Source organism: Aythya marila (assembly GCF_965140915.1).
Source record: "Aythya marila genome assembly, chromosome: 3".
Taxonomy (NCBI): Eukaryota; Metazoa; Chordata; class Aves; order Anseriformes; family Anatidae; genus Aythya; species Aythya marila.
The window spans coordinates 118,874,882-118,945,988 of NC_139044.1; the positions used below are offsets into that span (position 1 = coordinate 118,874,882).

General features: G+C 51.4%; 2 protein-coding genes across 2 annotated transcripts; both read left to right on the forward strand.

Moving 5' to 3' along the window:
• Nucleotides 1-17,031: 17,031 nt before the first annotated feature.
• On the forward strand, nt 17,032-38,020 carry LOC309876913 (interferon-induced very large GTPase 1-like). Its single transcript, XM_082757786.1, has 2 exons — nt 17,032-17,116; nt 30,389-38,020. The coding sequence occupies exon 2, from the start codon at nt 30,391-30,393 to the stop codon at nt 37,702-37,704; it is 7,314 nt and encodes a 2,437-aa protein (XP_082613912.1). The 5' UTR covers nt 17,032-17,116; nt 30,389-30,390; the 3' UTR covers nt 37,705-38,020.
• An 18,299-nt stretch (nt 38,021-56,319) lies between these two features.
• Nucleotides 56,320-70,886, forward strand: LOC309875805 (interferon-induced very large GTPase 1-like). Its single transcript, XM_082755504.1, has 2 exons — nt 56,320-56,404; nt 63,255-70,886. The coding sequence occupies exon 2, from the start codon at nt 63,257-63,259 to the stop codon at nt 70,568-70,570; it is 7,314 nt and encodes a 2,437-aa protein (XP_082611630.1). The 5' UTR covers nt 56,320-56,404; nt 63,255-63,256; the 3' UTR covers nt 70,571-70,886.
• The last annotated feature ends 221 nt before the right edge of the window (nt 70,887-71,107 follow it).

The following is a 71,107-nucleotide window of genomic DNA, read 5'->3' on the forward strand; positions in this document are numbered from 1 at the left end:
ATCCCATCTGGCCCCATGGACTTGTGACAGTCCAGGTGGAGCAGCAGGTCCCTTAGTGTTTCCACCTGAACTGTGGAGGGGTTATTCTGCTCTCTGTCCCAGACTTCCAGGTCAGGAGCCTGAGCCCCTGAGGATAACTGGTCTGACTGCTGAAGACAGATGTAAAGAAGGCCTCCAGGGATGGTGACTTAACCACTTCCCTGGGCAGCCCGTTTCAATGCCTAACAACCCTTTCGGTAAAGAAGTTTTCCCTAATATCCAACCTAAACGTCCCCTACCCCAACTTCAGCCCATTGCCTCTCGTCCTATCATTGGTGTGTGTATATTTGCTGCCATACTTCTGATGCAGCAACTGTTGATAAAATCACAGAATCCCGGAGTGGTTTGGGCTGGCAGGGCCCTCAGAGCCCCCCCAGTGCCACCCCCTGCAAGGTCTTAACACCCTTTGGTACATGTGTGTGATGTCGGTCTCTGACAGAAGATCTGCATCTGGTAAGGGGCCTCTCAGCCTCCAGCAGTGTCTTGGGGAGCTGTCCCTGATCGTGGGGTGGCCGCCACCATGCAGCCCGCTGCTGTGCAGGGAAAGCCCCCAAAAGCTCGTTCAGCCATATTTATGGAATAAAGCGGTTGGCTTGTAGTCAGACTACAAAAAAATGGGAAAGGCAAGCACAACACTCCTTGCACCCACGACTTCTTTTACTCCCTGATAAATTAGTCTTGGAAGAACCTCCTGCTATTCGCTTGTTAATCACATGATGATGAAATGGCCTCAAGTTGCACCAGGGGACGTTTAGGTTGGATATTAGGGAAAATTTGTTCACTAAAAGGTTGCGAGGCATTGGAAGAGGATGCCCAGGGAAGTGGTTGGGCCACCATCCCTGGAGGTGTTCAAAAGGCGTGTAGAGGTGGCGCTTAGGGACATGGTGTAGTGGTAGACTGCTCAGTGCTAGGTTAACAGATGGACGTGGTGGTCTTGGAGGTCTGTGCCAACCTAAGAGATTCCGTGGTCCTGTGAAATGGTTTCCAGGCTGACGAACATCAAAGCACACCACACAACCTGATTCAGGGGAGTTCAAAAGAACTGGCAGGAATCAAGGAAGTTCGTGGCCTGGTCAGGGCCTAGGCCTTTCTTTCTTGGGAGCCCAAGCCAAGCTGCTGTGGGCTTGGTCAAGGAGTTGAGTGCATCCATCGCAGTTAACCGTAGGTATTCTTGTTAGTGGTGGTTGGCAGTAATCTGTAATCAGGTAGAGAAGCTTAAGGAATAAAGCCTCGGTGTCCTCGTGTATCATGGACTCCTGTGAACCCCCAGCTGCAATTTCCATGCACCCAAGGGTGACACAGAAAAGGTGTTGGGTAGCAGTGCCTGCAGGTTGGTAGGGGACATCCCTTGGCACAGATGTCCCTCCAGACATCTTCCAGTGCTTGTTTTACCACCTCTACCAGGGTGCACTTCCCCAGTTTGGTGCCGCTCAGCCCCAGTTTGGACCTGTTTGCCCTTTGGAGGATGCAGGCCTGAGCAGCTCCAGGAGAAGGACCTCAGCTCTGTGCTGATGTCCCAGGATCCCGGGACAGGAACAGCCGGACAGATTGCCACAATGCCCAGGACATCCCAAATCAACAGCCCCAGGAGGTCATACAGCAGCCAAGAAGAGGAAGCATTGAGTGAGCATCCTCTTGTGCATCCCTCTGGAGCCCATGGTGCTGCAGGAGGTTACCAGCGTGAAGGCAGGGGAGGCAAAGGAAGGGATGGGCAGCAGCTGGGGCACACCAGGAGATGTGCTGAAGAAATCCAGATTCTGAAGGAGCAGGGGCAACAGGACAGGGGACACACAGAGAGTGTCATCTGCCTGGATGTCCAGAACAGCACCAACAGGATCCCTCACCACAATGGCTTAGAAAGGTAAGGCTGGGATAAGAGAGAGGGTCCTAACATGGAAAAGCAGTTACTGAAAAGGGAGAAAGAACAAATGGTGAATTGTCACTGTGGAGGGAAGCCTCCGGGGAACACCCCCTGAACGCTCAAGAGAAGATGGGAGCTGTGGTGGTGGCACTGACTGGTAGTAAGGGGCTGCAAACACCGCGCACGGCTGTCACAGGATGGAAGGAGACCGGCTGCTGAAAGGGCAGACTGCTCTGCAAAGTGATGCACACCCAAAAAGCAGGCTCAGCCTCATGCCTCCAGGGATGAATATGACACCAGCTACTGCTCCCCAGGCAAGACCTTGTGGTTGTAAGAAGCAGGTCCACAATGGCAAAGATGTTCGAGCCAGGGAGCTGGGAAGAAACATGTCTGTGGGGCAGGGGAAAATGTGCACGTGGCAAGGGTTTGCTGGGCCAGGAGCACGCTTGCTGGAAGCATCCTTCTTTGTGAAGCCTGGAGCAGACGGAGCTTTCTCCCACCTGAGTGTGGGAGCAGAAAGGAGCCACCAGCACAAGGAGCTCCTGCCCCTGCAGCACCCCCACCACCAGCAGGAGCACTGATTCCCACGCTGGGCATTCACATCTTCAACACGTGCTGCTATATTGGCTGTGTCCTCTGCTGGGGTCTGCTGCCCTCAGACTTTGTTTATGCAACTTCTATTATGTTATTTCTATGCCAAAACCCGCTGGGCCCCAGCACGATTGCTTACTCCTTGGGATCAGACATGTGGGTTTCATCCGGACTGCAGCCCACGGCTCCTTCAGAACAGCAAGCAATAAAACACACACCACACTTTGCTCCATTGCTGAGGGCATCCAGATGCTTTTTAAAGCCATAATTTCACCTGTCTTGTCTGTCTTTCTTTCTTTCTTTCTTTCTTTCTTTCTTTCTTTCTTTCTTTCTTTCTTTCTTTCTTTCTTTCTTTCTTTCTTTCTTTTTCCCCCTTTTTTTTTAAGTGTATTAAAAGAGCCTCAATTAGATGACAAAACTGCAGGATATGCCAGTGGGCAGGGTTCGGTCTTGATGCTCCCCAAGCTCTCTCCTGTGGCTTTGCAGCCCCATACCCAAAATCTGGCCCTGGTGCTGCAGAGGTCACCTAGCACTGCAGGAAACAAACATGCACACATCGCTGTGAGTTTTGTCTTAAAAAGACATCATCCTTCCAGCTCCCAAGGAAAACAGGAATAGAAAAAAGAAAGAGATGAACAGAAGGGGAGGGAAAGGAAAACCACTACAAGCTGCAGCTCAGCTGGCTCAAATTGAAACTGGGGCCCTTAATCCACAAAGAAACATCTATAAGCAAATCCCCCTGCTGCTATTTTTGCCTTCCTAAAACTAGTGTTAGCCCTAGAGTTGGCAGAGCCATTAGTCATTAAATAAGCAACCGGCTGCTGTGGCCACAGGGGTGTTTCAAGCAGCCTTCTGGCAGGGTGCTGCAGACCAGCAGGGACACGGTGGGGTGGCAGTGAATGGGGACAGGGATTGGGACACCCTTGGGCACCCATGCTCCAGCACAGCCTCCGTTACCATTGCCAGGCTGCTGCTCACAAGTCAAAGTGGTGAGCAGGTGAATTTGTTCCCCAGTAGTATTTCTGGAGCAGAAGAGAAAAATATCAGTCTTATAAATAAACCCAATAAATGCTCCGAGTTGTGCAAAGACATCAAAGGTGCTCCCAACAAGAAACTCACAGTGAGAGCCCCCAGCTCCCGAGTGCCCTGAAGCTCCTGGAGTTTCCAGGGCTCAGGCAGCCCCATGGATGCTCAGAAAAATCCAGGGGTGCTTGAGCAGCCCCAGGGATGCGTGGGCAGTCCTGGTGAAGCTCAGGCAGTCGTAGGGATGCTCCAGAATGCTCCAGCAGCCCCCAGACGATGCTTGGACACAGGCTGCTTGGTGATGCTCAGGCAAATCCAGTGATGCTCAGGCAGCCTCTGGGATGCTCAGGAGCTCTGAGTGTTTGGGCAGCCGGAGAGAAGTGGGCACAGGCACGAGGGGAGCGCCCTGCTGCGGTACCATGCATGCAGACAGCACAGCTGGTGTTGCCTCTGCACGTCCTCCCAGGCTGTGCTCTCCAGCAGTTTCTGCGTTCTCCACCCTTCCACGGTGACAAAATCCACATTGCAGGGCAGCAGGGCTGTCCCCAGGCCAGGCAGACCCTCAGGGACATGCGGCCACCCTGCAGCTGCAGCACTGCCCTGCAGCACTGCCCTGGTCGCTCCCATTGCTGCGAAAAGGAGCTGCCAGAGCCCCAAAACTGCAACTGCTGAGTTTGGGGCTTCTCCTGGGGGGGAGACAGCCCCTAAGGGAGCCTGGTGCTGCCCCCTGGTGAGATTTGGGATTAGGGGAGGTGAGGTTTGGGATTAGGGGAGGTGAGGTTTGGGATTAGGGAGGTGAGATTTGGGATTTGGGGAGCCATGCCAGCAGGGACTACAGGAATAAAAGTACAAACGGGTGCAAAACCAGATGGCACAGCATGAAACAAGCTGTGGTCCACACAGGGGAGCAGCAGGACCTGGCCCCAGCCAGTGCTCCACTGCCCTATAAACTCGGGGTCCCCAGCCCCCTGCAAGCCCCAGCCCCCTGCAAGCCCCGGCCCCCTACAAGCCCCAGACCCTGCTCCTTGCAGAACAGAATGGGCAAATTGGGAGCAAGCCCCCATCACCCAGTAACTCCCCTGTCACCCACCACGCTGGCACCCTCAGGCTGCCCTGGCTGTGCCCCAGACCCTCAGGGGATCCGAGCACACGAGGGGTGCCAGGACCCCATATGCAGCCGGGCTGCCGTGCGTGGGTACAACAGGCTCCCAGCAAGGAGTGGGGACCCTTCTACCTCGTGCCCACAGCCAAGGCTGCCTCTCCTCGCTGTCTGGGAGGCAGCAGGTCCCTCAAGCACAGCCACTCCGGTGGTTTCACGGCTCCAGCCACGTTTATTGAGGCCCTCAGCCCTGCCCTGCTGCTCTGCACACCCTGCCAGCCCCGGGGTCGGAGGCAGAGGATGCCCCGGCACCTCCTTCGTGGGCTCCCCCATCAATGCGCTGCTCCTGGGCACAGCCAAGGAAGGTGTCGCACCTCCGTGTCCCCTCTCTGTATCCCTCACACCCTGGGCTTGCAGCGGGATCTGGTGGCTGGGTTATTGCCACAGGGGTCCCCACACCCCGCAGGGCGCAGTGGCACCTTGTGGGACCCGGTGTCACCCAGCAGCGGGTGGCTCAGGGGGTGAGGGGCGAGGGCAGGCTCCTTCTCCTCGCACAGCCCTGCCTCTCCAGCCAGGTTTGGGTTTTTCTGGGGGACACGGTGGCCTCGGGACTCCTTCCAGCACCGCTTCCATGTCGTGTGCTTAATTCCAGCCGCCGCTTTGTCATCCCATGGCATCGCCTCCCTGCTCGCAAGCTCCTGTCCGCGTCACTCTGAGGACAGAGGTGACCACAGTCCACCTGGAGGCACCCCCGGCATCCTCACGGCCGGTGCCCCCCGTGGATGCGCTAAGGGGGATGCTCACCCCCGGCGATGCTCAGCAGCTCCTCCAGCTCCTGCTGCAGCCGCAGCCCCAGCAGCTCCCGCAGCAGCTCCCGGCGCCGGCTGCGGGGGGCGACCCCCATGCGCCGCAGGGTCCCCTCGGTCATTCGCAGCAGGGCCCGGCCGCTGACCCCGTGCTCGGCCGCCAGCTGCACCAGGTCCCCGTCCCCGCACCGCGCATCCAGCCAGGCGCACACCTCCGGCACCGACCACTGTGCTGGGGGCCCCTCTGAGACCTGCACCGGGAAGAGAGGAGTGAGCTGGGGTGCCCCCTCGCACCCCCAGCCCGTCCCTCCAGCCCTGTGGGGGATACGGGGTCAGGCTGGCTGCTCCATGCCCAAATTCCACCCCTCCCCGAAATGGGACCCTTCTGCCATCCCTGTGCCCATGCTGGTGCCGGTGCTCACATCCCCTTGGGGTCTCCCGTTCGCCTCCAGGGACACTCCAGCCCCCAGCCCCCAGCCCCCAGCCCCTGCCCTCACTCACCTCGGCCAGCGAACATCCCTCCGACAGAACCTCGGCACCATCCTGCGCCTCGGTGTCCATGTGGGGGTCCGGCAGGGCGTGGGGACAGCTGGGGCTCCCTACAGAGGGGGCTGCAAAAGCTGGGGTGAGCACAGCCCCCTGCACCCCTATTCCACACCATCCCCTGGGGTGTGGTGGCTGCCCTCCCCCAGTGCAGCCCCCTCCTGCCCACCCAATTCCCGTCCCCCCAGTTGGAACTGGGACAAGGCCCCAGCACCCATCCTGCCGCGTGGGCGCACGGAGCCGGGCACACCCGGGAAGCGAGACCAGCCCCAGCTCCCCACCACCTCCGCAAGCCCCGGGGGGCTCCGGCGTGCCCTGGCACCCCCAAGCCAGCCCGGACCCCTTCCCCAGCCCAACGTCCTCCTCCCCACCACCCTGCAGCTCACAGCTCTGCCCTGGGTCGAGCAGGAACCCACCGCACGGGAAGCAGGAGAGCAAAAGGAACCTTTGCCCGGGCGCTCCCTCTGCAGGCACCCCAACAGCACCCAGGGCTGCCAGGGGCGCGGCGGCTGCTCTGCGAGCTCCAATCGTGCTCCCCCTTCCTCTTTGCCCTACCCCAGCCCTGGCCTCACCCTCCCCACACAGCTCAAGGGGTTGGCGAGACCCTGGCCAGAGCCAGACACGAGGTTTTCCAGGGGTTGGAGGAGGGCAGAGCGGGGCAGCATCCTTACCACAACCAGGTGCAGGAGCTCTGCAAAGGCTCCCCCCTCTCCCGTCCCCGTTAGGTGCAGAAGGGGCCCATCGCAGCCCGTCCCACGGGGTAAAAGCCCCCACGCAGATCGACGCGGGGCGCACCGCAGCAGCCTCACCTCCAGCGCGAGCGCCAGAACAGGGCGAGCCCCGAGGATGAGTCACATCCCGAAGGGCTGCAGCCCTGCCCCTACCTGCAACAGCCCCCGCTGCCCGTGCCCCACTTCCACGCAGCCCCGGGGGGGTCCTGGGGCCAGCTCAGTGCCCACGCAGGCAGATCCAGGCTTCGTAGCAAAGCGAGCACCCAGACATCGCTGTCGGGTGGCAAAATATCTTTAAAGGCTGCTGAACCCAACACATCCCGCGAAGTAGGAGTGCGCCAAGCTATTAAGTAACTTCCAGAGGTGGGGAGAAAAAAAAAAAAAAAAAAAAAAAAAAAAAAAAAAAAAAAAGTCTTGTGCATCCAGGTAGACGCAGAGCTGGCAGGATGTTGACGGAGCCCTGGGAACGTGCTCCTACGTGTGTGGGAACGCCGGGGATTTCAGTGGTCCGCTTCACACCGTCCTACCCCAGTGGGCTGGGAGGCACGGAAAGGAGGGTGGGGATCAGTGCCTGGTCTCCATAGCACCTCTCCCCATCCCCAGACCCCAAAGGGACCTCTGCCCCTTGAAGCTCTTGGTGACGTGGACGCCCCCAGCTACCCAAATGTGGGCAGAGGGATGGATTTTCAGCCACTCTGGCTGCCCAGCATGCTCCGACCGCTGGGACACCAGGTCCACGAAGGTGCTTACAGAAAACCAAAGTGCTGCCCCTGCTCCTCAGCTTCCCTCCCACCCACAGGCAGCTCAGCACAGAGCAGCAGCATTGCACAAGATTTCCAGCCAGCACCAAGCAGGCAGCACCCGCCGTCCCACCCAGCTCTTATCTCAGCTTTGCCTCCACAATTGCAGGGCTGCTCAGCAGCAGGTGGCTTGCAGAGGCAAGGTTCCTTCCGTACAAGGGAGCCGAAGATTTTTGCAGGGTGTTTTGGAAGATTTCTGTAGTGCCTGGCATAGCCCAAGCCACCCTCATCGTAATAAAAACATGAAAAGGTAAAGGAGGAAAAAAACTCAGAACTTTAACCAAAAGGGCAGGAACAACAATCTCATGTTCCCAAAATCCTGGGAGAACGAGTCTGCAGAACCGATGTTTGTCACCAGCTTGTTTCTGCCCAAGTGTTTTTAAAATTCAGAAACAGGGACAGGATAACACCAAAAATGTGTAATTAGGGTGCACAGAGAAGCAAGGGAGAGGGAAAAAAAACAAACAAACAAACAAACAAACAAAAAAAAAAACACCAGCCAAACTTTTTTTTTCCTCCTGGTTTATTGTGGCAAACATCAGCGAGACTCAATTCTGAGGCAATTTGCTAGTTCCATGCTACGTTACCCCACATCTCAGCCTGCCGACATTCAGCACTTTGTGCATCTCCTCACCTCTGAGCTTCATTCTTTGTACAGCACTTGGGAATCATTCTTTTTTTCTTTTCCAGGGAAAAAGAAAATAATAAATCTTACTTCCTGAAGAATTACAGTAGAAATCAGACTGGTTACAAGGACCTCGGAGACACTAAGAGCCACATTAACTTTTATTTTCCTCGACCTGGAATACGTCTTAGAGTGCGTTTTTTAGCTGAAAATTACCAGCAGTGTAGCTAAAAGGTATTTACAAAGGCCACCAAAAATCCTTCCCAAGAAGGATTGTTTGTATCTTTTTATTAGTGCATTGAAATGGCATTGCCAGACACAGAATACTCGTTGATGAATACTCGTTCAGCAGTTCGTTGTCCCATTACTGAGGGTAGAGCTCCACTAGCATCGCGTGCCCCTAGAAATGGAGAGAAAAAGAGAACAGGCACAGAAAGGACTGGGTATTACAGGCAGCAGTCAACAGGAGATGCCCACCTCCCGCCCATACTAAAATAAAGGTGAGGTGGGAGCCCAGAGCTGATTCACGATCAGATTTGCTCTGGCAGCTCCGTGCCAGCACAGGGCAGCTCCAGGTGCCGAGGCAGACCAGCACACCACGCTGCTCCCAAGGCAGCCCCTAAAGCACTCAGCGAGGGGCGAGCCAGGGCCAGGCCCTCGGGTTACCCACAGAACTACCCCCAGGCAGCACAACGCTCAACCAGGGCTCCCATCCCCAGCCTGATGGAAATCAGGAACATTCCATCTCCCACCCATTTTTCTTGTAGTGTGGGTAGTTAGGGTCTGGCGGCTGGAAGATGTCGCGCTGTACGGAAAGGTGGAGCCCCTCCCCTGATGGACAGTAGCGCGTGGTCTGTGATGTAAGTAAGCGGAAGTGACGTTGTGGGCCTTGGCTATATAACACCGTGTAACTCGGCAATAAACACCATTTGCCATCCACCACATTGGTGTCTGTGAGCCGAAGGACCGAGCGGCATTGGGTTGGTCGCTGTGCCGTTCCTGAACCAGGTCGCCACTGCCCCTGAAGGCAACAAGTGGTGCTGAAACCCGGGAAAACTCCTGGATTCGGGTGAACGACGGCCAGAGCGGCAGGACCAGCCCAGTGGGGAGGACGCTTCCGGCCCAACAAGGAAGATGGAAACCCTTGTGAAGGTCGTATCAAAATTACACAAGCAATGGGGTGAGTTAGCTGAGGAAGCCAGGGGCGCCACTGGGGATCCAGGGTCTGATGAAATCTGGGCGAGACCACCGCCATATACGCCCCAAGATGGCGCCGAACTAGAAGACGAAGGGTGGGGCGAAGATGCCTCCGGCAGGAGCGGGAAGGAAGTGCTAGATTTAACTAACACGCGCAAATGGTGGAGGAGAACGAGAAAGAGAAGGGTTGTGGGGGCGACCGGGAAGGAGGTAGAAACGCGAGCAAGGGGCAGAGAGCCAATCAGAACGTCCATCTGAAAAAATGCTCTTGTGGGCAAACACCTGACCGAGAAGAAGGCGGGGCGAGCCACGAGGGAGAGAACGGCCTGCCTGCAAGGGTGGTGGGCTCGATGGAAGGGTACTGGAACTCGGAGGTGACTAGTCAGTAGAGTTCCGACTCCGGATCAGATACTGATTCAAATTCGGAGGAGGAGGAGGAAATGGGGACAGATAGAGTCAAAAGCAAAAATATCCCCATCTGAAATAAAGCAGAACCGTGAGGGGGAGAAATTCCTCTCATGGATTGGAGGAAAATTAAGATTGTGTGCGCCGACTGGGCCCCATTGGCCACACTAGCGTTCCCGGTCCAGGTGATGGACGGGGGACAGAGCGTCCACTCGCCAATAAACCCTAAGAATGTACAAGCGATTGTTAAAGCCATTGCGGATAAAGGGATTAATTCTGCAATAGTCTCCACCCTCACAGATGGTGTTTTCGGGGGAGACGATATGCTCCTGTTTGATATAAAACAAACTTGTAGACTGATCTTTGACGGGGCAGGGATGATCGTTTTTAAACAAGAATGGGAGGACAACTGTACGAGACAACTGGCCCAAGTAACTGGGGTGGATCACCCACTATATGGCTCTAGCCTGCAGTGGCTAATGGGTACGGACCCAACAATGATCACCCCCCAGGTGCAAGCCCAGGGCCTGCAGGCCCATGAAGTTATGGCAACTACTCCTGCGGCCAGAGAAGCTATTCGTACAGCCTCTAGAGTTATTGCCAAGCCATTGCCATGGTCAACAATAAAACAAAGTGAAAGCGAGAGCTTTTCGCAATTTGTAGATCGTCTCCAGGCAGCGGTCGACTCTTTGTCACTGCCCGTGGAGGCAAAAGGCCCAGTCGTAGCAGAATGCCTATGCCAGCAGTGTAATTCGGCAACCAAAGAAATCTTGCGATCACTGCCGGCGGGGTCTAGCATCGCGGACATGATTAAACATGTCGCGAAAGAAGAGCACGTAACCCCGAGCCAGGTAGCTGTTCGCACCGCAATAGCTAACGTGATGGCATGTTTTAAATGTGGCCAGGCAGGCCACATCACGGCAAATTGCCCTCAGTTGGGGCGTCCGCCAACAGCGCTCCCCCCATGCCAAAACCGACCCAGAAGACTGTGTTGGGCCTGTGGAAAGAAAGGGCACTTCGCCAAGGAATGCAGATCTAAAACCCAGGGAAATGGGAGGGGGAGAGGGCAATTGGGCCGCGCACAGCCCTCTCCCACTTGGGACACGAGGTGGTCCAACTATGCCAACCCCAGATGGGGTGCGGTGCCCCCGAACCCACTGCCCCCTCAAGAGGCGACCAATTTTATGGCTCAACCGACAGTCCAGCCAAACCTGTCTTTATCTCAGGGACAGCAAGGACCACCCTCTGGGGGCAAGACCCCAGGGTGGCCCTGGCAGTAAAGTGTGATAACCCGCCAGTGGTGTGGGGGATCTGTTCCCTTTATGATACCTTAAATGACACCACCGTTAAGTGTCTCCTTTTTGATTGTCACTGGAGCAGACATTACAGTTATCCCTGAGACGAGCTGGCCTCCGAGTTGGAAATTGGAAGATGTCCCCATGGTGGGTGGAGTTGGGGGATTAACCCAAGCTTGGAAGAGCACTCAATTGGTTGTAATCACGCTCCACACTAAAAAGGGACCGGAGAAAACCATTACTCTCTTCCCATATGTCATGTCAGGAGTCCCTCCCCTGTTGGGAAGGGACGCTTTAGCCCTATTAAAAGCCAGGGTGACAAATTTACCATAAGGGCCACTGCCACATACCCACTTCCACCGATTAGACTGATGTGGAAATCGTCCGACCCAGTGTGGGTCGAGTAATGACCCCTGTCGAGGCCTCGAATGGGTGCTCTTCTTGAGCTAGTCGACCGCGAACTACAACGAGGTCATATAGAGCCTTCTACTAGCCCATGGAACACTCCAGTTTTTGTAATACCCAAGCGAACCAGTGAAGGATTTCGCCTCCTCCATGACCTGCGTGAAGTAAACAAGATAATTCAACCAATGGGTCCTGTCCAAACATTGTTGCCTATGAACTCTATGATACCAGAAGGGCAACCTTGTGCCGTCCTTGATATTAAGGACTGTTTTTTCTCGATACCTCTACATGAAGAAGACAAGGAGTGGTTTGCTTTCTCTGTCGTGTTTCCAAACAGCCAACGCCCCAACTTACACTTCCAGTGGAAAGTGCTGCCTCAAGGAATGATCAACTCGCCTACTATCTGCCAGATCATGGTGGATCGGGCGCTGGTGCCAGTTCGGTGCAGTGACCCAACAGCGACTATCATCCAATACATGGATGATATCCTGATTGCTGCGCCGTCAGGAAGTCAAGTGGACCACCTAGTGTCAACAGTCTCAGAAACTCTAAAAACAAACGGGTTTGAAATCGCGAGCGCGAAAATTAAAAAAGGACCATGTGTAAGTTTTTTGGGAGTGGGGATCACAAGTTCTTACATAATCCCCCCCCCCCAGATAAAAATCCTTCGGGACATCAAAACGCTCCACGATATGCAACAATTAGTGGGATCCTTTCAATGGCTCTGCAATATTGTCCTGATTCCTCCCGAAACCATGGCTCCCCTGTATGATCTTTTAAAAGGAAAAAAAACATGGGAGCAAAAGACTCTGACAACAGAAGCAATGAACTCTCTCGATTTTATCGAGCGAAAAGTATCATCAAGCACGCTTGCCAGATGGAACCCGAATGAACCACTTGATCTGTATGTATACTTCATGGAAAGGGGGGGAGTAGGGGCACTAGCCCAGGGCCCCCCTCAAAAAGTTCAACCAATACAGTGGATAGTCCTAGGAAAACCGTCACGCACATTCTCTCCAGGAGTCGAGTGCCTTGGTAACCTCATCATGAAAGGCCGAAAACTCGCCCTAAGACACCTAGGTATCGAACCCGCCACGATATATCTACCCTTTTGTAAACAGCTGCTACCTCAATCAGTAGTGATGTCAGAATCTCTAGCCATAGCCCTTGCCGGATTTTGCAGAGAAGTTCAATACACTATTAAGCCCCCTTGGGCTCAAATGCTGAAAATTGTCAACATCAACCTCCAACGGAAGATCATGGACAGGCCCCAATGGGGACACAGATGCATCCTCAGCAACCTCAACCGCGGCAGCAGTATGGCAATTAGGAGGAGAATGACACAGCATTAAAATGAACGATTGTGCGCTTTCAGTATAGCAATTAGAAGCGACGGCTGTAGTACCAGCCTGTGGACTGTTCCCAATGGAACACCTCAACATCGTGACTGATTCAATGTTCGTAGCCAAACTTTGCTTGGCCATGTCGGGGCCCGGCGTGTCAACATCCACGGTCGCTCTAATGCTAGAAGAAGCACTTTTCTCCCGAAAAGGCACCATATCGGTCACCCACGTCAACAGCCACAACACAATCAAAGGGTTTTACCAAATCAGTAACGACAAAGCAGATGCCGCTGCAAAAGGATTATGGACACTAAAAGATGCCCGCCAGCTACATGAGTCCCTCCACACTGGAGCTAAAGCGCTAGCTAAGAGATGTGGGATTTCAACCACCGACGCGAAACATATAGTAGCTATGTGTCCCCACTGTCAAAAAGCACCACTATGGTCCAGTGGAGTCAATCCCAGAGGTCTCAAAGCCTCTGAGGTGTGGCAGACAGATTTTACGCTCTGTCAGTCACTGAGACCTTGAGTGTGGCTACCAGTAACCGTAGACACATATAACGGGGTGATCGTAGCCACACAACACCTTAAGGCCGACTCCAAAGCAACCATCCAACATTGGCTGACAGCCATGGCGTGGCTTGGCGTCCCTAATCAGATCAAAATGGACAATGGTTCGAATTTTGTGTCCAAATCAGCCCAGGCATTCGCTCAGAAATGAGGTATTACTCCAATATACGGCATCCCGTATAATAGTACAGGACAAGCCATAGTCGAACGAGTGAATCAAACTCTGAAATCTAAGTTAGAGGTATTAGCAAAAGCAGAAGGTTTTACCACCACCGTTCCCTCAGGAGACCAAGCACACTTGCTAGCGACCACTTTGTTAGCACTAAATCAATTCCCCAGGGGAGAGGAGGTGAATAGCCCCATCCAAAAACATTGGGCCACTCGAGCGCTAGATGAAGGCCCGTCAGTTATAGTTAGAAACGAGCTGGGAGAATGGGAACTAGGGTGGAAATTAGTTCTGACAGGGCGAGGGTATGCTGCAGTCAAAAAAGATGGCAGGGTCAAATGGTGTCCGCTTAAGTCCATCAAACCGGACCTTCAGAATAAAACTAATGAAAACTGTGAGTTTCTGTTCACAGGAATGGATCATTGGATGCCCCTGCAATCTGTATACCCCCGTGACAAGAGAAGCCAATAAGTCGGCAAGCGTCCTGTCTACGCCTGAGAGTTCCACACCGGCAGAATCCAGACAACAGCGAAGTGGCCTCCGTTGGGGGAGGGGGGGGGTGCGATGCCTTTTTGTGATCTTATCTTTGGATCTTGTATACTAAATAAGTTTGTGTCATTTGTTGGAAGCCAGTTAGAGAAAGTTGGCATTGTGTTGGTAGAACACCAACAACTACTTTAAGAGTGTATTTACTCAGGGTTATCCCCAGTTATCCCTAGTTATCCCAAGTTACACCCCATTATTACCGGTTACCTCCTAGTTTTCTCCTGGTTATTGTGCCTTATGTTTTTTGTTAAAGTTATGATGTCTACCTCTTAAGATTGTTATAAAGTATAAAACTGAGACGGGAGCAGAATTGTTTTTTAGATTGTTATATTTTAGCTAATTTGGTTGTGCATAGGGAGGGGGGAAATGTGGGTAGTTAGGCTCTGGCGGCTGGAAGATGTCGCGCTGTACGGAAAGGTGGAGACCCTCCCTTGATGGGCAGTAGCGCGTGGTCTGTGGCATAAGCAAGCGGAAGTGATGTTGTGGGCCTCGGCTATATAACACCGTGTGATTCGACAATAAACGCCATTTGCCATCCACCACATTGGTGTCTGTGAGCAGATGGACCGAGCGGCCTGGGGTTGGTCGCCGTGCCGTTCCTGAACCAGGTCGCCACTGCCCCCTGAAGGCAACACCGGAGGGGGCTGCTCCTCCGTCCCCTATCCCTGAGCAGAGCCCATTTCTCCTGTGCGAAAAGCCCTGCTGCCCTCCTGGCATCTCGCAGCCCAGCAGGAGATGGGTGAAACAGCGAGCAGGAGGCCAAGGGGTCTCCGCATGTGGTCCCTACCCTGCCCAGTGCATGTCAGCTGGGACCCACCTTCCCTCCCTGGTGCTCTGCAGCTCCAGTAGCGTCTCAGCCCAGCTCCCGCACCATCTCAGCGCAGCTCCTGCACAGCCTCAGCCCACCCCTGACCCCACTCTTTATAGAGCCCCAAGCCCCTGCACTGGCCACAGTTTATTGGTTGCACGGCAGGGAGATATTTTTTGCTTTCCTGGAAGTCAGGCTGTTATCTTTCAGGCAGTGCTAGAAAGTGAAACTTAGCAGTTGCTGAATGTGCTGGAGCAGCCACATCCCCAGGCACTCAGAGTCAGAGAATCACAGAATTTCTAGGTTGGAAGAGACCTCAAGATCGAGTCCAACCTCTGACCTAACACTAACCAGTCCTCCACTAAACCATATCCCTAAGCTCTACATCTAAACATCTTTTAAAGACCTCCAGGGATGGTGACTCCACCACTTCCTTGGGCAGCCTGTTCCAATGTCTAACAACCCTTTCGGTAAAGAAGTCCTTCCTAACATCCAACCTAAAACTCCCCTGGTGCAACTTAAGCCCATTCCCCCTTGTCCTGTCACCAGGCACGTGGGAGAACAGGCCAACCCCCACCTCGCTACAGCCTCCTTTAAGGTATCTGTAAAGAGCAATAAGGTCACCCCTGAGCCTCCTCTTCTCCAGGCTGAACAAGCCCAGCTCCCTCAGCCGCTCCTCGTAGGACTTGTTCTCCAGGCCCCTCACCAGCTTCATCGCCCTTCTCTGGACTTGCTCAAGCACCTCGATGTCCTTCTTGTAGCGAGGGGCCCAAAACTGAACACAGTACTCGAGGTGCGGCCTCACCAGAGCCGAGTACAGGGGGACGATCACCTCCCTAGCCCTGCTGGTCACACTGTTTCTTATGCAAGCCAGGATGCACTCATCACAGTCCCTCTTGCGAGTCTCTTAACATAGAGTCACAAACTGACTGAGCATGCATTCTCCAGAATCCCACAAGGCCTAGGAAAGCTTGTGTTTCTCTCTTGTTAGTTGGTGGGGACATAGCTGTTATCTAATTGATCACATCCACCCTGCCATTTTACTCACAAGAACTGGATCTCGTGTGTGAGTCCTTTGACTTTGCTTTGCTTTATAGCAGAACCAGTTTACAGAAGAATTTGGATTATTTTCCTCCCTTTCTCAAACACTTCCTCTGCTGTGTTACCCCACACAGCGGTGGCATTGAGGTATTGCAGGTGCCCCGGAGCTTCCCCCAGTTCCAGTGCAGCCTGGATCAGTCCCAGGCAAACAGTGGGGCTGCGTTTCCACCCCTGGGGCAGTCGATTTGAGGTGGACTGGACGCCCCTGCAAGGGAAAGCAAACTGGGGCCTGCATGCCATTAGTCCACTGTCTTCATAATTCTGGAGTTAGCCGGACACTAAACACTGTTGGTCCCATCCCATCAATCCAGTTCATCACTGCCAGCATGCTGGCACACGACGGTGGTGCTCTGTATAAACTTCCACCATGTGGAACAAATTTCATCTGGATCTTTGGGTACCTGGTCATCGTTCAGATCACCATAAACTGTCTCGAGCACAGCTGATTCCCTCAGGTACTGGAGACCTTTCTCCATGGTGGTCGACTTGCCTGGCTGATGTACAGTACCTTCCTTGAGGGGATGGATACCTTTCCTTCACACCTGACGTGGGACATCTCCAGATGCTGAGGACTTGTGCCCTTTCCCAATCACTTTGCAAGGACCCTTTTCCTACAGAGGGATTGCAGCTGCTTGGCTTCCTTGCCTTCTGATTCCTAGCTACCAGCCCCAGTATCCCAGCATCAGAGCAGCCAGGTGAGAATGTGCTCATGTAGGTGACAGCTGAAATCCTTTTGCTACCTCGCACCTCTTTCAGGGATAGGGTTCAGGTGGATTCTGACTCTGCTACGACTTCTGTCTCTTCTCCCTCCCATTTCTGTGATGGCTCTGCTTTAGAGCTGCCTGCTTCTTCCACTTCCCCTTGCCTTCCTTGGAGGAGTGCCTGGGGATGTGGCTACCCCAGCAGCCTGACTCAGCCCCAGCACAGCCAGCAACGGTCAAGTTTCACTTTCTGGCACTGCCTGAAAGATAACAGCCTGACTTCCAGGAAAGCAAAAAGTATCTCCCTGCCATGCAACCAATAAACTGTGGCCAGTGCAGGGGCTTGGGGCTCTATAAAGAGTGGGGTCAGGGGTGGGCTGAGGCTGTGCAGGAGCTGCGCTGAGATGGTGCGGGAGCTGGGCTGAGACGCTACTGGAGCTGCAGAGCACCAGGGAGGGCAGGTAGGTCCCTGCTGACATGCACTGGGCAGGGAAGGGGCCACATGCGGAGACCCCTTGGCCTCCTGCTTGCTGTTTCACCCATCTCCTACTGGGCTGTGAGATGCCAGGAGGGCAGCAGGGCTTTTCACACAGGGGAAATGGGCTCTGCTCGGGGGTAGGGGACAGAGAAGCAGTACAGCTGACCCCAAGGAACCAAAGGGATGTCCCATCCCAGAGGGCGTCCTGATCAGCAATAAAATCTAGGCGAGTTGGCTGGGGTGGGGTGGGGTGGCCGCTGTAAAGGGAGGGTTAGGCTTCAGTCAGTGGTTGGTGAGCAATTGCACTGTGTATCACTTGCTTTGGATATTTGTTGGTTTATTATTATCACCATCATCATTATCCCTTCCTTTTCTGTCCTATTAAACTGTCTTCTTCTCAACACGCAGGTTTTTAGCACTTCATAGAATCCTAAACTGGTTTGGATTGGAAGGGACTGTGGTGGTACTGTTCTAAGCATTTGAGCTCTACCATAACTGCTCTCTCTCTCCCCGTCCTCATAGGAAAAGTGGGAGAAAATGCAATGAAAAGGGCACATGGATTGAGATAAGGACAGGGAGATCACTCAACAAGTGCGCTTAGATGAGCTTCTAAGAGGATCTGGATATTTTTTTTCCCTTTAACTTTTTTTTTCTTCAGTTCCCTCCCCCATCCTGCTGTGGGGGTGGGGGGAGCCAGTGAACGGCTGTGTGGTGCTTTGCTGCCTGCCTGGTTAAACCACAACATCCTCCAACACCACCCCAGTGGGCTTCATGCTCCTCGGGCAGCTCCCCCAGGGCCCTTCCACCATGGCCCTGGGCAGGCGTTGGCTTCTCCCTGCATCATGCTCTGAAAACAGCCCCAGAGGCATATTCTGTACATTGCCAGGTCGTCTACCCGACCGTGAGAAACCAAGGCTCTAAATCCTAAAGAATCCTAAAATGGTTTGAGATGGAAGGCATATTATAGATCATTGTGGTGGTTTTGCTCGAGTGGGCAGCCAAGCTCCAACACAGCCGCTCTCTCACTCCCCCTCCTCAAAAAGGAATGGGGAGAAAATACGATGAAAAGGGCTCAAAGGTTGAGATAAGGACAAGAAGATCACACAGTAATTATTTGTGAGGGGAAAACAGACTCAGCATAGGGAGACTGTAAGATTTATTGCGTATTACTAACAAGCTAGAGAAGTGAGAAACAAAGGAAAGAAACCAAAAGCACCTTCCCCCCCCATCCACCCTCTTCCACTTCCTCCCCCCAAGCAGTTCAGAGGAACGGGAGGAATGGGGGTTATGGTCAGTCTATAGCGCTTCTCTGCCGCTCCTTCTCGGTCACTCTCGTCCCCTGTGCTGTGGGGTCCCTCCCATGGGATGCAGTCCTTGATGAACTGATCCGGTGTGGGCTGCCCACAGGCAGCAGCTCTTCCAGAACTGCTCCAGATATGGGTCCATACCGTGGGGTCCATCCCTCAGGAGCAAACTGCTCCAACCTGGCTCCCCCACGGGCAGCAGCTCCTGCCAGGTCACCTGCTCCTGTGTGGTCTCCTCTCCACGGGCTACAGGTCCGGCCCGGAATCTGCTGCGGCAGGGGTCTTCCACAGGCGGCAGCCTCCGTTGGTGCAGGGCCACCTGCTCCACTGTGGTCTCCTCCACGGGCTGCAGCGTGGAACCCTGCTCCACCGTGGTACTCCATGGGCTGCAGGGGGACAGCCTGCTTCACCATGGGCCTCACCACAGGCCGCAGGGGACTTCTGCTCCGGCGCCTGGAGCACCTCTCCCCCTCCTTCTTCACTGACCTTGGCACCTGCAAGGCTTTTACAGGTAAATGACTGGCTGTCGGGGTGGTGTCTAGACCAGGGATTTCGGTATTTTGATCTTGGGCCGTCCTTTGAGAGGCTGGGTATGTGGGCTACGGACAGACACCAAGTGGGACGCAAGTGTGTTGGGGAGCAAGCTCTCTGGGCTGATTACCAGGGCTTTAAACTAGGTTTGATGGGGGAAGGGAGGGGAGCTAAATGTAACAGAGAAGGGCTGGGTAAGTCATCACTGCTGTCACTGTTGAAGACAGGGAAAAACTTCTGAGCTCTCCCATAGGATTGTCTGAGGACTCTTCAGAGAAGGTAGCGTTCCCGATCCCCCGTCCAGTATCTTCTTCTTGCATCCCCCCTGGGGTAACTGCACCTGGTGGGACAGCTCGCATGGCTGGAACGCAGTCATGGAGGGCTATGTCCTCTTTGGGAAAGACAGGCTGGGGAAGCGAGGGGGTGGGGTTGCCCTTTATGTGAGGGAGCAATTAGAGCTGGGGGAGAGTGAGGGGCAAGTGGAGAGCTTGTGGGTGAGAATTAAGGGGTGGGCTGGTATGGGAGATACGGTGGTGGGGGTCTACTACAGGTCTCCAGATCAGGAGGAGGAGGTCGATGAGGCCTTCTACGAGCAGCTGCTAGTAGCCTCACGATCACGAGCGCTGGTCCTCATGGGGGACTTCAATTACCCAGACGTCTGCTGGGTAAGCAACTCAGCCAGGCACGAGCAGTCCAAAGGGTTCCTACAATGTGTTGAAGACAATTTTCTGATGCAGGTGGTGGAGGAGCCGACGAGGCAGGGGTTGCTCCTGGACCTCGTTCTTACCAACAGGGATGGCCTTGTTAGGGATGTGAAGGTTGGGGGCAGCTTGGGATGCAGTGACCAGGAGATGGTGGAGAACCAGATGGAACTAGGCAAAGGAAGTAAGGCTAAAAGCAGGATTGCTACCCTGGACTTCCAAAGAGCCAACTTCAACCTCTTCCTTCTTCAACCTGCTTGGGAGTATCTCATGGGATAGGTTGCTAGAAGGCAAGGGTGCTTGTGAGAGCTGGGCTACATTTAAGCAGCACTTCCATGCTCAGGGTCTGTGCATCCCGAAGAATAGGAAATCGGGGAAGGGGAGCAGGAAACCCACGTGGATGAGCAAGGTGCTCATCAATAAGATCAAAAGGAAGAGAATGGTCTATGAAATGTGGAAAAAGGGCCTGTCCTCTTGGGAGGAGTATAGATGTGTTGTCAGGGCCTGCAGGGACACAATGAGGAAGGCTAAAGTCCACCTAGAGATGAGGCTTGCAAAAGAGATAAAGGATAATAAGAAGGGTTTTTTCAAGTATGTAAACAGCAAGAGGAAGACTAGGGATAATGTGGGTCCCTTGCTGAATGAGGGGTGTTATAAATGGCTCAGGATTCAAATTAGGATTAAATAAAAAAATAGGATTTATTGAAAGAATATAAAGGAATAGAGGTAAGCAAACAGCGCTGGGTGCACCGGGAGTCTCCGCTCCACCAGGACGCACACCAGTTACATCAAGCAGCTGATTTTTATGCTCCTAGACTAATACATATTCATTACTACTTCTAAAAAAAATAGATTATTAAAATTAGCTTCCGGGGTGCAGTCCCTCCTACTGGAGCATGCGCGGTCTCCTCTGGGGTCTCTTCTGGGGGTCTCTAGGGGTCTTCCATGCTGAAGGCTCGCAGTCTTCCTCTTCCCCTTTGTACTTACTGGGCACCATCCCAAGTTTACAGAACACCTTCTTCAAAACACCTTCTTCAAATCTTGTCTCCCAGCCGCTTTTCAGCTTCTTTCTCGGCCCCCCCATAACCAGATACCAAAGATCCACATAGTATCCCATAACAGTCAGTAGTTGTTATCAGTTGTTCTGAAACTCCCAGACACATGGGTAATTAAAACATTCTTCCCCAGCCATTCACAGACACATCTATAGCAGTGTTAGAAATAGAAGTCCGGAATAACAAAAGCAAACAGGTTCATAAATTTAAGAAGTGATAAATTGGCTAGAATGAGGAATGAGGGGGAGACTGGGACACACTGCAGCTGTGGTTCAAGCATTGAATTGCCAGTGCAGGGCCCAGAGGCAGACAGGATTCAAACATTTCAAACAGAATTGTTCTTTATGGACACGAATTGTTAAAACATTCCTCACAATCCCTTATCTTCTTTTCAATATCCCCAATTCGTGTCTCTTCTGTTATTAATAATTGGATTTCATCAGTTTGTTCTTGGAGGGTCCAATTCTTAAACATCATAATTGACATATCCCCTTCCCTTTTTAATGAAGTTATTACAAATGTACTATTTATCACCCGGTGTATTAATAATGTAAGACAAGGTATCATACAAGGTATATACAATAACATAATTACACCACATGACAATAAAAATAACACTCTTTTAACCCATGGTCCACCAGGCAGCCATGAAAATAAATCCCATTCCATATCCTTCCAGGTTTGTGTTTGCTCGCTCACCTCCCCCCCTTCCTTCTCTGGGATGGGAGAGAGAAATGGGAAAGTGAAGCCTGTGAGTTGAGATAAAAACAAGAAAATAATAACAATAATAATAATAACAATAATGATGATAATAGTACTACTAGTAATAATGTGTACAAAACAAGTGATGCACAATGCAATTGCTCACCACCTGCTGTCCGATGCCCAACCTAACCCCGAGCAGTCCGGCCCTCCTCCCAGCCTGCCTGCTGACAGGACAGTGAGAAGCTGAATTTGGCTTGGTCCTTGGCTTGGTGTAAGCACTGCTCTGTAACAATTAAAAACAATTAAAACACCAGCATATTATTAACATTCTTCTCATCCTAAACCAGAACATAACATTCTATCAGTTACTAGGAAGAAACACCCTTTTTATCAATCTTTAAACAGCAATTACTAAAGCTAAATTTTCCACAGACTTCTCCTTCTTGTGCTAGTAAATAATCCAAAGCTAGGCAATTTTGATACAAAGCAGTTCTCATCTTTATAACTCATTTAAATCAGTTCTCATCATTTATAACTATTTCTATTACAGCTAATAATTCTATTAAGTATATATACTGGGGTCCTATAGTCCCAGGATCTGTCTTCTGCCCACGTAGCTGGATCATAATAGGCAAACGCCTTCAGTCAAGGAGTTAGGCCCGCTTTCAGGGTCACTTCAGGCTTGTGTTACCGTTCGGCCTGTCAGGGTGATCCAGCTCCTGTAAAATGAATCACAATTTTATATAGGTTTAAAAAAAAGTTTTTTTTTTTTTATGTTATTTTCTCGGGACAACCTGATCTTAGTGTGGGAGAAGTCCGGTCGAGGCCCTCTCACTCGGCAGTCAATACCCATAGGGGTTGCCTCCCTCGGTAGACCATACACACCGCAGTGGAGGGTCCTGCCCCGGTCTTGCCTTCTCCGTTTTCTCCCTTTAGGCTTGTCCCCTTTATTTAGCATCCTTCATTCATGCAGAGCCTCGTTGCCAGAATATTAGTTCTCCCTTAGCTTGAGTTTCAGTTTCCCAGGAGCGGACTCAACCCTCCAAGTTTCAGTAGTTACTGGTCCTTTTATTCTGGATGCGTGGGTCCCTTTCTGCAGTTCTCACAGCTGTTTCAGTAGTCAGTAAAACAAGGTACAGTCCCTCACATCGGGGGTTCAGTGATTCTTCCCTCCCATGGCTGCTTGTTGAAACACTTTCTTTTTTATCTTCTGACAAGTTAAATAACAGTTATCTAATTTGCTTTGCCGTATGGCCCTTTCCAGGTTCCTGTAGCAGGATTCATCTGATAGCCACGGCTACATTCACATTTGTAGCCACATTTCAGGTTGATACAGATTTGACTACAGATACCAGGGTTTTGGCATTCATCAATACCTCCACAGTTTCTCTTGTTTACAAACTCAAACTCAGCTGGACAGTCACATTCATTTATGTTGCATTCCTTCAGGGGCTCATCACCCCAGTCCTTGCAGTCTCTCTGCTGGTTACACACTTTATTGATATCTATGCATTCTCCACTTCTGCACTTGAATTTGCCAGGTCCAGAGCACTGAATAACATTGTTTCATCAGTGCCATCCAGACAGTCTCTCAGACCACTGCACTGCCTACTCCTATGGACACAGTTCCCATCTTCACATCTGAACTGGTCTGGCCTGCAGGTCCAGGAAGGGCAGTTAATTTCATCACTTCCATCCTTACAATAAGGATCTCTGTCACATCGCCACTTCTTGTAGATACATTCTTGTAGATACAAGTCACATTGTCGGGCGAAGGTGAGCAGCAGGCAGAGCGCTCCGCACCGTCACCTGTGTCACTTATACTACTCCTATTACCCATGCTGTTAGTGTCAGTGGCATCCTCCTTTTCTTTTTGCCACTGACCATTCACCACAAATGGATGAGACACATGATTACTAGTTAGGAAAGAGAGTGTAACGTCTGCTATATGGCTGCAGGCAGTGCCAGCTGCAACCTTAGGTTTGTGAAAGAGCCTGCCGGTGGTCATTTGGCAGTGTAATCTGCGTCTCTGCACTCCTGCCCTGCAATAGAGCTAAGTCGTCATTAGTAATGGTTATAACATCAATCTGGGGACTAATAGTCCTTTTTGCATTGCAAGATAAACCTTTTATAAAAAGAATGCTAGAGTGAAGCAGCACAGCCGCTGCTGCCGCTGCCTCCATGGTTACGTCAGACAGGCTGCAGGGTCCTGATGTCCGCCCCTCTGCTCTGCGCCGACTCGCCTCACGGTGAGAGTCGACTGCCGGTGTCCACTGACGCCTCTGATCTCCCGTAGCAACTCGATCTCGGATGTTCCGCAATTACTTCAATTTCCCCGCGTTTTGCAGCTTCTGTCAGGTCTATTCTTTGTCTCTCAGAGCCGTCCGTGGCTCTGCAGCGTCCCAGGGCTCTCTCCGTCCAGCGGTAGTCCCTCCGTAGCCCCTCTGGTCTCCCAGCGCCGCTCCAGTCTCTCGGCGCCGCTCCGGTCTCTCGGCCTGTTCAGGTCTCAGCGAGTCCAGGTCTCGGCCTGTGCGGGCCTCATATGTTGCAGGAAGCACAGCCGAAAGCACCAGTAGAGTCAGATCATGCTCCTGCCTTTTTCTTGTCACAGTCAAAACATTTAAGAGCAAAAATAGGATACACGAGATACACAAGATACACCGGGCCCATATATTAGGCACCACCACTCAAACTTGGATAAAACAGCACTTCTTTTCAGTCTGTCAAGCACTTCGTTCATCTCTGCCCACTCCCCTTGCAGAGAGTACAGAACCACGGATCGGAACTCTGCACTCACTTTGCAGCAACGCTGCGTCTCACTCACACAGCACAATCGCACACGGAGGCCTCCAGCACATCTCATTCATACCACAGGAATATAACTTAGAATGATAACCAACCAAATAAGTATTGTCTCTGACTGTGTTCTTCGTGAAGTGACTTGTAACACTTTGTTTCAAACCCTTACACTTACACAAATACTTTCAACACAAAATACGTACAATATGCAAATATTACAATATACAAAATTTCAACACAAAATACAACACAAAATACATACATAAAAACACATACAATTATTAACACTCCAGTTAGTATCCCTCCAGCAGCCGAAAACATACCGTTTGTCTGCAGTTTCAGGAGATCTTTGCTCCTGCGGTGAGCAGCTGAGAGTGGAGTCCCCTCCGAGCAAAACGCTCAGGGTGCACCTAGGGGTGTCCACGCTGCAGCCGATCCCACAGCCGAGCAGAGTGTCTCCTGCCTGGCTCACCAAAATGACTCACAGAAAGCTGACTCCACAATCCGTAAGATTGTAAAGTAGGTATGTTTACTCAGTTCCATGCAGCACGGGGCGGGTAGTCCCACCAAAGTCGTACACGCCTAACATGGCAAATTGCTTTAGTAAAGAGTTACATATACATAAACATTCCTATACATATACATATTCCTAACCTGTCCCTTTGTGAACAGTCCTCCTTATCTCAGACCCCTTGATTAAAATCTGAACCATGAGGTTTTTTTTGATCTGGTTCTCGGGGTCCGAGAGGCTCCTGTTATCTGGTGGTATAAGTGCAGCACAGGCACAAATGCAGCACATATTCATTCTTAATCAATTGCTCTCTAATTTCTAATTCCATTGTTTCAGCTTGCTCTTTTCTGGATCCACAGCTATTCTACTATTAATGTTTAAAGCCTGACAGACCCCGTCCTCCGTGGATCAAAATACATGGGGTCTTAAGGGTTCTTTTGGTCATTCTATCATATAATACTGGATCATTTTCAATTTACTCTTTAATTTTCTGGGGCCCCTATTGTTCCAATTTCTAATCATTATTCGTAATGGACTTTTTGGTCATATATCTGGTAATTTGCTCCCTTTCTGGTCCTTGGTCTTCGATTTTATCTGACCCATCCGGGAATTTTACTAGTGGCAATTCCCACAGCCCTTGGTTGCCCCCAGTGAGAGTGTCTTGCAGGGGGGGTTTAGGACCTATCACCCACCCACGTATCACTCCATTCACCAGCCCAGCCCCCCCCGACAGGAGATTAGAACTGGTGAGAAAACAAAAAGACCTCCACGCTGACTTTAGAAGTCTGTTACACTCTCACACACAAACACGGGCAACCGTACCTTTACCCAACCGGACGGTATCTTACGAATCAGTCGTCTTCGTCCAGAGTCCAACCGGACGGTATCCACAAGCGTCTTCGTCTGGGATCGAACCAGACGGTATCCAAACGACTGTCGTCTTCATCCGGTTCGATTCCGGACACCGGAATCCAACCGAACGGTATCCAAACGACCCTGTCGTCTTCGTCCGGATCTTCGCGCGCAGAATTACGGGCACAAAAACACAGCCGGCAAGGGAGCTCAAAAAAAATCAAATTCTTTGCTTACCTTTATTCAGGTTCAGGATGGCATTAGTCCCGATCTGACTCAAACAGGAGCCACCAAATGGTGGGGCGCCCCTCCTAGATTAAATCAGAATTCAGGAACTATAGCCATCCCGGACGAGCCCCCAAATTGTTATAAATGGCTCAGGATTCAAATTAGGATTAAATAAAAAAATAGGATTTATTGAAAGAATATAAAGGAATAGAGGTAAGCAAACAGCGCTGGGTGCACCGGGAGTCTCCGCTCCACCAGGACGCACACCAGTTACATCAAGCAGCTGATTTTTATGCTCCTAGACTAATACATATTCATTACTACTTCTAAAAAAAATAGATTATTAAAATTAGCTTCCGGGGTGCAGTCCCTCCTACTGGAGCATGCGCGGTCTCCTCTGGGGTCTCTTCTGGGGGTCTCTAGGGGTCTTCCATGCTGAAGGCTCGCAGTCTTCCTCTTCCCCTTTGTACTTACTGGGCACCATCCCAAGTTTACAGAACACCTTCTTCAAAACACCTTCTTCAAATCTTGTCTCCCAGCCGCTTTTCAGCTTCTTTCTCGGCCCCCCCATAACCAGATACCAAAGATCCACATAGTATCCCATAACAGTCAGTAGTTGTTATCAGTTGTTCTGAAACTCCCAGACACATGGGTAATTAAAACATTCTTCCCCAGCCATTCACAGACACATCTATAGCAGTGTTAGAAATAGAAGTCCGGAATAACAAAAGCAAACAGGTTCATAAATTTAAGAAGTGATAAATTGGCTAGAATGAGGAATGAGGGGGAGACTGGGACACACTGCAGCTGTGGTTCAAGCATTGAATTGCCAGTGCAGGGCCCAGAGGCAGACAGGATTCAAACATTTCAAACAGAATTGTTCTTTATGGACACGAATTGTTAAAACATTCCTCACAGGGGGGTGTCCTGGTCACAGGAGACGCTGAGAAGGCAGAGAGATACTGAATGCTTTCTTTGCTTCAGTCTTTGCTCCAAGGACACTGCCCCGGGACTCCTCGCCCCTGACAATACGACAAAGGGTCTGGGAAATGGAGGGCTCCCCCCTGGAGCAAGACCTGGACTGGCTGGAGAGATGGGCAGGAAGAAGACAAATGAGATTTAATAAGAGCGAGTTTTGGGGCCTCCACCTGGGAAGGAACAACCCGAAGAATCAGTACAGGCTGGGGGACTACCTGATGGAGATGAGCTCTGAAGAGAAGGACCTGGGGGTCCTGGTAGACGACAGGTTGGCCATGAGCCAGCAGTGTGCCCTTGTGACCAAGAGGGCTAATGGGATCCTGGCGTGCATTAAAAGGAGCGTGGCCAGCAGGTCAAGGGAGGTGATCCTCCCCCTCTACTCTGCCCTGGTCAGGCCTCACCTGGAGTACTGTGTCCAGTTCTGGGCTCCCTGGTACAAGAAAGACAGGGATCTCCTGGAAAGAGTCCAGCAGAGGGCCACAAAGATGATACGGAGCATCTTCCCTATGAAGAAAGGCTGAGAGACCTGGCTCTGTTCACCCTGGAGAAGAGAAGACTGAGACGTGATCTCCTCAGTGTATATATCTGAGGGGTGGGGGACAGTAGGATGTAGCCAACCTCTTCTCAGTGGTTTGTGGGGATCGGACAAGGGGCAATGGCTGCAAGTTAGAGCCCAGGCAGTTCTGCACTGACATGCGAAAGAACTTCACGGTGGCGGTGACGGAGCATTGGAACAGGTTGCCTAGGGAGGTTGTGGAGTCTCCTTCTCTGGAGATATTCAAGGCCTGTCTGGACGCCTAACTGGGCAGTCTGCTCTGAGGAACCTGCTTTGGCAGGGGGGTTGGACCCGATGATCTTTCGAGGTCCCTTCCAACCCCTACAGTTCTGGGATTCTGTGATTTTCCTCACGCCTCTCACTCTCCCAGCTGCTTTATGGCGCACTGTTTTTTTCCCTGTCTTAAATATGCTCTCACAGAGGCACAAAACAACATCGCTTATTGGCTCAGCTCTGGTCAGCAGTGGGGCCTTTACAAACTTGGAGCAGCTTCTAGATCCTTCTCACAGAAACCACTGCTATTGCCCCCTGCTACCAAAACCTTGCCACGTAAACCCACTACAATCATCCAATTCCAATTAGCTGCCCTGGGCAGGGACACCTCCCATTACAGAATCACAGAATTTCTAGGTTGGAAGAGACCTCAAGATCATCGAGTCCAACCTCTGACCTAACACTAACAGTCCCCACTAAACCATATCTCTAAGCTCTACATCTAAACGTCTTTTAAAGACTTCCAGGGATGGTGACTCCACCACTTCCCTGGGCAGCCTGTTCCAGTCTCTAACAACCCTTTCAGTAAAGTAGTTTTTCCTAACATCTAACCTAAAACTCCCCTGGCGCAACTTAAGCACATTCCCCCTCGTCCTGTCACCAGGCACGTGGGAGAACAGGCCAACCCCCACCTCACTACAGCCTCCTTTAAGGTACCTGTAGAGAGCAATAAGGTCGCCCCTGAGCCTCCTTTTCTCCAGGCTGAACAAGCCCAGCTCCCTCAGCCGCTCCTCGTAGAACTTGTTCTCCAGGCCCCTCACCAGCTTCGTCGCCCTTCTCTGGACCTGCTCAAGCACCTCGATGTCCTTCTATCCATTAGATACATACAATCATAAAATACGCAAGTTAGAGGGAACCCACAAGGCTCATTGAATCCAACTCCTGTGCCACCAGAGAAACACCCAAAAAAATAAATAAAAATCAGACCATGTGCCTGAGAGCATTGTACAAACACTTCTTGAACTCTGGCAGGTTCGGTGACTTCCCTGGGGAACCTGTTCTGGTGCCCAACCACCCTCTCGGTGAAGAACCTTTTCCTGATATCCAGCCTGAACCTCCCCTACCCCAGCTCCATGCCGTTCCCTTGGGTCCTATTGCTGGACACCAGAGAGCAGAGAGCAGCACCTGCCCCTCCGCTCCCCTCATGAGGAAGCTAGAGGCCACCACAATTTCTCCCCTCAGTCTTCTCTTCTCCAGGCTGAACAATCCAAGTGACTTCAGCCACTCCTCATAGCTCTTCCCCTCAAGAAAATGTACTGTCGCTGTTCACTTAGTTAGTAGTTTTGCATGAAAAAAGTGTAAGGATATGTGGAGAGCGAGAGTGTTGGCTTCATTAAGGTTATCCAGTCTCCAGTTGCTACATGATGGTCCAGAGGTTGCCTCTCTCCAGGCAATCCCTTTCTCTACCTCATGTGAGTGAGTGCTGTAAGGACGAGGAGCCAGTGACGGGTGAGACCAGTCCTGGCAGATGTAGTGGGTTTACGTGGCAAGGTTTTGGTAGCAGGGGGCCATAGGGGTGGTTTCTGTGAGAAGGATCTAGAAGCTGCCCCAAGTTTGGTAAGGGCCCCACTGCTGACCAGAGTCGAGCCAGTAAGCGATGTTGTTTTGCACCTCTGTGAGAGCATATTTAAGACAGGGAAAAAAATGCTGCGCCACACAGCAGCCGGGAGTGTGAAGGGAGTAAGAAACAGCCTTGCAGGTGCCAAGGTTAGTGTAGAAGGAGGGGGAGAGGTGCTCCAGGCGCCGAAGCAGAAGTCCCCTGCGGCCTTTGGTGAGGACCATGGTGAAGCAGGCTGTCCCCCTGCAGCCCATGGAGTACCACGGTGCAGCAGGGTTCCACGCTGCAGCCCGTGGAGGAGACCACGGTGGAGCAGGTGGCCCTGCACCGACGGAGGCTGCCGCCTGTGGAAGACCCCTGCCGGAGCAGATTCCGGGCTGGACCTGTAGCCTGTGGAGAGGAGCCCATGCAGGAGCAGGTGACCTGGCAGGAGCTGCTGCCCGTGGGGGAGCCAGGTTGGAGCAGTTTTCTCCTGAGGGATGGACCCCGTGGTACAGACCCATATCTGGAGCAGTTCTGGAAGAGCTGCTGCCTGTGGGCAGCCCACACTGGATCAGTTCATCAAGGACTGCATCCCGTTGGAGGGACCCCACAGCACAGGGGACGAGAGTGACCAAGAAGGAGCGACAGAGAAGAAGCGCTGTAGACTGACCATAACACCCATTCCCCCTTTCCTCTGCGCCCCTCGGGGGGAGGAGGTGGAAGAGGGTGGATGGGGGGGAAGGTGCTTTTGGTTTCTTTCCTTTGTTTCTCACTTCTCTAGCTTGTTAGTAATACGCAATAAATCTTACTGTCTCCCTATGCTGAGTCTGTTTTGTCCGTAACAATAATTACTGCGTGATCTTCTTGTCCTTATCTCAGCCTTTGAGCCCTTTTCATCGTATTTTCTCCCCATTCCTCTTTGAGGAGAGGGAGTGAGAAAGCGGCTGTGTTGGAGCTTGGCTGCCCACTCGAGCGGAACCACCACAGCAGCTTATACATGGGTGCTGTTGAAGGCAGCGCCTTGTCCGTGGCTATTTGTGTAGCCGTGCCAGTGGTTGCATGTGTATGTCTGTCTGTGTCTGCCTATCTCAGGGGTGCCCATAGGCTGGGTGCCAGCAGCAGGGCAGAAGAAATCCTTGAGCCAGAAACTATGGAGAGGCCTCTTCTAAGGGTGGTGGCCTCCTCTAACCTGATGTAACAGGTCTGTTTTCCCCTTCTACAGCCATGGAGTCACAGGAGGAGAGAGCAGCTGCTGGGGAAAAGGCACGAATTGCTAAGCAATTGCTGGCAGAAGCATTTGAGAAGGAAGGACTTGATGAAGAATACTGGCTCCCCAAACTGTCAGAGATATTGGGTGTTAAGTCAAGAGATGCTTTGAAACATCTGCAATATGAAGACTGCCTTAAACTGGAGTGCGAAGTACGGTACCCCTGGGAGACCAAGGCACTCCAAAGGCTCCTGGGAATCACAGACAACAAAAGAGCTGTTGATGAAGTACAGAAGCAGCGCTTGGAGATGATGAAGCAGAGACAAGAAGCAGCCAAGTCAATCCTACAGGAGCTGGAGGAAATGCAGAAGAGCCACAGCCACAGCAAGGAAATGATAAGACAGAAAGAGGAGGCCCTACAGCAAGCCATGGACATTCCCAAGGAGTACTGGGCACCTCCAGAGAAGGCATTGCTGGATGAGCTGGTGAGCATCCGGAAGCAACTGGAGCAGCAGGAGAAGTCCATGGGGGAGAGGGAGAACGTCTCTGACGAGGAGGTCCTGAGGCGGGCATCGGGAGGCCTGGCTCTGCAGGGGATTTACCAAACCAAGAGCCTGGAGGATGTGCTGGCAAAGCGAGAGCAACTCATCAGGGTCCCTGATGGCTTCATGCTCACTGGTCCAGTGCAAGGGTCGCTGCTTGAGAGGAAGGAGTTCTCCTCCTCTGCAGCAGAAGCTGCTTTCACCAAGTCCATGGAGCAGCTGGGGTTCAGCATCAATGCTTCTGTCAAAGCTGGGTTCTGGGGGTTCAGTGTTGAAACAGGTGTAGATTATGGCAAGTCCTCACAGTCAGAGGACTCCCGTCGGTCACGCTCGGAGCAGGCGTACATTTGCACCACCAAGTACCAATACATCCCTCTGGCCTCCTACTACTTCCAAAAGGACCAGCTTCGCCTCTCAGATGCAGCCCTGCGAGAGCTGCAAGACATCGAACAGCTTCTGAGCATCACCCAGGAGGCAGACAGGTTCCACCTACTGAAGAGCAGGTGCGCCAGCTTCTTCAGCAGGTTTGGGTCCCACGTGAACCAGGGACCCCTCCACTTTGGGGGAATATTCTGGTGGAAAGCATGTGCCGAAGGTTTCAGGGCAGAGCAATGGGATGAGATGAAGCAACAAACATCTGAAGCACTGAACAGCTACGTCGGCGCTAGCTTCAGCGGCTTCGGTACCAAGTGGGGAGTGAAGGGGGATGCTTCAAACTCCAGCTCACAGGCATCATTTCAGGGAAGAGACAGAAGCAGCACCCACACAGCAGTTCAGCTCTATGTGACCAAAACAGGGGGCCCAGCAGAGACGGATTCCCTTCCCGAGTGGAAATGCGGGCTTATGGCCAATAACACAACCTGGTGTGTGATCGACCGGGGCTTTCAGCTGATCCCAGTGTGGGACATAATCCTGTCCAACCACAGCAGCGATTTTAAATCCTCCCATCAAATGGGCAGCAGCCTCAGGGCTGTCTACGAAGAGCTAACGAATCAAAGCACCGGTGTGATCTTTGGAGAGGAACTGGCCAGTGCCGTAGAAGAGGCCAGAGCTTTCCTGGAGCAAGTAAAGACCTGGGAGGGGACAGTGGATGAAAAGAAACTGCTCATGTTGCTAGATTTTAAACAGGGCCTGAATAAAAGAACAAAAAATCACAGTGTCTGGATCAACATGTGTCTGTCAGACAAAGCATTGCAGGAGTTCCTGGTGAACACTGTTTCTTTTTGCCAGAAGTCTTCTCCAGAAAACACCATCTACATCAAATCTCTGCTGCAGTGCCTGCTGGATCCTCACATCTATTCTGTCAAGGACTTCCCCAAGACTTCCTTCATTATGCAGTGGGTCTTCCACAAGGAGCACACACTTCCCCAAACTCCCAGTATTTCCAGTCTTGAAGATCTCAATACGACACTGAAGCAGATGAAGGAGTACATCCAGGAAGTCACCTATGAACCAGCAACTTCTGCATCTGCCATTCATGAGGCAAAGATCAAAGCCACCTTCACTGTAAGCCAGTCTGTTTCTTCCTTGCTCCAGTCTCTGCAGCAAAGGGCACAGGAAGACATAGAACTCTTAGTGCTCTTAGTTACAACCAGCACGGGATACCAAGTAGAAAGCGGCACTTTTCAGTACCTCCTTGGGTGTCCAGAAATTAATTTCATGATACAGGAAATGCGCGTGGCACATAACGAGTATCAGAGCCTGAAGGAACAGGATGCTTGCAGAGCTCAGGCCTTCCTGCTGCTGACGGGGCTCACCATAACATCCGAAAACAAGAAGATGACCCCTGAGCAAAAGAATGACCGCTTAGTTTTCATGAAAGAAAAGATGAAAAACACATGGTCCACAGAGATGAAAGCTCTCCTCGGAAAGCACAATGCATTCAAAGACTGGGAGATGCTGGAAAGAGATTTGCAATCCTTCATCGATGGGCAACTGGAAAACACATCTGGCAACCTGAAAAAAGACAATATAATGAAAGACCTGGAAGATGCTTTTCAAGGCATGCAGCCTCCCAGTCAGTGCAAACCCAAATCAGACAGCAGCAAATCCAAAGCAAGTCAAGCTGCTGCAAACCCAGAGTTCGTCAACTTACTTAAGTGCCTCGGGCTGGAAAGGTACTATCCAAGAAAAATGGGCACAGAAGATTTCCACATAATACACCAGACATCTGTACACAACAGCCAGCCCAGCAAGGACAGCGAGCTACCATTTTACTTCCTGCAAAGGCTCCTGACCGTGGATTACAGGGTGAGGTACCTGACTTGCAAGGAGGCGAGTAAGCCAGAAGTTGTTCCCAGACCAAACACCTCAGGGGAGGAGCACGAGCCCTCTGATTCCTTCGATGACTTTTTCAGTGACTTGGACAAAGGAGCCCCTGAATCTGCAAGCAGGGAGAGTCATGTGCACCCCATGGACCTCCAGATGGCAATTTTTCATTGTGCTGATGATTTCATGAGACAGTACCTTTCATCCAAGCTCGCTTTCTGCCAGTTTGCACTACCCCTCCTGGTACCAAACCCGGGCACTTCACAGATAGAGTTCCCTCTCTGGTCCCTCAGCCAAATCAAGAAGAGCTGGAAAGGGACGGTGAGATCGGGAGAGCAGATGAGGATTAGCAGTCACAAAAACAAACTCATTTATCAGGCAGAGATGCCCATCGTGTCCTTCCTCCGCATCGGCAGCTCTCCTTCCTCTTCCAAGTCTCAGCTCCTGAATGCCCTGCTGAGCAGGAAGAAACACGACACTTTTTTCCATCGCCATTGCGAAGGCAGCACCAAAGACTGCTTCCTGATGAAAGGTGTTGTGGAGATCTCCTGGTACCTTCCCCGTGGTAGCGACGACGACAGCTTTAACGGCCCTGTTGCTTTCTGTAACCTGCACGGAGATGCGAGGGATCATGAACCCCAGCTGCAGTTTTTACAGGAGATCTCTGCCGTGAATGTGGTTCTTGTTTCTGAGTTTGATCAGAGCAATGAGAAAGGCAGGAAAATTTTACATGATCTGTGGGAGTCTCAGAGGCCTTTGGTTTGCCTTTTCACTGAGAAAGAGAGCATTGCAGCTGGCCGATCTGGCCAAAATGTAAGAATAGGGATCAAGAACAGAAATGAAGCAGAATTAGTGGGTGAGCTGACAAAAACCATCCGAGACCTAGTGGAAGGGTCGAGCACGCTTGTTAGCCTCAATGCATGCCTGAGCACAGCTCGCCAGCACGGCTTCCTAGTTGATGAAGATGCAGAAGCATGCGTGACAGCCAAAGAAATGGCAATCAAACTGGTGAATCTGTTAAAGAAAGAGAAGTTGTCTGAGATCAAATCACAGCTACTGCCTCTTCAGGGAAAACTGTGGTACCTGTGGTGTAAAAAGGACAAAGAACTCACTCGCTTGCAGGAAAAGAGGAACAAGAGCATAGAGCATCATCGGAGCCAAATTGAATTGGAGAAGTCTGCAATACGAAGAAAGCAACTAGGTAAAGCGTTTCCCCTCAATCAGCTGATGAAAACAGTCCTTGGCTTTCTCCAGTCACAGCCAGACAATACCAAGAAATTCTTTCTGCAGTGGATGAAGATCTTCATGGACGACATCTCCTCTGATCGCCTTGATGAGCTGAAGAGAGAGTATCATCACTTATGGTCTCAAATCCTGGCATTAAAGAAAAACAATGAAAATAACAACCTGAAAACTCAATTGATGAAGAAATTAGATGCCCTTTCTGATGAAATCAATGATTCGTCCATTGGCCTTGAGCATATTTTGAGAGAGGTGGGGCAGATTTATGAGGCACTGGAATCAACAACCTCCAAAGAAAAATGGTATGTCAAACTACCTGAAATTGCTGCCAATCTGATGCTTTTAGGGTATCCCATTGAGCTGATGGATGGTGATGCTTCTTACGTACCACTGCAATGGATTGGAGCCGTCTTTGACAGGTTAATTGAGAAGCTAGGGGACAAGCGAGTATTTGTGCTTTCCGTGCTTGGCATCCAGAGCACAGGGAAGTCAACCCTGCTGAATGCCATGTTTGGTCTGCAGTTTAACGTCAGCGCAGGGAGGTGCACCCGGGGAGCGTTTATGCAGCTCATTAAAGTGGACGAGAAGCTCCAACAGGATTTGAACTTTGATTACCTGCTCGTTGTTGACACAGAAGGACTTCGTGCCATAGAGATGGCCAATAAGCAGTCACTTAACCATGACAATGAGCTGGCCACCTTTGTCATTGGCATCGGCAACATGACTCTGATCAACATCTTTGGAGAAAATCCTTCGGAAATGCAAGACGTCCTTCAGATTGCTGTGCAGGCTTTCCTGAGGATGAAGCAAGTTAATATTTCCCCAGGCTGCCTCTTTGTGCACCAAAACGTGGGCGAAATAACCGCAAAGGAACAGAACATGGAAGGACAAAGACGTCTGCAGGAAAAGCTGGATGAAATGACCGTGACTGCGGCCCAGCAGGAATTCTGTGACATCACCTGCTTCAGCGACGTCATCCGCTTTGACGTGAACACCCACATTCATTACTTTGCTCACCTGTGGGAAGGAAACCCACCGATGGCACCGCCTAACCCCACCTACAGCCAGAACGTCCAGGAATTAAAGAGCAAAATTCTCCAAGCTGCCAAGAAGGAATCGCACAGCAGCGTTTTGAGGCTCTCCAGCTTGAAAGTTCGTATTAGTGACCTGTGGAATGCCTTGCTGAATGAAAACTTCGTTTTCAGCTTCAAGAATTCAGTGGAGATTGCTGCCTACAAGAAACTGGAAACTGCATTTAGTCAGTGGACCTGGCAGCTGAGAAGTCACATCTTAGACTTGCAAATGAAACTGGAAAACAAGGTGCGGAATGGAGAGTTGGACAAGGTCACCACGGATCACCTTGAAAAACTGGTGCAAGAGACAAGTGATGCCATCACCAAGAACATGGAAACGTTCTTCAGTGAAGACAGAGACCGTGAAATACTGATCCAGTGGAAATGCAGCACAGAACTGAAGCTGAAAGAACTGAGAGAGTCCCTTCTTGTTGAAACGCAAAGGAAGTGTGCGAAACTTATAGAAGTAAAGAAGAGCCAGAGTAAACTGGATGAGAGGAAGTCTGAATATGAAAACGAGCTCCTGAGAAAGAGCAGAGAGTTGGCCCTGTCTCTAAAAGGCCAGAAATTAAGTGAAAGTGAACTGAGAAAACGCTTCAATTCTATCTGGATGGAGTGGCTTTATGAAGTCTCTTCTGCTGCTCCCCCTCAGGAAGAGGTGGACATTGATGTGGACATAGAAAATGTCCTTCTAGATCACTTTAAGGAGCCTAATGTAGATAAACGAATCAGAAAGTTTTCCCAAAAAACTGTCTTTTGTGTTGACAAAGAGAAACACATTTCTAGGAAGAAAAGTTTTTTTGGCTTTTCTAAAAGTTTGGACGATGCCGATGTGAACAGCATGCAACGAATTACAGATAACATCATAATGCATGTGAGGGAAAACATTGAGAAGAAGGAAAAGGACAAAATTGATTACAGTCGAACTTTTATTCATGAAATACTAAATGAAGTGGAGGAAGGTATGAAGTCTGTTCCTAACAGTGCAAATTACTGTTTTAATAAAGAATACAAAATGGAATTATCACTGTACCTGTGTAGAATGGCAGCAGAAAGGTTTAAAGACATGCATGCAGCATTCAGGAAAGCAAATGATCCAGTCGTCTACCTGGAGAGCAAGAGAGAAGACTTCTTCAAATGTTTCCAGATTTCCTGCCAAGGAGCCTCTTGTATCACAACATTTGCTGATTTCCTGTGCAGCAAGATTGCCCCAGCTCTTCGACACGCCATCTATGAGAAGACAGCTCTTGACATAGCTCGAGACATGAAGGATAAAATTCCAGATTTCAAAGGCAATAGATCCACTCTGGAATATTACATGCTCAAATTCCTAGCAGAAGAAGAAAAATTTGAAAATTTCAAGCATTACCTTAAAGCCCCAGGAGACTTTTTAAATAATTACATTAAGACAAAAGTTGAGACGTACTGTTTAGATGAGAACAGAAGGCTAGAGACGTTTTTAAGAGACTCCCTCTCTCGTTACTATGAAAACATTCAGTCAGCTGTTTTTGCATCAACCACGGTTGTCAAAGACAGAAAAGACAGAAAGGATAAAATCTCTCTTTGGCTGGATGAATTCTGCAGAGCACTCAGAGATGTGCTAAGCTTGCCCAGGAGCGACCTGAAGGGCATTGAACATCAGGAGATAACAGACATAGAGTTCCTGAATAATGCCATGACAGAAGCACTGTCTCCTGTTATTGATGATCTCAGGAAAGAGTTTGAAGGAGCTCGTATGAGCTCCTTTGAAAGGCAGCCTCACACAATACTGGCTGAGCAGTTTGCAGGGTGCCAGGAGCAGTGTCCATTTTGTGGGGCTGTTTGCACTAACACTATGCCAAAGCATGACGGAGACCACCGGGTTGTCTTCCATCGTCCAAAAGTTTTGACAGGACGCAGATGGCATAAAACAGACAACCTAGTCATTGATATTTGTTCTAGCAGTGTTTCAAGTGACTGCTTATTCAGGATTGGTGAAGACACATGGATCCCCTACAAGAAATACCGGGATGCAGGACATCCCTATTCCACTTGGAGCATTCCTCCTGATCCATCCATGCAAGCATACTGGAAATGGTTTGTGTCTTCTTTCAGGACACAACTAGAACAACACTACAATGGGAAATTTCATGGCAAAGGAGAAATCCCTGCTTCATGGCAGGAAGTTACAAAGCAGAATGCACTCGCTGAACTGGAGAAATGTTAGGCTATGTTGGTATGAAGGAAAAACTGCAAGTGCTTTGCATTTTAGAAGAACATAATACGAGGATAACCACAAAATCTTCTTGTAATGATTATGATTTAACCTTGTCAATAAAACTAAATGTAATTGCTACAGCATTAGGTGAACTAAGGAGTGCTTCTTATGCCACTGCTCAGCAATTCCCTTGCTTTGTGATAAAGTCAAAGTCCTCTTCCTTTCTTGCCATAAATATTTACCTCAGCTTTGTCTTAAAGCAAACTAGAAAAATATTCCTGCAGGAAGCAGTCATACCGCCAAGATCAAGACCAAGTGCCAGATGAAGAGCAAAGGCAGCATTAGAAAGGACCAGTTTATCAGCTGCTATGGGAAAAGAAATGACACTGGCAAAAGAACAGTTTCCCTGCAGCAATACTTGTCACACTTGCAGAAAGGACAGCGGGGTCTGCGAGCAGGTGAACATTTGTGGGGAACTTGGCAATTTTGGTTTTTGGGATTGTTGTTTGCATTCATAAACTCAGTACTCAGGTTCTGTTCTTTTTCTGATGCCATTAAAGCAATTAACGCAGCATCCTATGCAGATTTAGACAGTGATTTCTAACTGTGTGGTTATTAGGTATAAGTCCTAGGTTAAGATGTGCCCCCACTTCCATGAGCCATTCCTATTCATGAGCCTGGGCCTGGCAAAGGTCCCTCCAGCTCCTAGCCACCCCAACTGCTTTTGCCAAGCACTTCTGTGTTGGGTAAAAGCCCTTTATAACCAATGTAGAGAATTAGAAAGCTTTGCAGCTTCCTCAGCAGCTGTCAGCAGTGCGTGAGCTTAGCGTTTGTGCTGTCAAGACGGGCAGGTGGCAACTGAACAAAAATGGTCTGGAGAACATGGAAGTGGCTCTGCCTGCACCAGTGCAGTGGCAGGGGGTGTTTACTGTGCACTTTTCCTGCAATCCTGCTGCAAACCCAATGACCAGAGTCTCCTGAAGAGCTGTCAAGAGTGGTGATTCATTATAATACTTTGTAGTCTTTGCTAATAAACTGTTTGAGTTGGACTGGACTGGTTTCTGCGTGCTTCATTTCAAGGTGAGCCACAATTATCCTAGAATCATAAAATCAGAATGGTTTGGGTTGGAAAAGACTTTGAAGATCATCTAGTTCCAATCCCCCTGCTATGGGCAGGGCCACCTCCCACTAGATCAAGGTTGCTCAAAGCCCCATCCAGCCTGGCCTTGAACACCTCCAGGGATGGGGCATCCACAACATCTCTAGGAAACCTGTGCCAGTGCCTCACTGCTGTCATATTCAAGATTTTCTTCCTAATTTCTAATCTAAATCTCCCCTCTTTTAGTTTAAAGCCATTATCCCTCGTCCTATTGTTACACGTCCTGATAAAGAGTCCCACCCCAGCTTTCCTGTAGAATCCTAGAATCATGAAGGTTGGAAAAGCCCTCCAAGATCATCATGTCCAACCTGATCACCAATGTCACCCACCAAACCATGTCCCCAAGCACCATGTCCAACCTCTCCTTGAACACCCCCAGGGACGGGGACTCCACCACCTCCCTGGGCAACCATCCCAATGCCTGACTGCTCTTTCTGAGCAGAAATGTCTCCTCATTTCCAGCCTGAACCTCCCCTGGCACAACCTGGGCCCATTCCCTTCTTATCGATGGGTGTCACATTTGCAAGGCTCCAGACATCTGCGACATCCCCAGTTGACTAAGACCGCTGATAGATGATGGAAAGTGGCTCAACAATCACATCTGCTAGCTCCCTCAGCACCCTCAGGTGGATCCCATCTGGCCCCATGGACTTGTGACAGTCCAGGTGGAGCAGCAGGTCTCTTACTCTTTCCACCTGAACTGTGGAGGGGTTATTCTGCTCCCCGTCCCAGACTTCCAGGTCAGGAGCCTGAGCCCCTGAGGATAACTGGTCTGACTGCTGAAGACAGATGTAAAGAAGGCATTGAGAATCTCAGCCTTTTCCTTATCCTCCGTAGTCATTTTCCAGTAAAAGATGGAGATTCTCCTTGGTCCTGCTCTTATATATATCAATATATATATTTATGTTTAAATTATAATTACACATTATATTTATTTATTTATTTATTTATTTATTTATTTATTTTTCATATATATTTATCATATATATATTATCATATATATCATTATATATTTTTATTGTATATTATAATATAATGTAATGTAATGTAATATGATATGATATGATATGATATGATATGATATGATATATGTATATAATTATATTTTATATTATATATATAGTATATAATTTTATATTACATATATATTTCAAGGAGGTCAAGGAGGAGGTGGAGAGGTTGAGGGCCATCAGGGAGTGTGAGCGAGAGATAGACTTGTGGAGTAACTCCCTGCAGGGCCTCAAGGGGAGGTATCGAGGTGAGACTCCTCAAATGGGGGTGGACCCCCTGCCCTGTCCCCGTCGGGCAGAGGGAGGGGATCTGGGAGTTCAGGAGGAATGGAAACAGGTCCCTGCTCGACATCGCAGGCGACGCCCTCCCCTTCCGGCCCCGCATTCCCAGGTGCCCTTACACAACAGGTTCGAGGCCCTGGAGCTTGACAGACCAGTAGCTGAGGAAGAGGTAGCAAGTGTTCCCAGGAGGATGCCTAGGGCGAGGAGGTCGACTCCACGCCTCAGGACTGCCTCCACCAAGAAAGACAGGAGGGTTATTGTTGTTGGAGACTCGATTCTTAGGGGAACAGAGGGCCCTATTTGTCGGCCTGACCCTACCTGTAGGGAAGTCTGCTGTCTCCCTGGGGCCAGGGTCAGGGACGTTGCCAGGAAGCTTCCTAACCTGGTACGCCCCTCTGACTATTACCCTCTTTTGATAGTCCAGGCGGGCAGTGATAACATCAAAGAGAGAAGCCTCAAGGCTATCAAAAGGGACTTTAGGGGACTGGGTCGGTTAGTGGATGGAGCGGGAGTGCAGGTGGTGTTTTCGTCCATCCCTACGGTGGCAGGGAGGGGTTCAGAGAGGACACGGAAAGCCCACCTGTTAAACACGTGGCTCCGGGACTGGTGCCAACGCAGAAATCTTGGGTTTTTTGATCATGGGGCACTTTACTCAGCACCTGGCCTGATGGCCGCAGACGGGTCCCTATCTTTTAGGGGAAAAAGGATCCTGGGCCAGGAGCTGGCAGGGCTCATTGAGAGGGCTTTAAACTAGGTAGGAAGGGGGATGGGGCTGAGGCTAGGATTGTTGGGGCTGCACCAGGGGGAACAATGGCAAGGCCGGAGGATAAGGCAATGGCCCAGCTGAAGTGCATCTACACCAATGCACGCAGCATGGGTAACAAACAGGAGGAGCTGGAAGCCATCGTGCGGCAGGCAGGCTACGACTTGGTTGCCATCACGGAGATGTGGTGGGACCAGTCTCATGACTGGAGTGCTGCAATGCCTGGCTATAAGCTCTATAGAAGGGACAGGCAGCATAGAAGGGGTGGTGGTGTGGCTCTCTATATTAGAGAGTCTTTCGAGGTTGTAGAACTCGAGGTTGGGAATGACAAGGTCGAGTCCCTGTGGGTTAGGATCGGCAGGGACAACAAGGCTAGCGTCCTGGTCGGGGTCTGCTATAGACCGCCAAACCAGGATGAGGAGACGGATGAGGAATTCTACAGGCAGCTGACAGAAGTTGCGAAATCATCAGCTCTTGTACTCGTGGGGGACTTCAACTTCCCTGACATATCCTGGAAGCACAACACAGCCCTGAGAAAGCAGTCTAGGAGGTTTCTGGAGAGCGTGGAAGATAGCTTCCTGACGCAGCTGGTTAGTGAGCCTACCAGGGGTGGTGCCCCGCTAGACCTTCTCTTCACAAACAGAGAAGGACTGGTGGAGGATGTGATTGTCGGGAGCTGTCTTGGGCAGAGTGACCACGCAATTGTGGAGTTCACTATTCTTGGCGAGGCCAGGAAGGGGACCAGTAAAACCGCTGTATTGGACTTTCGGAGGGCTGACTTTGAGCTGCTCAGGACACTAGTTGGTGGAGTCCCTTGGGAGGTGGTTCTGAAGGGCAGAGGGGTCCAGGAAGGCTGGGCACTCTTCAAGAGGGAAGTCTTAATGGTGCAGGAATGGTCTGTCCCCACGTGCCCAAAGACGAGCTGGCGGGGAAGAAGACCAGCCTGGCTCAAAAGAGAATTGTGGCTTGATCTTAGGAGGAAAAAGAGGGTTTATAATCTTTGGAAAAGTGGGCAGGCCACTAGGGAGGACTTTAAGGATGTAGCGAGGCTGTGCAGGGACAAAATTAGGAAGGCCAAAGCTCATCTGGAGCTCGATCTGGCTACTGCCGTTAAAGATAACAAAAAACGTTTCTATAAATACATCAACACAAAAAGGAGGACTAAGGAGAATCTCCATCCTTTACTGGATGCGGGGGGAATCTTAGTTACAAGAGATGAGGAAAAGGCGGAGGTGCTCAATGCCTTCTTTGCCTCAGTCTTTAGTGGCAATACCGGATGTTCTCTGGATACTCAGTACCCTGAGCTGGTGGAAGGGGATGGGAAGCAGGATGTGGCCCTCATTATCCATGAAGAACTGGTTGGTGACCTGCTACGGCACTTAGATGTGCACAAGTCGATGGGGCCGGATGGGATCCACCCAAGGGTACTGAGAGAACTGGCAGAGGAGCTGGCCAAGCCACTGTCCATCATTTATCAGCAGTCCTGGTGATCGGGGGAGGTCCCAGTTGACTGGCGGCTAGCAAATGTGACGCCCATCTACAAGAAGGGCCGGAGGGCAGACCCGGGAAACTACAGGCCTGTCAGTTTGACCTCAGTGCCAGGGAAGCTCATGGAGCAGATCCTCCTGAGAGTCATCATGCGGCACTTGAAGGGGAAGCAGGCGATCAGGCCCAGTCAGCATGGCTTTATGAAAGGCAGATCCTGCTTGACGAACCTGATCTCCTTCTATGACAAAGGGACGCGCTGGGTGGACGAGGGAAAGGCTGTGGATGTGGTCTACCTTGACTTCAGCAAGGCTTTTGACACCGTCTCCCACAGCATTCTCCTCAAGAAACTGGCTGCTCATGGCTTGGACTGGCACACGCTTCGTTGGGTTGGAAACTGGCTGGATAGCCGGGCCCAAAGAGTCGTGGTGAATGGAGCCAAGTCCAGTTGGAGGCCAGTCACTAGTGGCGTCCCCCAGGGCTCGGTGCTGGGGCCGGTCCTCTTTAATATCTTCATCGATGATCTGGACGAGGGCATCGAGTGCACCCTCAGTAAGTTCGCAGATGACACCAAGTTAGGTGCGTGTGTTGATCTGCTTGAGGGTAGGAAAGCTCTGCAGGAGGATCTGGATAGGCTGCACCGATGGGCTGAGGTCAACTGCATGAAGTTCAACAAGGCCAAGTGCCAGGTCCTCCACCTGGGGCGCAATAACCCCAAGCAGAGCTACAGGCTGGGAGATGAGTGGTTGGAGAGCTGCCAGGCAGAGAAGGACCTGGGAGTGATGGTGGATAGTCGGCTGAATATGAGCCAGCAGTGTGCTCAGGTGGCCAAGAAGGCCAACGGCATCCTGGCTTGTATCAGGAACAGTGTGACCAGCAGGGCAAGGGAGGTGATCGTCCCCCTGTACTCGGCTCTGGTACACCTCGAGTACTGTGTTCAGTTTTGGGCCCCTCGCTACAAGAAGGACATGGAGCTGCTTGAGCGGGTCCAGAGAAGGGCGACGAAGCTGGTGAGGGGCCTGGAGAACAAGTCCTACGAGGAGCGGCTGAGGGAGCTGGGCTTGTTCAGCCTGGAGAAGAGGAGGCTCAAGGGCGACCTTATCGCTCTCTATGGGTACCTCAAGGGAGGCTGTAGTGAGGTGGGGGTTGGCCTGTTCTCCCACGTGCCTGGTGACAGGACGAGGGGGAATGGGCTTAAGTTTAGCCAGGGGAGTTTTAGGCTAGATGTTAGGAAGAACTTCTTTACTGAAAGGGTTGTGAGGCATTGGAACAGGCTGCCCAGGGAAGTGGTGGAGTCACCATCCCTGGAAGCCTTCAAAAGACGTTTAGATGTAGAGCTTAGGGATATGGTTTAGTGGGGACTGTTAGCATTAGGTCAGAGGTTGAACTCGATGATCTTGAGGTCTCTTCCAACCTAGAAATTCTGTGTGATTCTGTGAAATTGGGAGTGAGCCCCCATCACCCAGTAACTCCCCTGTCACCCACCACGCTGGCACCCTCAGGCTGCCCTGGGTGTGCCCCAGACCCCTGGGTGATCTGGGCACATGAGGGGTGCCAGGACCCCATACATAGCTGGGCTGCCGTGCGTGGGTACAACAGGCTCCCAACAAGGAGTGGGAAGCCTTCTACCTCATGCCCACAGCCAAGGCTGCCTCTCCTCGCTGTCTGGGAGGCAGCAGGTCCCTCAAGGACAGCCACTCCGGTGGTTTCACGGCTCCAGCCACGTTTATTGAGGCCCTCAGCCCTGCCCTGCTGCTCTGCACACCCTGCCAGCCCCGGAGTTGGAGGCAGAGGATGCCCCGGCACCTCCTTCGTGGGCTCCCCCATCAATGCGCTGCTCCTGGGCACAGCCAAGGAAGGTGTTGCACCTCCGTGTCCCCTCTCTGTATCCCTCACACCCTGGGCTTGCAGCGGGATCTGGTGGCTGGGTTATTGCCACAGGGGTCCCCACACCCTGCAGGGTGCAGTGGCACCTTGTGGGACCCGCTGTCACCCGGCAGCGGGTGGCTCAGGGGGCGAGGGGTGAGGGCAGGCTCCTTCTCCTCACGCAGCCCTGCCTCTCCAGCCAGGTTTGTTTTTTTTCTGGGGGACACGGTGGCCTCGGGACTCCTTCCAGCACCGCTTCCATGTCGTGTGCTTAATTCCAGCCGTCGCTTTGTCATCCCATGGCATCGCCTCCCTGCTCGCAAGCTCCTGTCCGCGTCACTCTGAGGACAGAGGTGACCACAGTCCACCTGGAAGCACCCCCGGCGTCCTCACGGCCGGTGCCCCCCGTGGATGCGCTAAGGGGGATGCTCACCCCCGGCGATGCTCAGCAGCTCCTCCAGCTCCTGCTGCAGCCGCAGCCCCAGCAGCTCCCGCAGCAGCTCCCGGCGCCGGCTGCGGGGGGCGACCCCCATGCGCCGCAGGGTCCCCTCAGTCATTCGCAGCAGGGCCCGGCCGCTGACCCCATGCTCGGCCGCCAGCTGCACCAGGTCCCCGTCCCCGCACCGCGCATCCAGCCAGGCGCACACCTCCGGCACCGACCACTGTGCTGGGGGCCCCTCCGATACCTGCACTGGGAAGAGAGGGGTGAGATGGGGTGCCCCCTCGCACCCCCAGCCCGTCCCTCCAGCCCCATGGGGGATACGGGGTCAGGCTGGCTGTTCCATGCCCAAATTCCACCCCTCCCCGAAATGGGACCCTTCTGCCATCCCTGTGCCCATGCTGGTGCCGGTGCTCACATCCCCTTGGGGTCTCCCGTTCGCCCCCAGGGACACTCCAGCCCCCAGCCCCCAGCCCCCAGCCCCCAGCCCCTGCCCTCGCTCACCTCAGCCAGCGAACATCCCTCCGACAGAACCTTGGCACCATCCTGCACCTCGGCACCATCCTGCGCCTCGGTGTCCATGTGGGGGTCCGGCAGGGCGTGGGGACAGCTGGGGCTCCCTACAGAGGGGGCTGCAAAAGCTGGGGTGAGCACAGCCCCCTGAACGCCTATTCCACACCATCCCCTGGGGTGTGGTGGCTGCCCTCCGCCAGTGCAGCCCCCTCCTGCCCACCCAATTCCCGTCCCCCCAGTTGGAACTGGGACAAGGCCCCAGCACCCATCCTGCCGCGTGGGCGCATGGAGCCGGGCACACCCGGGAAGCGAGACCAGCCCCAGCTCCCCACCACCTCCGCAAGCCCCGGGGGGCTCCGGCATGCCCTGGCACCCCCAAGCCAGCCCGGACCCCTTCCCCAGCCCAACGTCCTCCTCCCCACCACCCTGCAGCTCATAGCTCTGCCCTGGGTCGAGCAGGAACCCACTGCACAGGAAGCAGGAGAGCAAAAGGAACCTTTGCCCGGGCGCTCCCTCTGCAGGCACCCCAACAGCACCCAGGGCTGCCAGGGGCGCGGCGGCTGCTCTGCGAGCTCCAATCGTGCTCCCCCTTCCTCTTTGCCCTACCCCAGCCCTGGCCTCACCCTCCCCACACAGCTCAAGGGGTTGGCGAGACCCTGGCCAGAGCCAGACACGAGGTTTTCCAGGGGTTGGAGGAGGGCAGAGCGGGGCAGCATCCTTACCACAACCAGGTGCAGGAGCTCTGCAAAGGCTCCCCCCTCTCCCGTCCCCGTTAGGTGCAGAAGGGGCCCATCGCAGCCCGTCCCACGGGGTAAAAGCCCACACACAGATCGACGCGGGGCGCACCGCAGCAGCCTCACCTCCAGCGCGAGCGCCAGAACAGGGCGAGCCCCGAGGATGAGTCACATCCCGAAGGGCTGCAGCCCTGCCCCTACCTGCAACAGCCCCCGCTGCCCGTGCCCCACTTCCACGCAGCCCCGGGGGGGTCCTGGGGCCAGCTCAGTGCCCACGCAGGCAGCTCCAGGCTTCGTAGCAAAGCGAGCACCCAGACATCGCTGTCGGGTGGCAAAATATCTTTAAAGGCTGCTGAACCCAACACATCCCGCGAAGTAGGAGTGCACCAAGCTATTAAGCAACTTCCAGAGGTGGGGAGAAAAAAAAAAAAAAAAAAAAAAAAAAAGTCTTGTGCATCCAGGTAGACGCAGAGCTGGCAGGACGTTGACGGAGCCCTGGGAACGTGCTCCTACGTGTGTGGGAACGCCGGGGATTTCAGTGGTCCGCTTCACACCGTCCTACCCCAATGGGCTGGGAGGCACGGAAAGGAGGGTGGGGATCAGTGCCTGGTCTCCACAGCACCTCTCCCCATCCCCAGACCCCAAAGGGACCTCTGCCCCTTGAAGCTCTTGGTGACATGGACGCCCCCAGCTACCCAAATGTGGGCAGAGGGATGGATTTTCAGCCACTCTGGCTGCCCAGCATGCTCCGACCGCTGGGACACCAGGTCCACGAAGGTGCTTACAGAAAACCAAAGTGCTGCCCCTGCTCCTCAGGTTCCCTCCCACCCACAGGCAGCTCAGCACAGAGCAGCAGCATTGCACAAGATTTCCAGCCAGCACCAAGCAGGCAGCACCCGCCATCCCACCCAGCTCTTATCTCAGCTTTGCCTCCACAATTGCAGGGCTGCTCAGCAGCAGGTGGCTTGCAGAGGCAAGGTTCCTTCCGTACAAGGGAGCCGAAGATTTTTGCAGGGTGTTTTGGAAGATTTCTGTAGTGCCTGGCATAGCCCAAGCCACCCTCATCGTAATAAAAACATGAAAAGGTAAAGGAGGAAAAAAACTCAGAACATTAACCAAAAGGGCAGGAACAACAATCTCATGTTCCCAAAATCCTGGGAGAACGAGTCTGCAGAACCGATGTTTGTCACCAGCTTGTTTCTGCCCAAGTGTTTTTAAAATTCAGAAACAGGGACAGGATAACACCAAAAATGTGTAATTAGGGTGCACAGAGAAGCAAGGGAGAGGGAAAAAAACAAACAAACAAACAAACAAACAAAAAAAAAAACACCAGCCAAACTTTTTTTTTCCTCCTGGTTTATTGTGGCAAACATCAGCGAGACTCAATTCTGAGGCAATTTGCTAGTTCCATGCTACGTTACCCCACATCTCAGCCTGCCGACATTCAGCACTTTGTGCATCTCCTCACCTCTGAGCTTCATTCTTTGTGCAGCACTTGGGAATCATTCTTTTTTTCTTTTCCAGGGAAAAAGAAAATAATAAATCTTGCTTCCTGAAGAATTACAGTAGAAATCAGACTGGTTACAAGGACCTCGGAGACACTAAGAGCCACATTAACTTTTATTTTCCTCGACCTGGAATACGTCTTAGAGTGCATTTATTAGCTGAAAATTACCAGCAGTGTAGCTAAAAGGTATTTACAAAGGCCACCAAAAATCCTTCCCAAGAAGGATTATTTGTATCTTTTTATTAGTGCATTGAAATGGCATTGCCAGGCACAGAATACTCGTTGATGAATACTCGTTCAGCAGTTCGTTGTCCCATTACTGAGGGTAGAGCTCCACTAGCATCGCGTGCCCCTAGAAATGGAGAGAAAAAGAGAACAGGCACAGAAAGGACTGGGTATTACAGGCAGCAGTCAACAGGAGATGCCCACCTCCCGCCCATACTAAAATAAAGGTGAGGTGGGAGCCCAGAGCTGATTCACGATCAGATTTGCTCTGGCAGCTCCGTGCCAGCACAGGGCAGCTCCAGGTGCCGAGGCAGACCAGCACACCACGCTGCTCCCAAGGCAGCCCCTAAAGCACTCAGCGAGGGGCGAGCCAGGGCCAGGCCCTCGGGTTACCCACAGAACTACCCCCAGGCAGCACAACGCTCAACCAGGGCTCCCATCCCCGGCCTGATGGAAATCAGGAACATTCCATCTCCCACCCATTTTTCCTGTAGTGTGGGTGGTTAGGCTCTGGCGGCTGGAAGATGTCGTGCTGTACGGAAAGGTGGAGCCCCTCCCCTGATGGACAGTAGCGCGTGGTCTGTGATGTAAGCAAGCGGAAGTGACGTTGTGGGCCTCGGCTATATAACACCGTGTAACTCAGCAATAAACACCATTTGCCATCCACCACATTGGTGTCTGTGAGCCGAAGGACCGAGCGGCATTGGGTTGGTCGCTGTGCCGTTCCTGAACCAGGTCGCCACTGCCCCTGAAGGCAACAAGTGGTGCTGAAACCCGGGAAAACTCCTGGATTCGGGTGAACGACGGCCAGAGCGGCAGGACCAGCCCAGTGGGGAGGACGCTTCCGGCCCAACAAGGAAGATGGAAACCCTTGTGAAGGTCGTATCAAAATTACACAAGCAATGGGGTGAGTTAGCTGAGGAAGCCAGGGGCGCCACTGGGGATCCAGGGTCTGATGAAATCTGGGCGAGACCACCGCCATATACGCCCCAAGATGGCGCCGAACTAGAAGACGAAGGGTGGGGCGAAGATGCCTCCGGCAGGAGCGGGAAGGAAGTGCTAGATTTAACTAACACGCGCAAATGGTGGAGGAGAACGAGAAAGAGAAGGGTTGTGGGGGCGACCGGGAAGGAGGTAGAAACGCGAGCAAGGGGCAGAGAGCCAATCAGAACGTCCATCTGAAAAAATGCTCTTGTGGGCAAACACCTGACCGAGAAGAAGGCGGGGCGAGCCACGAGGGAGAGAACGGCCTGCCTGCAAGGGTGGTGGGCTCGATGGAAGGGTACTGGAACTCGGAGGTGACTAGTCAGTAGAGTTCCGACTCCGGATCAGATACTGATTCAAATTCGGAGGAGGAGGAGGAAATGGGGACAGATAGAGTCAAAAGCAAAAATATCCCCATCTGAAATAAAGCAGAACCGTGAGGGGGAGAAATTCCTCTCATGGATTGGAGGAAAATTAAGATTGTGTGCGCCGACTGGGCCCCATTGGCCACACTAGCGTTCCCGGTCCAGGTGATGGACGGGGGACAGAGCGTCCACTCGCCAATAAACCCTAAGAATGTACAAGCGATTGTTAAAGCCATTGCGGATAAAGGGATTAATTCTGCAATAGTCTCCACCCTCACAGATGGTGTTTTCGGGGGAGACGATATGCTCCTGTTTGATATAAAACAAACTTGTAGACTGATCTTTGACGGGGCAGGGATGATCGTTTTTAAACAAGAATGGGAGGACAACTGTACGAGACAACTGGCCCAAGTAACTGGGGTGGATCACCCACTATATGGCTCTAGCCTGCAGTGGCTAATGGGTACGGACCCAACAATGATCACCCCCCAGGTGCAAGCCCAGGGCCTGCAGGCCCATGAAGTTATGGCAACTACTCCTGCGGCCAGAGAAGCTATTCGTACAGCCTCTAGAGTTATTGCCAAGCCATTGCCATGGTCAACAATAAAACAAAGTGAAAGCGAGAGCTTTTCGCAATTTGTAGATCGTCTCCAGGCAGCGGTCGACTCTTTGTCACTGCCCGTGGAGGCAAAAGGCCCAGTCGTAGCAGAATGCCTATGCCAGCAGTGTAATTCGGCAACCAAAGAAATCTTGCGATCACTGCCGGCGGGGTCTAGCATCGCGGACATGATTAAACATGTCGCGAAAGAAGAGCACGTAACCCCGAGCCAGGTAGCTGTTCGCACCGCAATAGCTAACGTGATGGCATGTTTTAAATGTGGCCAGGCAGGCCACATCACGGCAAATTGCCCTCAGTTGGGGGGTCCGCCAACAGCGCTCCCCCCATGCCAAAACCGACCCAGAAGACTGTGTTGGGCCTGTGGAAAGAAAGGGCACTTCGCCAAGGAATGCAGATCTAAAACCCAGGGAAATGGGAGGGGGAGAGGGCAATTGGGCCGCGCACAGCCCTCTCCCACTTGGGACACGAGGTGGTCCAACTATGCCAACCCCAGATGGGGTGCGGTGCCCCCGAACCCACTGCCCCCTCAAGAGGCGACCAATTTTATGGCTCAACCGACAGTCCAGCCAAACCTGTCTTTATCTCAGGGACAGCAAGGACCACCCTCTGGGGGCAAGACCCCAGGGTGGCCCTGGCAGTAAAGTGTGATAACCCGCCAGTGGTGTGGGGGATCTGTTCCCTTTATGATACCTTAAATGACACCACCGTTAAGTGTCTCCTTTTTGATTGTCACTGGAGCAGACATTACAGTTATCCCTGAGACGAGCTGGCCTCCGAGTTGGAAATTGGAAGATGTCCCCATGGTGGGTGGAGTTGGGGGATTAACCCAAGCTTGGAAGAGCACTCAATTGGTTGTAATCACGCTCCACACTAAAAAGGGACCGGAGAAAACCATTACTCTCTTCCCATATGTCATGTCAGGAGTCCCTCCCCTGTTGGGAAGGGACGCTTTAGCCCTATTAAAAGCCAGGGTGACAAATTTACCATAAGGGCCACTGCCACATACCCACTTCCACCGATTAGACTGATGTGGAAATCGTCCGACCCAGTGTGGGTCGAGTAATGACCCCTGTCGAGGCCTCGAATGGGTGCTCTTCTTGAGCTAGTCGACCGCGAACTACAACGAGGTCATATAGAGCCTTCTACTAGCCCATGGAACACTCCAGTTTTTGTAATACCCAAGCGAACCAGTGAAGGATTTCGCCTCCTCCATGACCTGCGTGAAGTAAACAAGATAATTCAACCAATGGGTCCTGTCCAAACATTGTTGCCTATGAACTCTATGATACCAGAAGGGCAACCTTGTGCCGTCCTTGATATTAAGGACTGTTTTTTCTCGATACCTCTACATGAAGAAGACAAGGAGTGGTTTGCTTTCTCTGTCGTGTTTCCAAACAGCCAACGCCCCAACTTACACTTCCAGTGGAAAGTGCTGCCTCAAGGAATGATCAACTCGCCTACTATCTGCCAGATCATGGTGGATCGGGCGCTGGTGCCAGTTCGGTGCAGTGACCCAACAGCGACTATCATCCAATACATGGATGATATCCTGATTGCTGCGCCGTCAGGAAGTCAAGTGGACCACCTAGTGTCAACAGTCTCAGAAACTCTAAAAACAAACGGGTTTGAAATCGCGAGCGCGAAAATTAAAAAAGGACCATGTGTAAGTTTTTTGGGAGTGGGGATCACAAGTTCTTACATAATCCCCCCCCCCCCAGATAAAAATCCTTCGGGACATCAAAATGCTCCACGATATGCAACAATTAGTGGGATCCTTTCAATGGCTCTGCAATATTGTCCTGATTCCTCCCGAAACCATGGCTCCCCTGTATGATCTTTTAAAAGGAAAAAAAACATGGGAGCAAAAGACTCTGACAACAGAAGCAATGAACTCTCTCGATTTTATCGAGCGAAAAGTATCATCAAGCACGCTTGCCAGATGGAACCCGAATGAACCACTTGATCTGTATGTATACTTCATGGAAAGGGGGGGAGTAGGGGCACTAGCCCAGGGCCCCCCTCAAAAAGTTCAACCAATACAGTGGATAGTCCTAGGAAAACCGTCACGCACATTCTCTCCAGGAGTCGAGTGCCTTGGTAACCTCATCATGAAAGGCCGAAAACTCGCCCTAAGACACCTAGGTATCGAACCCGCCACGATATATCTACCCTTTTGTAAACAGCTGCTACCTCAATCAGTAGTGATGTCAGAATCTCTAGCCATAGCCCTTGCCGGATTTTGCAGAGAAGTTCAATACACTATTAAGCCCCCTTGGGCTCAAATGCTGAAAATTGTCAACATCAACCTCCAACGGAAGATCATGGACAGGCCCCAATGGGGACACAGATGCATCCTCAGCAACCTCAACCGCGGCAGCAGTATGGCAATTAGGAGGAGAATGACACAGCATTAAAATGAACGATTGTGCGCTTTCAGTATAGCAATTAGAAGCGACGGCTGTAGTACCAGCCTGTGGACTGTTCCCAATGGAACACCTCAACATCGTGACTGATTCAATGTTCGTAGCCAAACTTTGCTTGGCCATGTCGGGGCCCGGCGTGTCAACATCCACGGTCGCTCTAATGCTAGAAGAAGCACTTTTCTCCCGAAAAGGCACCATATCGGTCACCCACGTCAACAGCCACAACACAATCAAAGGGTTTTACCAAATCAGTAACGACAAAGCAGATGCCGCTGCAAAAGGATTATGGACACTAAAAGATGCCCGCCAGCTACATGAGTCCCTCCACACTGGAGCTAAAGCGCTAGCTAAGAGATGTGGGATTTCAACCACCGACGCGAAACATATAGTAGCTATGTGTCCCCACTGTCAAAAAGCACCACTATGGTCCAGTGGAGTCAATCCCAGAGGTCTCAAAGCCTCTGAGGTGTGGCAGACAGATTTTACGCTCTGTCAGTCACTGAGACCTTGAGTGTGGCTACCAGTAACCGTAGACACATATAACGGGGTGATCGTAGCCACACAACACCTTAAGGCCGACTCCAAAGCAACCATCCAACATTGGCTGACAGCCATGGCGTGGCTTGGCGTCCCTAATCAGATCAAAATGGACAATGGTTCGAATTTTGTGTCCAAATCAGCCCAGGCATTCGCTCAGAAATGAGGTATTACTCCAATATACGGCATCCCGTATAATAGTACAGGACAAGCCATAGTCGAACGAGTGAATCAAACTCTGAAATCTAAGTTAGAGGTATTAGCAAAAGCAGAAGGTTTTACCACCACCGTTCCCTCAGGAGACCAAGCACACTTGCTAGCGACCACTTTGTTAGCACTAAATCAATTCCCCAGGGGAGAGGAGGTGAATAGCCCCATCCAAAAACATTGGGCCACTCGAGCGCTAGATGAAGGCCCGTCAGTTATAGTTAGAAACGAGCTGGGAGAATGGGAACTAGGGTGGAAATTAGTTCTGACAGGGCGAGGGTATGCTGCAGTCAAAAAAGATGGCAGGGTCAAATGGTGTCCGCTTAAGTCCATCAAACCGGACCTTCAGAATAAAACTAATGAAAACTGTGAGTTTCTGTTCACAGGAATGGATCATTGGATGCCCCTGCAATCTGTATACCCCCGTGACAAGAGAAGCCAATAAGTCGGCAAGCGTCCTGTCTACGCCTGAGAGTTCCACACCGGCAGAATCCAGACAACAGCGAAGTGGCCTCCGTTGGGGGAGGGGGGGGGTGCGATGCCTTTTTGTGATCTTATCTTTGGATCTTGTATACTAAATAAGTTTGTGTCATTTGTTGGAAGCCAGTTAGAGAAAGTTGGCATTGTGTTGGTAGAACACCAACAACTACTTTAAGAGTGTATTTACTCAGGGTTATCCCCAGTTATCCCTAGTTATCCCAAGTTACACCCCATTATTACCGGTTACCTCCTAGTTTTCTCCTGGTTATTGTGCCTTATGTTTTTTGTTAAAGTTATGATGTCTACCTCTTAAGATTGTTATAAAGTATAAAACTGAGACGGGAGCAGAATTGTTTTTTAGATTGTTATATTTTAGCTAATTTGGTTGTGCATAGGGAGGGGGGAAATGTGGGTAGTTAGGCTCTGGCGGCTGGAAGATGTCGCGCTGTACGGAAAGGTGGAGACCCTCCCTTGATGGGCAGTAGCGCGTGGTCTGTGGCATAAGCAAGCGGAAGTGATGTTGTGGGCCTCGGCTATATAACACCGTGTGATTCGACAATAAACGCCATTTGCCATCCACCACATTGGTGTCTGTGAGCAGATGGACCGAGCGGCCTGGGGTTGGTCGCCGTGCCGTTCCTGAACCAGGTCGCCACTGCCCCCTGAAGGCAACACCGGAGGGGGCTGCTCCTCCGTCCCCTATCCCTGAGCAGAGCCCATTTCTCCTGTGCGAAAAGCCCTGCTGCCCTCCTGGCATCTCGCAGCCCAGCAGGAGATGGGTGAAACAGCGAGCAGGAGGCCAAGGGGTCTCCGCATGTGGTCCCTACCCTGCCCAGTGCATGTCAGCTGGGACCCACCTTCCCTCCCTGGTGCTCTGCAGCTCCAGTAGCGTCTCAGCCCAGCTCCCGCACCATCTCAGCGCAGCTCCTGCACAGCCTCAGCCCACCCCTGACCCCAGTTTTTACAGAGCCCCAAGCCCCTGCACTGGCCACAGTTTATTGGTTGCACGGCAGGGAGATATTTTTTGCTTTCCTGGAAGTCAGGCTGTTATCTTTCAGGCAGTGCTAGAAAGTGAAACTTAGCAGTTGCTGAATGTGCTGGAGCAGCCACATCCCCAGGCACTCAGAGTCAGAGAATCACAGAATTTCTAGGTTGGAAGAGACCTCAAGATCGAGTCCAACCTCTGACCTAACACTAACCAGTCCTCCACTAAACCATATCCCTAAGCTCTACATCTAAACATCTTTTAAAGACCTCCAGGGATGGTGACTCCACCACTTCCTTGGGCAGCCTGTTCCAATGTCTAACAACCCTTTCGGTAAAGAAGTCCTTCCTAACATCCAACCTAAAACTCCCCTGGTGCAACTTAAGCCCATTCCCCCTTGTCCTGTCACCAGGCACGTGGGAGAACAGGCCAACCCCCACCTCGCTACAGCCTCCTTTAAGGTATCTGTAAAGAGCAATAAGGTCACCCCTGAGCCTCCTCTTCTCCAGGCTGAACAAGCCCAGCTCCCTCAGCCGCTCCTCGTAGGACTTGTTCTCCAGGCCCCTCACCAGCTTCATCGCCCTTCTCTGGACTTGCTCAAGCACCTCGATGTCCTTCTTGTAGCGAGGGGCCCAAAACTGAACACAGTACTCGAGGTGCGGCCTCACCAGAGCCGAGTACAGGGGGACGATCACCTCCCTAGCCCTGCTGGTCACACTGTTTCTTATGCAAGCCAGGATGCACTCATCACAGTCCCTCTTGCGAGTCTCTTAACATAGAGTCACAAACTGACTGAGCATGCATTCTCCAGAATCCCACGAGGCCTAGGAAAGCTTGTGTTTCTCTCTTGTTAGTTGGTGGGGACATAGCTGTTATCTAATTGATCACATCCACCCTGCCATTTTACTCACAAGAACTGGATCTCGTGTGTGAGTCCTTTGACTTTGCTTTGCTTTATAGCAGAACCAGTTTACAGAAGAATTTGGATTATTTTCCTCCCTTTCTCAAACACTTCCTCTGCTGTGTTACCCCACACAGCGGTGGCATTGAGGTATTGCAGGTGCCCCGGAGCTTCCCCCAGTTCCAGTGCAGCCTGGATCAGTCCCAGGCAAACAGTGGGGCTGCGTTTCCACCCCTGGGGCAGTCGATTTGAGGTGGACTGGACGCCCCTGCAAGGGAAAGCAAACTGGGGCCTGCATGCCATTAGTCCACTGTCTTCATAATTCTGGAGTTAGCCGGACACTAAACACTGTTGGTCCCATCCCATCAATCCAGTTCATCACTGCCAGCATGCTGGCACACGACGGTGGTGCTCTGTATAAACTTCCACCATGTGGAACAAATTTCATCTGGATCTTTGGGTACCTGGTCATCGTTCAGATCACCATAAACTGTCTCGAGCACAGCTGATTCCCTCAGGTACTGGAGACCTTTCTCCATGGTGGTCGACTTGCCTGGCTGATGTACAGTACCTTCCTTGAGGGGATGGATACCTTTCCTTCACACCTGACGTGGGACATCTCCAGATGCTGAGGACTTGTGCCCTTTCCCAATCACTTTGCAAGGACCCTTTTCCTACAGAGGGATTGCAGCTGCTTGGCTTCCTTGCCTTCTGATTCCTAGCTACCAGCCCCAGTATCCCAGCATCAGAGCAGCCAGGTGAGAATGTGCTCATGTAGGTGACAGCTGAAATCCTTTTGCTACCTCGCACCTCTTTCAGGGATAGGGTTCAGGTGGATTCTGACTCTGCTACGACTTCTGTCTCTTCTCCCTCCCATTTCTGTGATGGCTCTGCTTTAGAGCTGCCTGCTTCTTCCACTTCCCCTTGCCTTCCTTGGAGGAGTGCCTGGGGATGTGGCTACGCCAGCAGCCTGACTCAGCCCCAGCACAGCCAGCAACGGTCAAGTTTCACTTTCTGGCACTGCCTGAAAGATAACAGCCTGACTTCCAGGAAAGCAAAAAGTATCTCCCTGCCATGCAACCAATAAACTGTGGCCAGTGCAGGGGCTTGGGGCTCTATAAAGAGTGGGGTCAGGGGTGGGCTGAGGCTGTGCAGGAGCTGCGCTGAGATGGTGCGGGAGCTGGGCTGAGACGCTACTGGAGCTGCAGAGCACCAGGGAGGGCAGGTAGGTCCCTGCTGACATGCACTGGGCAGGGAAGGGGCCACATGCGGAGACCCCTTGGCCTCCTGCTTGCTGTTTCACCCATCTCCTACTGGGCTGTGAGATGCCAGGAGGGCAGCAGGGCTTTTCACACAGGGGAAATGGGCTCTGCTCGGGGGTAGGGGACAGAGAAGCAGTACAGCTGACCCCAAGGAACCAAAGGGATGTCCCATCCCAGAGGGCGTACTGCTCAGCAATAAAATCTAGGGGAGTTGGCTGGGGTGGGGTGGGGTGGCCGCTGTAAAGGGAGGGTTAGGCTTCAGTCAGTGGTTGGTGAGCAATTGCACTGTGTATCACTTGCTTTGGATATTTGTTGGTTTATTATTATCACCATCATCATCATTATCCCTTCCTTTTCTGTCCTATTAAACTGTCTTCTTCTCAACACGCAGGTTTTTAGCACTTCATAGAATCCTAAACTGGTTTGGATTGGAAGGGACTGTGGTGGTACTGTTCTAAGCATTTGAGCTCTACCATAACTGCTCTCTCTCTCCCCGTCCTCATAGGAAAAGTGGGAGAAAATGCAATGAAAAGGGCACATGGATTGAGATAAGGACAGGGAGATCACTCAACAAGTGCGCTTAGATGAGCTTCTAAGAGGATCTGGATATTTTTTTTCCCTTTAACTTTTTTTTTCTTCAGTTCCCTCCCCCATCCTGCTGTGGGGGTGGGGGGAGCCAGTGAACGGCTGTGTGGTGCTTTGCTGCCTGCCTGGTTAAACCACAACATCCTCCAACACCACCCCAGTGGGCTTCATGCTCCTCGGGCAGCTCCCCCAGGGCCCTTCCACCATGGCCCCGGGCAGGCGTTGGCTTCTCCCTGCATCATGCTCTGAAAACAGCCCCAGAGGCATATTCTGTACATTGCCAGGTCGTCTACCCGACCGTGAGAAACCAAGGCTCTAAATCCTAAAGAATCCTAAAATGGTTTGAGATGGAAGGCATATTATAGATCATTGTGGTGGTTTTGCTCGAGTGGGCAGCCAAGCTCCAACACAGCCGCTCTCTCACTCCCCCTCCTCAAAAAGGAATGGGGAGAAAATACGATGAAAAGGGCTCAAAGGTTGAGATAAGGACAAGAAGATCACACAGTAATTATTTGTGAGGGGAAAACAGACTCAGCATAGGGAGACAGTAAGATTTATTGCGTATTACTAACAAGCTAGAGAAGTGAGAAACAAAGGAAAGAAACCAAAAGCACCTTCCCCCCCCATCCACCCTCTTCCACTTCCTCCCCCCAAGCAGTTCAGAGGAACGGGAGGAATGGGGGTTATGGTCAGTCTATAGCGCTTCTCTGCCGCTCCTTCTCGGTCACTCTCGTCCCCTGTGCTGTGGGGTCCCTCCCATGGGATGCAGTCCTTGATGAACTGATCCGGTGTGGGCTGCCCACAGGCAGCAGCTCTTCCAGAACTGCTCCAGATATGGGTCCATACCGTGGGGTCCATCCCTCAGGAGCAAACTGCTCCAACCTGGCTCCCCCACGGGCAGCAGCTCCTGCCAGGTCACCTGCTCCTGTGTGGTCTCCTCTCCACGGGCTACAGGTCCGGCCCGGAATCTGCTGCGGCAGGGGTCTTCCACAGGCGGCAGCCTCCGTTGGTGCAGGGCCACCTGCTCCACTGTGGTCTCCTCCACGGGCTGCAGCGTGGAACCCTGCTCCACCGTGGTACTCCATGGGCTGCAGGGGGACAGCCTGCTTCACCATGGGCCTCACCACAGGCCGCAGGGGACTTCTGCTCCGGCGCCTGGAGCACCTCTCCCCCTCCTTCTTCACTGACCTTGGCACCTGCAAGGCTTTTACAGGTAAATGACTGGCTGTCGGGGTGGTGTCTAGACCAGGGATTTCGGTATTTTGATCTTGGGCCGTCCTTTGAGAGGCTGGGTATGTGGGCTACGGACAGACACCAAGTGGGACGCAAGTGTGTTGGGGAGCAAGCTCTCTGGGCTGATTACCAGGGCTTTAAACTAGGTTTGATGGGGGAAGGGAGGGGAGCTAAATGTAACAGAGAAGGGCTGGGTAAGTCATCACTGCTGTCACTGTTGAAGACAGGGAAAAACTTCTGAGCTCTCCCATAGGATTGTCTGAGGACTCTTCAGAGAAGGTAGCGTTCCCGATCCCCCGTCCAGTATCTTTTTCTTGCATCCCCCCTGGGGTAACTGCACCTGGTGGGACAGCTCGCATGGCTGGAACGCAGTCATGGAGGGCTATGTCCTCTTTGGGAAAGACAGGCTGGGGAAGCGAGGGGGTGGGGTTGCCCTTTATGTGAGGGAGCAATTAGAGCTGGGGGAGAGTGAGGGGCAAGTGGAGAGCTTGTGGGTGAGAATTAAGGGGTGGGCTGGTATGGGAGATACGGTGGTGGGGGTCTACTACAGGTCTCCAGATCAGGAGGAGGAGGTCGATGAGGCCTTCTACGAGCAGCTGCTAGTAGCCTCACGATCACGAGCGCTGGTCCTCATGGGGGACTTCAATTACCCAGACGTCTGCTGGGTAAGCAACTCAGCCAGGCACGAGCAGTCCAAAGGGTTCCTACAATGTGTTGAAGACAATTTTCTGATGCAGGTGGTGGAGGAGCCGACGAGGCAGGGGTTGCTCCTGGACCTCGTTCTTACCAACAGGGATGGCCTTGTTAGGGATGTGAAGGTTGGGGGCAGCTTGGGATGCAGTGACCAGGAGATGGTGGAGAACCAGATGGAACTAGGCAAAGGAAGTAAGGCTAAAAGCAGGATTGCTACCCTGGACTTCCAAAGAGCCAACTTCAACCTCTTCCTTCTTCAACCTGCTTGGGAGTATCTCATGGGATAGGTTGCTAGAAGGCAAGGGTGCTTGTGAGAGCTGGGCTACATTTAAGCAGCACTTCCATGCTCAGGGTCTGTGCATCCCGAAGAATAGGAAATCGGGGAAGGGGAGCAGGAAACCCACGTGGATGAGCAAGGTGCTCATCAATAAGATCAAAAGGAAGAGAATGGTCTATGAAATGTGGAAAAAGGGCCTGTCCTCTTGGGAGGAGTATAGATGTGTTGTCAGGGCCTGCAGGGACACAATGAGGAAGGCTAAAGTCCACCTAGAGATGAGGCTTGCAAAAGAGATAAAGGATAATAAGAAGGGTTTTTTCAAGTATGTAAACAGCAAGAGGAAGACTAGGGATAATGTGGGTCCCTTGCTGAATGAGGGGGGTGTCCTGGTCACAGGAGACGCTGAGAAGGCAGAGAGATACTGAATGCTTTCTTTGCTTCAGTCTTTGCTCCAAGGACACTGCCCCGGGACTCCTCGCCCCTGACAATACGACAAAGGGTCTGGGAAATGGAGGGCTCCCCCCTGGAGCAAGACCTGGACTGGCTGGAGAGATGGGCAGGAAGAAGACAAATGAGATTTAATAAGAGCGAGTTTTGGGGCCTCCACCTGGGAAGGAACAACCCGAAGAATCAGTACAGGCTGGGGGACTACCTGATGGAGATGAGCTCTGAAGAGAAGGACCTGGGGGTCCTGGTAGACGACAGGTTGGCCATGAGCCAGCAGTGTGCCCTTGTGACCAAGAGGGCTAATGGGATCCTGGCGTGCATTAAAAGGAGCGTGGCCAGCAGGTCAAGGGAGGTGATCCTCCCCCTCTACTCTGCCCTGGTCAGGCCTCACCTGGAGTACTGTGTCCAGTTCTGGGCTCCCTGGTACAAGAAAGACAGGGATCTCCTGGAAAGAGTCCAGCAGAGGGCCACAAAGATGATACGGAGCATCTTCCCTATGAAGAAAGGCTGAGAGACCTGGCTCTGTTCACCCTGGAGAAGAGAAGACTGAGACGTGATCTCCTCAGTGTATATATCTGAGGGGTGGGGGACAGTAGGATGTAGCCAACCTCTTCTCAGTGGTTTGTGGGGATCGGACAAGGGGCAATGGCTGCAAGTTAGAGCCCAGGCAGTTCTGCACTGACATGCGAAAGAACTTCACGGTGGCGGTGACGGAGCATTGGAACAGGTTGCCTAGGGAGGTTGTGGAGTCTCCTTCTCTGGAGATATTCAAGGCCTGTCTGGACGCCTAACTGGGCAGTCTGCTCTGAGGAACCTGCTTTGGCAGGGGGGTTGGACCCGATGATCTTTCGAGGTCCCTTCCAACCCCTACAGTTCTGGGATTCTGTGATTTTCCTCACGCCTCTCACTCTCCCAGCTGCTTTATGGCGCACTGTTTTTTTCCCTGTCTTAAATATGCTCTCACAGAGGCACAAAACAACATCGCTTATTGGCTCAGCTCTGGTCAGCAGTGGGGCCTTTACAAACTTGGAGCAGCTTCTAGATCCTTCTCACAGAAACCACTGCTATTGCCCCCTGCTACCAAAACCTTGCCACGTAAACCCACTACAATCATCCAATTCCAATTAGCTGCCCTGGGCAGGGACACCTCCCATTACAGAATCACAGAATTTCTAGGTTGGAAGAGACCTCAAGATCATCGAGTCCAACCTCTGACCTAACACTAACAGTCCCCACTAAACCATATCCCTAAGCTCTACATCTAAACGTCTTTTAAAGACTTCCAGGGATGGTGACTCCACCACTTCCCTGGGCAGCCTGTTCCAGTCTCTAACAACCCTTTCAGTAAAGTAGTTTTTCCTAACATCTAACCTAAAACTCCCCTGGCGCAACTTAAGCACATTCCCCCTCGTCCTGTCACCAGGCACGTGGGAGAACAGGCCAACCCCCACCTCACTACAGCCTCCTTTAAGGTACCTGTAGAGAGCAATAAGGTCGCCCCTGAGCCTCCTTTTCTCCAGGCTGAACAAGCCCAGCTCCCTCAGCCGCTCCTCGTAGAACTTGTTCTCCAGGCCCCTCACCAGCTTCGTCGCCCTTCTCTGGACCTGCTCAAGCACCTCGATGTCCTTCTATCCATTAGATACATACAATCATAAAATACGCAAGTTAGAGGGAACCCACAAGGCTCATTGAATCCAACTCCTGTGCCACCAGAGAAACACCCAAAAAAATAAATAAAAATCAGACCATGTGCCTGAGAGCATTGTACAAACACTTCTTGAACTCTGGCAGGTTCGGTGACTTCCCTGGGGAACCTGTTCTGGTGCCCAACCACCCTCTCGGTGAAGAACCTTTTCCTGATATCCAGCCTGAACCTCCCCTACCCCAGCTCCATGCCGTTCCCTTGGGTCCTATTGCTGGACACCAGAGAGCAGAGAGCAGCACCTGCCCCTCCGCTCCCCTCATGAGGAAGCTAGAGGCCACCACAATTTCTCCCCTCAGTCTTCTCTTCTCCAGGCTGAACAATCCAAGTGACTTCAGCCACTCCTCATAGCTCTTCCCCTCAAGAAAATGTACTGTCGCTGTTCACTTAGTTAGTAGTTTTGCATGAAAAAAGTGTAAGGATATGTGGATGGCGAGAGTGTTGGCTTCATTAAGGTTATCCAGTCTCCAGTTGCTACATGATGGTCCAGAGGTTGCCTCTCTCCAGGCAATCCCTTTCTCTACCTCATGTGAGTGAGTGCTGTAAGGACGAGGAGCCAGTGACGGGTGAGACCAGTCCTGGCAGATGTAGTGGGTTTACGTGGCAAGGTTTTGGTAGCAGGGGGCCATAGGGGTGGTTTCTGTGAGAAGGATCTAGAAGCTGCCCCAAGTTTGGTAAGGGCCCCACTGCTGACCAGAGTCGAGCCAGTAAGCGATGTTGTTTTGCACCTCTGTGAGAGCATATTTAAGACAGGGAAAAAAATGCTGCGCCACACAGCAGCCGGGAGTGTGAAGGGAGTAAGAAACAGCCTTGCAGGTGCCAAGGTTAGTGTAGAAGGAGGGGGAGAGGTGCTCCAGGCGCCGAAGCAGAAGTCCCCTGCGGCCTTTGGTGAGGACCATGGTGAAGCAGGCTGTCCCCCTGCAGCCCATGGAGTACCACGGTGCAGCAGGGTTCCACGCTGCAGCCCGTGGAGGAGACCACGGTGGAGCAGGTGGCCCTGCACCGACGGAGGCTGCCGCCTGTGGAAGACCCCTGCCGGAGCAGATTCCGGGCTGGACCTGTAGCCTGTGGAGAGGAGCCCATGCAGGAGCAGGTGACCTGGCAGGAGCTGCTGCCCGTGGGGGAGCCAGGTTGGAGCAGTTTTCTCCTGAGGGATGGACCCCGTGGTACAGACCCATATCTGGAGCAGTTCTGGAAGAGCTGCCTGTGGGCAGCCCACACTGGATCAGTTCATCAAGGACTGCATCCCGTTGGAGGGACCCCACAGCACAGGGGACGAGAGTGACCAAGAAGGAGCGACAGAGAAGAAGCGCTGTAGACTGACCATAACCCCCATTCCCCCTTTCCTCTGCGCCCCTCGGGGGGAGGAGGTGGAAGAGGGTGGATGGGGGGGAAGGTGCTTTTGGTTTCTTTCCTTTGTTTCTCACTTCTCTAGCTTGTTAGTAATACGCAATAAATCTTACTGTCTCCCTATGCTGAGTCTGTTTTGTCCGTAACAATAATTACTGCGTGATCTTCTTGTCCTTATCTCAGCCTTTGAGCCCTTTTCATCGTATTTTCTCCCCATTCCTCTTTGAGGAGGGGGAGTGAGAAAGCGGCTGTGTTGGAGCTTGGCTGCCCACTCGAGCGGAACCACCACAGCAGCTTATACATGGGTGCTGTTGAAGGCAGCGCCTTGTCCGTGGCTATTTGTGTAGCCGTGCCAGTGGTTGCATGTGTATGTCTGTCTGTGTCTGCCTATCTCAGGGGTGCCCATAGGCTGGGTGCCAGCAGCAGGGCAGAAGAAATCCTTGAGCCAGAAACTATGGAGAGGCCTCTTCTAAGGGTGGTGGCCTCCTCTAACTTGATGTAACAGGTCTGTTTTCCCCTTCTACAGCCATGGAGTCACAGGAGGAGAGAGCAGCTGCTGGGGAAAAGGCACGAATTGCTAAGCAATTGCTGGCAGAAGCATTTGAGAAGGAAGGACTTGATGAAGAATACTGGCTCCCCAAACTGTCAGAGATATTGGGTGTTAAGTCAAGAGATGCTTTGAAACATCTGCAATATGAAGACTGCCTTAAACTGGAGTGCGAAGTACGGTACCCCTGGGAGACCAAGGCACTCCAAAGGCTCCTGGGAATCACAGACAACAAAAGAGCTGTTGATGAAGTACAGAAGCAGCGCTTGGAGATGATGAAGCAGAGACAAGAAGCAGCCAAGTCAATCCTACAGGAGCTGGAGGAAATGCAGAAGAGCCACAGCCACAGCAAGGAAATGATAAGACAGAAAGAGGAGGCCCTACAGCAAGCCATGGACATTCCCAAGGAGTACTGGGCACCTCCAGAGAAGGCATTGCTGGATGAGCTGGTGAGCATCCGGAAGCAACTGGAGCAGCAGGAGAAGTCCATGGGGGAGAGGGAGAACGTCTCTGACGAGGAGGTCCTGAGGCGGGCATCGGGAGGCCTGGCTCTGCAGGGGATTTACCAAACCAAGAGCCTGGAGGATGTGCTGGCAAAGCGAGAGCAACTCATCAGGGTCCCTGATGGCTTCATGCTCACTGGTCCAGTGCAAGGGTCGCTGCTTGAGAGGAAGGAGTTCTCCTCCTCTGCAGCAGAAGCTGCTTTCACCAAGTCCATGGAGCAGCTGGGGTTCAGCATCAATGCTTCTGTCAAAGCTGGGTTCTGGGGGTTCAGTGTTGAAACAGGTGTAGATTATGGCAAGTCCTCACAGTCAGAGGACTCCCGTCGGTCACGCTCGGAGCAGGCGTACATTTGCACCACCAAGTACCAATACATCCCTCTGGCCTCCTACTACTTCCAAAAGGACCAGCTTCGCCTCTCAGATGCAGCCCTGCGAGAGCTGCAAGACATCGAACAGCTTCTGAGCATCACCCAGGAGGCAGACAGGTTCCACCTACTGAAGAGCAGGTGCGCCAGCTTCTTCAGCAGGTTTGGGTCCCACGTGAACCAGGGACCCCTCCACTTTGGGGGAATATTCTGGTGGAAAGCATGTGCCGAAGGTTTCAGGGCAGAGCAATGGGATGAGATGAAGCAACAAACATCTGAAGCACTGAACAGCTACGTCGGCGCTAGCTTCAGCGGCTTCGGTACCAAGTGGGGAGTGAAGGGGGATGCTTCAAACTCCAGCTCACAGGCATCATTTCAGGGAAGAGACAGAAGCAGCACCCACACAGCAGTTCAGCTCTATGTGACCAAAACAGGGGGCCCAGCAGAGACGGATTCCCTTCCCGAGTGGAAATGCGGGCTTATGGCCAATAACACAACCTGGTGTGTGATCGACCGGGGCTTTCAGCTGATCCCAGTGTGGGACATAATCCTGTCCAACCACAGCAGCGATTTTAAATCCTCCCATCAAATGGGCAGCAGCCTCAGGGCTGTCTACGAAGAGCTAACGAATCAAAGCACCGGTGTGATCTTTGGAGAGGAACTGGCCAGTGCCGTAGAAGAGGCCAGAGCTTTCCTGGAGCAAGTAAAGACCTGGGAGGGGACAGTGGATGAAAAGAAACTGCTCATGTTGCTAGATTTTAAACAGGGCCTGAATAAAAGAACAAAAAATCACAGTGTCTGGATCAACATGTGTCTGTCAGACAAAGCATTGCAGGAGTTCCTGGTGAACACTGTTTCTTTTTGCCAGAAGTCTTCTCCAGAAAACACCATCTACATCAAATCTCTGCTGCAGTGCCTGCTGGATCCTCACATCTATTCTGTCAAGGACTTCCCCAAGACTTCCTTCATTATGCAGTGGGTCTTCCACAAGGAGCACACACTTCCCCAAACTCCCAGTATTTCCAGTCTTGAAGATCTCAATACGACACTGAAGCAGATGAAGGAGTACATCCAGGAAGTCACCTATGAACCAGCAACTTCTGCATCTGCCATTCATGAGGCAAAGATCAAAGCCACCTTCACTGTAAGCCAGTCTGTTTCTTCCTTGCTCCAGTCTCTGCAGCAAAGGGCACAGGAAGACATAGAACTCTTAGTGCTCTTAGTTACAACCAGCACGGGATACCAAGTAGAAAGCGGCACTTTTCAGTACCTCCTTGGGTGTCCAGAAATTAATTTCATGATACAGGAAATGCGCGTGGCACATAACGAGTATCAGAGCCTGAAGGAACAGGATGCTTGCAGAGCTCAGGCCTTCCTGCTGCTGACGGGGCTCACCATAACATCCGAAAACAAGAAGATGACCCCTGAGCAAAAGAATGACCGCTTAGTTTTCATGAAAGAAAAGATGAAAAACACATGGTCCACAGAGATGAAAGCTCTCCTCGGAAAGCACAATGCATTCAAAGACTGGGAGATGCTGGAAAGAGATTTGCAATCCTTCATCGATGGGCAACTGGAAAACACATCTGGCAACCTGAACAAAGACAATATAATGAAAGACCTGGAAGATGCTTTTCAAGGCATGCAGCCTCCCAGTCAGTGCAAACCCAAATCAGACAGCAGCAAATCCAAAGCAAGTCAAGCTGCTGCAAACCCAGAGTTCGTCAACTTACTTAAGTGCCTCGGGCTGGAAAGGTACTATCCAAGAAAAATGGGCACAGAAGATTTCCACATAATACACCAGACATCTGTACACAACAGCCAGCCCAGCAAGGACAGCGAGCTACCATTTTACTTCCTGCAAAGGCTCCTGACCGTGGATTACAGGGTGAGGTACCTGACTTGCAAGGAGGCGAGTAAGCCAGAAGTTGTTCCCAGACCAAACACCTCAGGGGAGGAGCACGAGCCCTCTGATTCCTTCGATGACTTTTTCAGTGACTTGGACAAAGGAGCCCCTGAATCTGCAAGCAGGGAGAGTCATGTGCACCCCATGGACCTCCAGATGGCAATTTTTCATTGTGCTGATGATTTCATGAGACAGTACCTTTCATCCAAGCTCGCTTTCTGCCAGTTTGCACTACCCCTCCTGGTACCAAACCCGGGCACTTCACAGATAGAGTTCCCTCTCTGGTCCCTCAGCCAAATCAAGAAGAGCTGGAAAGGGACGGTGAGATCGGGAGAGCAGATGAGGATTAGCAGTCACAAAAACAAACTCATTTATCAGGCAGAGATGCCCATCGTGTCCTTCCTCCGCATCGGCAGCTCTCCTTCCTCTTCCAAGTCTCAGCTCCTGAATGCCCTGCTGAGCAGGAAGAAACACGACACTTTTTTCCATCGCCATTGCGAAGGCAGCACCAAAGACTGCTTCCTGATGAAAGGTGTTGTGGAGATCTCCTGGTACCTTCCCCGTGGTAGCGACGACGACAGCTTTAACGGCCCTGTTGCTTTCTGTAACCTGCACGGAGATGCGAGGGATCATGAACCCCAGCTGCAGTTTTTACAGGAGATCTCTGCCGTGAATGTGGTTCTTGTTTCTGAGTTTGATCAGAGCAATGAGAAAGGCAGGAAAATTTTACATGATCTGTGGGAGTCTCAGAGGCCTTTGGTTTGCCTTTTCACTGAGAAAGAGAGCATTGCAGCTGGCCGATCTGGCCAAAATGTAAGAATAGGGATCAAGAACAGAAATGAAGCAGAATTAGTGGGTGAGCTGACAAAAACCATCCGAGACCTAGTGGAAGGGTCGAGCACGCTTGTTAGCCTCAATGCATGCCTGAGCACAGCTCGCCAGCACGGCTTCCTAGTTGATGAAGATGCAGAAGCATGCGTGACAGCCAAAGAAATGGCAATCAAACTGGTGAATCTGTTAAAGAAAGAGAAGTTGTCTGAGATCAAATCACAGCTACTGCCTCTTCAGGGAAAACTGTGGTACCTGTGGTGTAAAAAGGACAAAGAACTCACTCGCTTGCAGGAAAAGAGGAACAAGAGCATAGAGCATCATCGGAGCCAAATTGAATTGGAGAAGTCTGCAATACGAAGAAAGCAACTAGGTAAAGCGTTTCCCCTCAATCAGCTGATGAAAACAGTCCTTGGCTTTCTCCAGTCACAGCCAGACAATACCAAGAAATTCTTTCTGCAGTGGATGAAGATCTTCATGGACGACATCTCCTCTGATCGCCTTGATGAGCTGAAGAGAGAGTATCATCACTTATGGTCTCAAATCCTGGCATTAAAGAAAAACAATGAAAATAACAACCTGAAAACTCAATTGATGAAGAAATTAGATGCCCTTTCTGATGAAATCAATGATTCGTCCATTGGCCTTGAGCATATTTTGAGAGAGGTGGGGCAGATTTATGAGGCACTGGAATCAACAACCTCCAAAGAAAAATGGTATGTCAAACTACCTGAAATTGCTGCCAATCTGATGCTTTTAGGGTATCCCATTGAGCTGATGGATGGTGATGCTTCTTACGTACCACTGCAATGGATTGGAGCCGTCTTTGACAGGTTAATTGAGAAGCTAGGGGACAAGCGAGTATTTGTGCTTTCCGTGCTTGGCATCCAGAGCACAGGGAAGTCAACCCTGCTGAATGCCATGTTTGGTCTGCAGTTTAACGTCAGCGCAGGGAGGTGCACCCGGGGAGCGTTTATGCAGCTCATTAAAGTGGACGAGAAGCTCCAACAGGATTTGAACTTTGATTACCTGCTCGTTGTTGACACAGAAGGACTTCGTGCCATAGAGATGGCCAATAAGCAGTCACTTAACCATGACAATGAGCTGGCCACCTTTGTCATTGGCATCGGCAACATGACTCTGATCAACATCTTTGGAGAAAATCCTTCGGAAATGCAAGACGTCCTTCAGATTGCTGTGCAGGCTTTCCTGAGGATGAAGCAAGTTAATATTTCCCCAGGCTGCCTCTTTGTGCACCAAAACGTGGGCGAAATAACCGCAAAGGAACAGAACATGGAAGGACAAAGACGTCTGCAGGAAAAGCTGGATGAAATGACCGTGACTGCGGCCCAGCAGGAATTCTGTGACATCACCTGCTTCAGCGACGTCATCCGCTTTGACGTGAACACCCACATTCATTACTTTGCTCACCTGTGGGAAGGAAACCCACCGATGGCACCGCCCAACCCCACCTACAGCCAGAACGTCCAGGAATTAAAGAGCAAAATTCTCCAAGCTGCCAAGAAGGAATCGCACAGCAGCGTTTTGAGGCTCTCCAGCTTGAAAGTTCGTATTAGTGACCTGTGGAATGCCTTGCTGAATGAAAACTTTGTTTTCAGCTTCAAGAATTCAGTGGAGATTGCTGCCTACAAGAAACTGGAAACTGCATTTAGTCAGTGGACCTGGCAGCTGAGAAGTCACATCTTAGACTTGCAAATGAAACTGGAAAACAAGGTGCGGAATGGAGAGTTGGACAAGGTCACCACGGATCACCTTGAAAAACTGGTGCAAGAGACAAGTGATGCCATCACCAAGAACATGGAAACGTTCTTCAGTGAAGACAGAGACCGTGAAATACTGATCCAGTGGAAATGCAGCACAGAACTGAAGCTGAAAGAACTGAGAGAGTCCCTTCTTGTTGAAACGCAAAGGAAGTGTGCGAAACTTATAGAAGTAAAGAAGAGCCAGAGTAAACTGGATGAGAGGAAGTCTGAATATGAAAACGAGCTCCTGAGAAAGAGCAGAGAGTTGGCCCTGTCTCTAAAAGGCCAGAAATTAAGTGAAAGTGAACTGAGAAAACGCTTCAATTCTATCTGGATGGAGTGGCTTTATGAAGTCTCTTCTGCTGCTCCCCCTCAGGAAGAGGTGGACATTGATGTGGACATAGAAAATGTCCTTCTAGATCACTTTAAGGAGCCTAATGTAGATAAACGAATCAGAAAGTTTTCCCAAAAAACTGTCTTTTGTGTTGACAAAGAGAAACACATTTCTAGGAAGAAAAGTTTTTTTGGCTTTTCTAAAAGTTTGGACGATGCCGATGTGAACAGCATGCAACGAATTACAGATAACATCATAATGCATGTGAGGGAAAACATTGAGAAGAAGGAAAAGGACAAAATTGATTACAGTCGAACTTTTATTCATGAAATACTAAATGAAGTGGAGGAAGGTATGAAGTCTGTTCCTAACAGTGCAAATTACTGTTTTAATAAAGAATACAAAATGGAATTATCACTGTACCTGTGTAGAATGGCAGCAGAAAGGTTTAAAGACATGCATGCAGCATTCAGGAAAGCAAATGATCCAGTCGTCTACCTGGAGAGCAAGAGAGAAGACTTCTTCAAATGTTTCCAGATTTCCTGCCAAGGAGCCTCTTGTATCACAACATTTGCTGATTTCCTGTGCAGCAAGATTGCCCCAGCTCTTCGACACGCCATCTATGAGAAGACAGCTCTTGACATAGCTCGAGACATGAAGGATAAAATTCCAGATTTCAAAGGCAATAGATCCACTCTGGAATATTACATGCTCAAATTCCTAGCAGAAGAAGAAAAATTTGAAAATTTCAAGCATTACCTTAAAGCCCCAGGAGACTTTTTAAATAATTACATTAAGACAAAAGTTGAGACGTACTGTTTAGATGAGAACAGAAGGCTAGAGACGTTTTTAAGAGACTCCCTCTCTCGTTACTATGAAAACATTCAGTCAGCTGTTTTTGCATCAACCACGGTTGTCAAAGACAGAAAAGACAGAAAGGATAAAATCTCTCTTTGGCTGGATGAATTCTGCAGAGCACTCAGAGATGTGCTAAGCTTGCCCAGGAGCGACCTGAAGGGCATTGAACATCAGGAGATAACAGACATAGAGTTCCTGAATAATGCCATGACAGAAGCACTGTCTCCTGTTATTGATGATCTCAGGAAAGAGTTTGAAGGAGCTCGTATGAGCTCCTTTGAAAGGCAGCCTCACACAATACTGGCTGAGCAGTTTGCAGGGTGCCAGGAGCAGTGTCCATTTTGTGGGGCTGTTTGCACTAACACTATGCCAAAGCATGACGGAGACCACCGGGTTGTCTTCCATCGTCCAAAAGTTTTGACAGGACGCAGATGGCATAAAACAGACAACCTAGTCATTGATATTTGTTCTAGCAGTGTTTCAAGTGACTGCTTATTCAGGATTGGTGAAGACACATGGATCCCCTACAAGAAATACCGGGATGCAGGACATCCCTATTCCACTTGGAGCATTCCTCCTGATCCATCCATGCAAGCATACTGGAAATGGTTTGTGTCTTCTTTCAGGACACAACTAGAACAACACTACAATGGGAAATTTCATGGCAAAGGAGAAATCCCTGCTTCATGGCAGGAAGTTACAAAGCAGAATGCACTCGCTGAACTGGAGAAATGTTAGGCTATGTTGGTATGAAGGAAAAACTGCAAGTGCTTTGCATTTTAGAAGAACATAATACGAGGATAACCACAAAATCTTCTTGTAATGATTATGATTTAACCTTGTCAATAAAACTAAATGTAATTGCTACAGCATTAGGTGAACTAAGGAGTGCTTCTTATGCCACTGCTCAGCAATTCCCTTGCTTTGTGATAAAGTCAAAGTCCTCTTCCTTTCTTGCCATAAATATTTACCTCAGCTTTGTCTTAAAGCAAACTAGAAAAATATTCCTGCAGGAAGCAGTCATACCGCCAAGATCAAGACCAAGTGCCAGATGAAGAGCAAAGGCAGCATTAGAAAGGACCAGTTTATCAGCTGCTATGGGAAAAGAAATGACACTGGCAAAAGAACAGTTTCCCTGCAGCAATACTTGTCACACTTGCAGAAAGGACAGCGGGGTCTGCGAGCAGGTGAACATTTGTGGGGAACTTGGCAATTTTGGTTTTTGGGATTGTTGTTTGCATTCATAAACTCAGTACTCAGGTTCTGTTCTTTTTC

Excerpts from the sequence above, each read along its gene's own strand:
- LOC309876913 (XM_082757786.1), top strand. The coding sequence starts at position 30,391 with ATGGAGTCACAGGAGGAGAGAGCAGCTGCTGGGGAAAAGGCACGAATT.
- LOC309875805 (XM_082755504.1), top strand. The coding sequence starts at position 63,257 with ATGGAGTCACAGGAGGAGAGAGCAGCTGCTGGGGAAAAGGCACGAATT.